This window comes from Nyctereutes procyonoides, unplaced genomic scaffold (assembly GCF_905146905.1).
Source record: "Nyctereutes procyonoides isolate TBG_1078 unplaced genomic scaffold, NYPRO_anot_genome, whole genome shotgun sequence".
NCBI lineage: Eukaryota > Metazoa > Chordata > Mammalia > Carnivora > Canidae > Nyctereutes > Nyctereutes procyonoides.
Genome location: NW_026575013.1, coordinates 105,678 through 177,766, shown reverse-complemented (window position 1 = coordinate 177,766; position 72,089 = coordinate 105,678). Strand labels below are relative to the sequence as shown.

The following is a 72,089-nucleotide window of genomic DNA, read 5'->3' as shown; positions in this document are numbered from 1 at the left end:
CTCCAGGATCACTCCAGGAGCAGAAGGCAGACCCCAACCACTGAACCAACCAGGCATCCATAACAATAAAGTATTTAAAAGGTAATTTATAAAACCTTATGACATTGACACGGGTGTTAAAAATACAATATGTAGGATTAAATATTCTGAAGGAGGTAAAATACTGTCCACTAAAAATACCTAAATTTATGAGAGAATTTTTAAAAGTCATAAAGAATTGAAAAGGTATTTTTTCATAGATTTGAACACTTCAAATTTCACAAAACATTACACACAGTGGCCTAGAGATGTAAAGCAATCCTTGTTAATAACTTGTAAAGAATCATATCTAGGTCTGGTGCTAGTTATATATTCAAGGACATGCAAATAGAGCCCTTCCTCCACTGATTAAACCGTCCCAGCTCTGACCCTGTAGCTGGGAGAGGTGCCCCAGGCCCAGGATCCCACGTGACCGCACTCAGTGCTCACGACACAACACAGACAACTCACCATGGAGTCTGTGCTCAGATGGGTTTTCCTTGTCGCTATTTTAAAAGGTAATTCATGGCGAACAAGAGACCATGAGTCTGTGAGTGGAGGTGAGTGAGAGAAACTGGGGATGTGGGACCGTTTCCTGACCAGGATGTCTTGTGTCTGCAGGTGTCCAGGGTGAGGTGCAGCTGGTGGAGTCTGGAGGAGACCTGGTGAAACCTGGGGGGTCCCTGAGACTCTCCTGTGTGGCCTCTGGATTCACCTTCAGTAGCTATCCTATGAGCTGGATCCGCCAGGCTCCAGGGAAGGGGCTGCAGTGGGTCACACGGATTAGCAGTAGTGGAAGTAGCACAAGCTACGCAGATGCTGTGAAGGGACGATTCACCATCTCCAGAGACAACGCCAAGAACACGCTGTATCTGCAGATGAACAGCCTGAGAGCTGAGGACACGGCCGTGTATTACTGTGCAAGTGACACAGTGAGTCAACCTAAGTGTGAGCCCCCTACACAAACATTCCTGTAGAGGGGGATCGGGACCAGCAGGGGGTGCACACTCCTCACCACTTCTGTCTTGAAGGCCCAGGAGCAGGTGCAGATGGAGGTTCTGGGCAGGTTTCCTGTAGGGCTCTATGTCTCCTCCATGGAGCTGATTCCCCCAGGGAGCCTCTATTGACTCAAGATTCTGAGTTGACCTCTTCAGTGTGTGATTTCAAAATTTGTTTCTTTATAAGACACAGTTATTTCTATATTCACAGAGCACACATTTGCTTACACTTGTTTACACTTGTCACTAAATAGGAATAAATTATAAATATCTCCATGTTGAGGATGTCCAAAATAGGTCAACCTATATATGCATCGTCTTTATACGTGTGTATAATATATTCATAAATATAAAAAATAAATAGAATTATTAAGAACAAGATAACAATAAAGAAATAAAAACTGTAATATAACTAAACAGGAATAAACAATATAGAATAAAACTAGAGAGAAAGCTAGGCCTTACTTCCCCCAGAGGTGACACCCCCAGCATTCTCTGATCACTAGAATTGCTGACCTGCTACTGCTGGTGCTGATCTCTTGAGGAGGGGCTGCTGTGCACACACTCAGGGGTCCTGCACTAATGGGGTCCACATCTGCACATCTAGGGGGCAGGGGAAGGGCTTGGGGTGAGCAGCTCTGGACTCCAGCAAGTGGCGCTCTTCTGCCCCCTGATGCGCTGGTGCGGGGGTGACCATGTTCCCCTACCTGTAGCCTGGGGTTGAATATCCTTGCCCCTCACTCTTCAGGGAACCCTCACAGGAGAGCCATCATCCCCTTTCTGTCCTCAGTTTCCTTTTTTTTTTAAATTTATGATAGTCACACAGAGAGAGAGAGACAGAGAGACAGAGATATAGGCAGAGGGAGAAGCAGGCTCCATGCACCGGGAGCCCGACGTGGGATTCGACCCCAGGTCTCCAGGATCGCGCCCTGAGCCAAAGGCAGGCGCTAAACCGCTGCACCACCCAGGGATCCCTCTGTCCTCAGTTTCCATCTGAACTCTGTGTTCACCCTGCTTTTGTCTGAGCTGGTTTACTCAGGCCCATGATTGAGTCTCCAAACATTAATATAAGGGTGTGGTGTGGTCTTTCTTCGATTGACTTACTTCACTCAGCATAATACCCTCTAGTTCCATCCAAGTCAAAGCACATGGTGGGTATTCGTAATTTTTAACGGCTGAGTAATATTTCTTTGTATATATAGACCACATTTTTTTTTCTGGTAACTGAAGTCTCCTTTATTCTATATCATCCTACTAGGATTTTATTTTTATGCCAGAACTACAAAATGCTTAAGATATAGATTACTAAATAAAAAAATATTTCAAAACAGAAAATACATCTAATAAAGCGAAAGCCAAAGACCTGGGGAGAATGGAGAGAGCAAGATAAGCCTTAACCCAAAACATCTAAATACCCAGGAAGCTAGTCTTGTGAGCCATATTCTCTCAGCTTCTGGTGACCATATTTAATAATAAGCACATCAGCCAAAAAAGGCCAGGAAAAAGTTAAATGGCTTAAAAGATAAGCAAACGTAGACTTCTTTTTGTACGGCACAAAGTGCTAATTTCAATAGATCCATTAAAATAATATTTGAGAAACAGTAAAAGTGATGGTCACTTGATCCAAATTAATGTTAGGCATAGAGTTTATAGCATTGTATTACTGCTAGTGTTTTATATGTATATATAAACGTTCAAATACATAAGTAGCTAGTTTCCTGAACTTAATAGAAAACCTATAATCTCAAAAAAAAAAGAAAACCTATAATCTCAAATGCTTATCATCAGAAGCATATTAACAAATACAACTGTTTAAATGTTAACTAGGCGCTGTGGTCCTAAAGTGGGTCACTTCCAAAAAGTCTAATAATTACAGCTTATCACAGTAACTCTATAGTGTATTAGAGTAAACAGAACAGTTCTATACATGAGCCACACATAAAGGCAGTAGTCATGAATATGCGGGGATCACTGGACATCTATTTCCAAAGCTTCCACGATGTGTGCGGCAGAAGGACGATCTTTAGGATCTTCGTTAGTGCATACAGAGAAAAGTTCAATTACTTTCTGGTACGTTTCATCCAGTTCTTCCATATTAACAGGTGGCCTCGTCCCCAAAGCTGCATAGTATGCTTCATCATCAAAGTCGCTTTCATCAAAAGTTTTATCTTCATCATCATCCTCATCATCTGGAAGATTAATGTGTGGAATAGACAAAGTCATCATTTCCCACAGAGTCAGGCCAAAGGCAAATATGTCTGCCTTGTCAGTAATAATGCCATTCTCTTCCAAAGCTTCCTTGGGTTTCCAAGGCTCAGTGCCAATGTAACAGGCCTCAGGATCAGTCACAGTCATATTTTCATCAAGTGGCAGAGAGACTCCTACATCACAGATTTTAATTGTTTCAAAATCACCTTTAATTACAACATTTGAAGACTTTATGTCTCCATGAAGCAGTTTCTTTTCTTGGTGTAGATACAGATTTCTTTTTTTTCCGATAATTTGCTTGGTGTCTTGAAATTATTGATTTCTTCCATTGTAATAAACACTGTTAACAGTCTTTGCGACTGGACCCTCCCTAGACCACATTTTTTTAAAGAATTTTTTTATGTATTAATGAGAGAGACAGAGAGAGAGGCAGAAACAAAGGCAGAGGGGGGATCCGTGTAGGGAGCCCAATGTGGGACTTGACCCCGGATCTCTAGATTCATGCCCTGGGATGCAGGGGGCACTAAACCTCCAAGCCACCTGGGCTGCCCTAGACCACATATTCTTTATCTATTCATCTGTAGATGGACATTGAAGCTCTAAGTTTCCTCTTTTCTACCTTTCCCTCACACTAGGCTTACATTTAATATGCAGTCCTCAAGAAAACTTTGGTGTTGACCTCTGTTCCTCTTTCTGTTGTTATGGGATGCTGGATTGGAAGGCATTCTTTTGCAGCCAAATTCTGTTCCTGGACTGGACACAGAGGATGTGGGTCTCAAAGCATTTCTGCTCAGTGTCATCTTGCTTCCCTTCAGCAGGGACCATTAGTGGGGGGTTTACGTGATAGGTTCCCATCCTACAGGGGAGGGATGCATGGGCATGGGATCGGTTTGATGATGTCGTCTTGGACAACTTCAGACTATGACATCATCAGCACAAGGGATGTCAAGAAACCTATTAAATATTCAGACTGTGGGGATCCCTGGGTGTCTCTGTGGTTCAGCGCCTGCCTTTGTCTCAGGGCATGATCCCGGAGTCCCGGGATCAAGTCCCACATGGGGTTCCATGCATGAAATCTGCTTCTCCCTCCTCCTGTGTGTCTGCCTCTCTCTCTCTCTCTGTATCTCTCAGGATTAAATAAATAAAACCTTTAATAAATATTCAGGCTGAATCTTGTGATCCTTTGTTTGCTACTTTTGTGCCAGTGTCTGGGGCTTCTTCTCCATCAAATATTGATCCCAGGGAGATTCTCTGGACACAGAGAATGTTGACCTATTCAGTGTTTACCTACAAATATACTTATCACAGGAAGAGAAATACACTAAAATACACATATGAATCATTCACAAACATTGTTTATTCCTGTCTCTAATACATACATTGCCAATATCCTGACGCTCATCAACTTATGCTTTGCAAGAGACAAACTGCACTCAGTGTGCATCAGAGGACCACCCAGTTCAACCGGCAAGTGTGCTTCAAGGAGCATAAAGTACATGCTCGACACGAGGCTACAGAGGCATTAACAATCCGAGTGACAGAGGAAAGGCCTCTGGTGTGGACACTATCCTGGACCAATATCACAGCATCAATGTAAATGATCTTCGTGTTCAATAGTCACATTAATTAGGAAGTAGTGTTCTTCTTCGTCTCTTATTTCAGTCTTCAGATTGAAACCAGTTCTGATATAAAAATTGTTACTGCAGTTTTCTTGGATGTCCATTAGCAATAAAAAAGGCTATCCACTAACTCAATTTCAATTTAGAGGTGTCTAGACTTAAAATGACGTTCGTAAATGCAGAGAAAGGTGGATCTCATGCACTAAGGTCATGAACATGACAGGAATCTCCACGCTCAAAAAAGTTCTTCAATAAAGCACTGGAAATCCTTGTCTCAGCAATCAGACAAAGAGAAGAAATACAAGTTACCAAATAAAGAAGTAGTAAGTCAAAATTTCACTCTCCACGTATGAAATGCTACTCCACATAGAAAACTCAAAAGACTCCAGGAAAACACTTTATATCTGAATCAGCAATTTTACAAAATAGCAAGATATACATTCAATGCTCTAATGTCAGGCACATTTCACACTAACAATGATAGTGTCGAAAGAGAAACCCAGGAGTCCATGGCATTTACAATTGCAACAGCACAACAAAAATAACTAACAGTGAATCAAATCAGATGTGTACACTGAGAACACTAGAATACTTCATTGCAAGTTGAGGAAGACACAAAGAAATGAAAACCCTTTCATGCTCAAGGATTAAAAAAATATTGCTTCTTTTTTTTCTTTTCTTTTTTTAAATAAATTTATTTTCTATTGTGTTCATTTGCCAACATATAGAATAAAACTCAGTGCTCATCCCATTAAGTGCCCCCTCAGTGTCCATCACCCAGTAACCCCCACCACCCACCCACCTCCCTTTCTACCATCCCTAGTTCATTTCCCAGAGTTAGGAGTCTTTCATGTTCTGTTTCCCTTTCTGATATTTCCCACTTATTTCCTCTCCTTTCCCCTTTATTCCCTTTCACTATTTTTTATATTCCTCAAATGAATGAGACCATATAATGTTTGTCCTTCTCCAATTGACTTATTTCACTCAGCATAATACCCTCCAGTTCAATCCACGTCGAAGCAAATGGTGTGTATTTTTCATTTCTAATGGCTGAGTAATATTCCATTGTATACATAAACCACATCTTCTTTATCCATTCATCTTTCGATGGACACCGAGGCTCCTTCCACAGTTTGGCTATTGTGAACATTGCTGCTATAAACATCAGGGTTTGCAGGTGTCCTGCAGTTTCACTGAAACTGTATCTTTGGGCTATCCCCAGCAGTGCAATTGCTGGGTCGTAGGGCAGATCTATTTTTAACTCTTTGAGGAACCTCCACACAGTTTTCCAGAGTGGCTGCATCAGTTCACATTCCCACCAACAGTGCAGGAGGGTTCACCTTTCTCCACAACCTCTCCAACATCTGTGGTTTCCTGCCTTGTTAATTTCCCCCATTCTCACTGGTGTGAGATGGTATCTCATTGTGGGTTTGCTTTGTATTTCTCTGATGGCAAGTGATGTGGAGCATTTTATCATGTGTGTGTTGGCCATGTCTATGTCTTCCTCGGTGAGATTTCTGTTCATGTCTTTTGCCCATTTCATGATTGCATTGTTTGTTTCTTTGCTGTTGAGTTTAATAAGTTTCTTGTTGATCTTGGAAACTAGCCCTTTATCTGATACATCATTTGCAAATATCTTCTCCCATTCTGCAGGTTGTCTTTTAGTTTTGTTGACTGTATCCTTTGCTGTGCAAAAGCTTCTTATCTTAATGAAGTCCCAATAGTTCATTTTTTGCTTTTGTTTCTCTTGCCTTCTTGGAGGTATCTTGCAAAAAGTGACTGTGGTCAAGTTAAAAAAAAAAAAAGATGAAATGTGTTCCGAAGATGGGTTATAGGGAGGTTGTACAAAGCTACTAATGTTGGGATCCCTGGGTGGTGCAGCAGTTTAGTTCCTGCCTTTGGCCCAGAGTGCGATCCTGGAGACGCGGGATCAAATCCCACGTCGGGCTCCTGGTGCATGGAGTCTGCTTCTCCCTCTGCCTATGTCTCTGCGTCTCTCTCTCTCTCTCTGCGTGTGACTATCATAAATAAATAAATTTTTTTTTAAAAAGTTACTAATGGGAGGAGGGGCAAGATGGCGGATGAGTAGGGTCCCCAAATCACCTGTCCCCAACAAATTACCTAGATAACCTTCAAATCATCCTGAAAATCTACGAATTCGGCCTGAGATTTAAAGAGAGACCAGCTGGAAGGCTACAGTGAGAAGAGTTCGCGCTTCTATCAAGGTAGGAAGACGGGGAAAACGAAATAAAGAAACAAAAGGCCTCCGAGGGGGAGGGGCCCCGCGAGGAGCCGGGCTGAGGCCGGGGCGAGTGTCCCCAGGACAGGAGAGCTCCGTCCCGGAGAAGCAGGAGCGGCACCAACCTTCCCGGGTGGAAAGGGGCTCGCAGGGAGTTAGAGCAGAACCCAGGAGGGCGGGGATGCCCTCGGGCTCCCTGGGACACTAACAGACACCTGCGAGCGCAGGGGAGTGCTCCGAGCTCCCTAAGGGCTGCAGCGCGCACCAGAGCAGCTCGGAGGGGCTCGGGAGCGGCTCCAGGGAGGGAGCTTCAGGGCGGGAGCGCGAATCCAACAGCGCAGGCCCCGGAGCACAGGGCGCCGGGACACAGCCCAGGATCCGGCCTCCCCCTGGGACAGGCAGAGGCCAGGAGGGCCCAGGACAGCAAGGACGCTCCTGCCCCGAGCTGAGCAAATCAGCGGCCCCGCCCCGGAGCCTCCAGGCCCTAGAGCCGAGAGCCCCGAGCCCCGTAGTTCCTGCAGAGGCTGAATCCAGGCTTCCAGAGTTGCCATAGCAACTGCGGCTGTTCCTCCTGAGACCTCACGGGGTAAACAACCCCCGCTGAGCCCTGCAGCAGGCAGGGGCAGAGCAGCTCCCCCAAGTGCTAACACCTGAAAATCAGCGCAACAAGCCCCTCCCCCGGAAGACCAGCTGGACGGACCAGTTCCAGGGGAAGTCAAGGGACTTAAAGTCTACAGATTCAGAAAATACTCCCCCGTGTTTTTTGTTTGTTTTTTTTCTCTTTTTTCTTTTCTTTTTGATTTCTGATTGCTTCCCCCACCCCTTTTTTTCACCTTTCTTTCTTTCTTTCTTTTTCTTTCCCTTTTTCTTCTCTTTTTTCTTTTTTCTTTTCTTTTTCTTTTTTCTTTTTCTCTTTTCTTTCCTTCTCTCTCTTTCTCTCCTTTTCCCAATACAACTTGTTTTTGGCCACTCCGCACTGAGCAAAATGACTAGAAGGAAAACCTCACCTCAAAAGAAAGAATCAGAAACAGCCCTCTCTCCCACAGAGTTACAAAATCTGGATTACAATTCAATGTCAGAAAGCCAATTCAGAAGCACTATTATACAGCTACTGGTGGCTCTAGAAAAAAGCATTAAGGACTCACGAGACTTCATGACTGCAGAATTTAGATCCAATCAGGCAGAAATTAAAAATCAATTGAATGAGATGCAATCCAAACTAGAAGTCCTAACGATGAGGGTTAACGAGGTGGAAGAACGAGTGAGTGACATAGAAGACAAGTTAATGGCAAAGAGGGAAACTGAGGAAAAAAGAGACCAACAATTAAGGGACCATGAAGACAGATTAAGGGAAATAAATGACAACCTAAGGAAGAAAAACCTACCCTTAATTGGGGTTCCCGAGGGCGCCGAAAGGGACAGAGGGCCAGAATATGTATTTGAACAAATCCTAGCTGAAAACTTTCCCAATCTGGGAAGGGAAACAGGCATTCAGATCCAGGAAATAGAGAGATCCCCCCCTAAAATCAATAAAAACCGTTCAACACCTCGACATCTAATAGTGAAGCTTGCAAATTCCAAAGATAAAGAGAAGATCCTTAAAGCAGCAAGAGACAAGAAGTCCCTGACTTTCATGGGGAGGAATATTAGGGTAACAGCAGACCTCTCCACAGAGACGTGGCAGGCAAGAAAGGGCTGGCAAGATATATTCAGGGTCCTAAATGAGAAGAACATGCAACCAAGAATACTTTATCCAGCAAGGCTCTCACTCAAAATGGAAGGAGAGATAAAGAGCTTCCAAGACAGGCAGGAACTGAAAGAATATGTGACCTCCAAACCAGCTCTGCAAGAAATTTTCAGGGGGACTCTTAAAATCCCCCTTTAAGAAGAAGTTCAGTGGAACAATCCACAAAAACAAGGACTAAATAGATATCATGATGACACTAAACTCATATCTGTCAATAGTAACTCTGAACGTGAACGGGCTTAATGACCCCATCAAAAGGCGCAGGGTTTCAGACTGGATAAAAAAGCAGGACCCATCTATTTGCTGTCTACAAGAGACTCATTTTAGACAGAAGGACACCTACAAACTGAAAATAAAAGGTTGGAGAACCATTTACCATTCAAATGGTTCTCAAAAGAAAGCAGGGGTAGCCATCCTTATATCAGATAAACTAAAATTTACTCCGAAGACAGTAGTGAGAGACGAAGAGGGACACTATATCATACTTAAAGGATCTATCCAACAAGAGGACTTAACAATCCTCAATATATATGCCCCGAATGTGGGAGCTGCCAAATACTTAAACGAATTATTAACCAAAGTGAAGAAATACTTAGATAATAATACACTTATACTTGGTGATTTCAATCTAGCTCTCTCTACCCTTGATAGGTCTTCTAAACACAACATCTCCAAAGAAACGAGAGCTTTAAATGATACACTGGACCAGATAGATTTCACAGATATCTACAGAACTTTACATCCAAACTCAACTGAATACACATTCTTCTCAAGTGCACATGGAACTTTCTCCAGAATAGACCACATACTGGGTCACAAATCGGGTCTGAACCGATACCAAAAGATTGGGATCGTCCCCTGCATATTCTCAGACCATAACGCCTTGAAATTAGAACTCAATCACAAGAAGAAGTTTGGAAGGACCTCAAACACGTGGAGGTGAAGGACCATCCTGCTAAAAGATAAAAGGGTCAACCAGGAAATTAAGGAAGAATTAAAAAGATTCATGGAAACTAATGAGAATGAAGATACAACTGTTCAAAATCTTTGGGATGCAGCAAAAGCAGTCCTGAGGGGGAAATACATCGCAATACAAGCATCCATTCAAAAACTGGAAAGAACTCAAATACAAAAGCTAACCTTACACATAAAGGAGCTAGAGAAGAAGCAGCAAATCGACCCGACGCCCAGCAGAAGAAGAGAGTTAATTAAAATTCGAGCAGAACTCAACGAAATTGAGACCAGAAGAACTGTGGAACAGATCAATAGAACCAGGAGTTGGTTCTTTGAAAGAATTAATAAGATAGATAAACCATTAGCCAACCTTATTAAAAAGAAGAGAGAGAAGACTCAAATTAATAAAATCATGAATGAGAAAGGAGAGATCACTACCAACACCAAGGAAATACAAACGATTTTAAAAACATATTATGAACAGCTCTACGCCAATAAATTAGGCAATCTAGAAGAAATGGACGCATTCCTGGAAAGCCACAAACTACCAAAACTGGAGCAGGAAGAAATAGAAAACCTGAACAGGCCAATAACCAGGGAGGAAATTGAAGAAGTCATCAAAAACCTCCCAAGACACAAGAGTCCAGGGCCAGATGGCTTCCCAGGGGAATTCTATCAAACGTTTAAAGAAGAAATCATACCTATTCTACTAAAGCTGTTTGGAAAGATAGAAAGAGATGGAGTACTTCCAAATTCATTCTATGAGGCCAGCATCACCTTAATTCCAAAACCAGACAAAGACCCCACCAAAAAGGAGAATTACAGACCAATATCCCTGATGAACATGGATGCAAAAATTCTCAACAAGATACTAGCCAATAGGATCCAACAACACATTAAGAAAATTATTCACCATGACCAAGTAGGATTTATCCCCGGGATGCAAGGCTGGTTCAACACTCGTAAAACAATCAATGTGATTCATCATATCAGCAAGAGAAAAACCAAGAACCATATGATCCTCTCATTAGATGCAGAGAAAGCATTTGACAAAATACAGCATCCATTCCTGATCAAAACTCTTCAGAGTGTAGGGATAGAGGGAACTTTCCTCGATATCTTAAAAGCCATCTACGAAAAGCCCACAGCAAATATCATTCTCAATGGGGAAGCACTGGGAGCCTTTCCCCTAAGATCAGGAACCAGACAGGGATGTCCACTCTCACCACTGCTATTCAACATAGTATTGGAAGTCCTAGCCTCAGCAATCAGACAACAAAAAGACATTAAAGGCATTCAAATTGGCAAAGAAGAAGTCAAACTCTCCCTCTTCGCCGATGACATGATACTCTACATAGAAAACCCAAAAGCCTCCACCCCAAGATTGCTAGAACTCATACAGCAATTTGGTAGCGTGGCAGGATACAAAATCAATGCCCAGAAATCAATGGCATTCCTATACACTAACAATGAGACTGAAGAAAGAGAAATTAAGGAGTCAATCCCATTTACAATTGCACCCAAAAGCATAAGATACCTAGGAATAAACCTAACCAAAGAGGTAAAGGATCTATACCCTAAAAACTATAGAACACTTCTGAAAGAAATTGAGGAAGACACAAAGAGATGGAAAAATATTCCATGCTCATGGATTGGCAGAATTAATATTGTGAAAATGTCAATGTTACCCAGGGCAATTTACACGTTCAATGCAATCCCTATCAAAATACCATGGACTTTCTTCAGAGACTTAGAACAAATTATTTTAAGATTTGTGTGGAATCAGAAAAGACCCCGAATAGCCAGGGGAATTTTAAAAAAGAAAACCATAGCTGGGGGCATCACAATGCCAGATTTCAGGTTGTACTACAAAGCTGTGGTCATCAAGACAGTGTGGTACTGGCACAAAAACAGACACATAGACCAATGGAACAGAATAGAGAACCCAGAAATGGACCCTGAACTTTATGGTCAACTAATATTCGACAAAGGAGGAAAGACGATCCACTGGAAGAAAGACAGTCTCTTCAATAAATGGTGCTGGGAAAATTGGTCATCCACATGCAGAAGAATGAAACTAGACCACTCTCTTGCACCATACACAAAGATAAACTCAAAATGGATGAAAGATTTAAATGTGAGACAAGACTCCATCAAAATCCTAGAGGAGAACACAGGCAACACCCTTTTTGAACTTGGCCACAGTAACTTCTTGCAAGATACATCCACGAAAACAAAAGAAACAAAAGCAAAAATGAACTATTGGGACTTCATCAAGATAAGAAGCTTTTGCACAGCAAAGGATACAGTCAACAAAACTCAAAGACAACCTACAGAATGGGAGAAGATATTTGCAAATAACATATCAGATAAAGGGCTAGTTTCCAAAATCTATAAAGAACTTCTTAAACTCAACACCAAAGAAACAAACAATCCAATCATGAAATGGGCAAAAGACATGAAGAGAAATCTCACAGAGGAAGACATAGACATGGCCAACATGCACATGAGAAAATGCTCTGCATCACTTGCCATCAGGGAAATACAAATCAAAACCACAATGAGATACCACCTCACACCAGTGAGAATGGGGAAAATTAACAAGGCAGGAAACAACAAATGTTGGAGAGGATGCGGAGAAAAGGGAACCCTCTTACACTGTTGGTGGGAATGTGAACTGGTGCAGCCACTCTGGAAAACTGTGTGGAGGTTCCTCAAAGAATTAAAAATAGACCTGCCCTACGACCCAGCAATTGCACTGTTAGGGATTTACCCCAAAGATTCAGATGCAATGAAACGCCGGGACACCTGCACCCCGATGTTTCTTTTTTTTTTTATTTGCTTATGATAGTAACAGAGAGAGAGAGAGAGAGGCACAGAGACACAGGCAGAGGGAGAAGCAGTCTCCATGCACCGGGAGCCCGACGTGGGATTTGATCCCGGGTCTCCAGGATCGCGCCCTGGGCCAAAGGCAGGCGCCAAACCAGTGCGCCACCCAGGGATCCCCACCCCGATGTTTCTAGCAGCCATGTCCACAATAGCCAAACTGTGGAAGGAGGCTCGGTGCCCATCGAAAGATGATGGATAAAGAAGATGTGGTTTATGTATACAATGGAATATTACTCAGCCATTAGAAGTGACAACTACCCATGATTTGCTTCAATGTGGATGGAACTGGAGGGTATTATGCTGAGTGAAGTAAGTCAATCGGAGAAGGACAAACAGTGTATGTTGTCATTCATTTGGGGAATATGAATAATAGTGAAGGGGAATATAAGGGAAGGGAGAAGAAATGTGTGGGAGATATCAGAAAGGGAGACAGAACATAAAGACTCCTAACTCTGGGAAACGAACTAGGGGTGGTGGAAGGGGAGGAGGGCGGGGGGTGGGGGTGAATGGGTGATGGGCACGGAGGGGGACACTTGACGGGATGAGCACTGGGTGTTATTCTGTATGTTGGTAAATTGAACACCAATAAAAATTAATTTATTTAAAAAAAAGTTACTAATGCATTTAAGATGCTTAAAATGTATCCCATGGACTTAAAGTAATTAATGAAATACATAAATGGTTGATTTGTAGATAGTAGTTTTTTGATCATGTGTATTGTACATCAATAAAGTATAGTTTATTTAAAAGCTGCTAATACGGAGGAAAAAGAATATTTTTTTTATAAATTAATTTTTATTGGTGTTCAATTTACCAACATACAGAATAACACCCAGTGCTCATCCCGTCAAGTGTTCAGCCATTAGAAACGACAAATACCCACCATTTGCTTCAACGTGGATGGAACTGGAGGGTGTTATGCTCTGTGAAGTAAGTCAATCGGAGAAGGACAAACAGTGTATGTTCTCATTCATTTGGGGAATATGAATAATAGTGAAGGGGAATATAGGGGAAGGGAGAAGAAATGTGTGGGAGATATCAGAAAGGGACACAGAACATAAAGACTTCTAACTCTGGGAAATGAACTAGGGGTGGTGGAAGGAGAGGAGGGCGGGGGGTGGGGGTGAATGAGTGACGGGCATGGAGGGGGACACTTGAAAAAGAATATTTTTAACATTAAAAATTTTAAGAATTGCTTCAATCTCTATGCTACCCAAAGAAATCTACATAGTTAATGCAATCTCTATCAAAATACCATCAAGATTTTTCTCAGATAAGAAAAACAATCGTTAAATTTGAAGGGAACCAGAAAAGACCCTAAATACCAATGGGATTGTGAAAAGAAAAAAGCATCTTATCTTGATGAAGTCATGAGTTCATTTTTGCTTTTGTTTCTCTTGCCTTCATGGATGTATATTGCAAAAAGTGACTGTGGCCAAGTTAAAAAAAAAAGATGACATGTGTTCTGAAGATGGGTTATAGGGAGGTTGTACAAAGCTACTAATGAATTTAATACACTTAAATGTACTCCATGAATCTAAAATAATTAATGAAATATATAAATGGTTGATTTGTAGATGGTAGTTTTTTGGTCATGTGTATTGTACATCAATAAAGTATATTTAAAAAAATAAAGTATATTTTATTTAAAAGCTGCAAATACAGAGGAAAAAGAATATTTTTAACATTAAAAACTTAAAAAATTGCTTCAATCTCTATGCTAGCCAAAGAAATCTACATAGTTAATGCAATCTCTATCAAAATACCATCAACATTTTTCTCAGAAAGGAAAAACAATTGTTAGATTTGAAGGGAACCAGAAAAGACCCTAAATACCAATGGGATCGTGAAAATGAAAACCAAAGCTGGCAGCATTACAATGTCTGATGTCAGGCTATATTACAAAGCTGTGATCATCAAGACACTATAGTATTGGCACAAAAACAGACACATAGATCAATGGCACAGAGTTTAGTACTTAGAAAAGGACCCTCAACCCTACAGTGAACACATCTTTGACAAGCAGGCAGGAGTATCCCATGAAAAAGTGAGTCTTTTCAACAAATGATGTTGGAAAATTTGGACACCACCATATGCAGAAAAATGAAACTGGCCCAAGTTCTTACACGAGACACACAGCTGAACTGAAAATGGATGAAAGACCTATATGTGAGACAAGAATCCATCAGAAACCAGGCAGTAACCTCCCTGATATTGTCCAGACCAAATTCTTACAAGACATTTTTCCAAAAGCAAGTGAAAGTTGCAAGTATGAATTATTGGGGGTTCATGAGGATAAAAAGGTCTGTGAGGGAAAAAGGTCAATAAACATAAACACAACCAACAGAAAGGGAGTAGATATTTACAAATGAGGGATTATTTTAAAGGCTAGTAGCCAAAATCATTAAAGAACTTAGTAAATTCAACACTCAAAGAGCAAAGCATCCAGGCAAGACATGAGCTGAAAACACGAATTGATATTTCCCCATAAAAGATATATAAATGTGCAAGCAACTTAAAAAAATATTGTCCTTCTCTATTTGCCTTATTTCACTCAACAAAATACCCTCTAGTTCCACCCACATCAAAACAAATGGTGGTTATTCATCCTTTCTGATGGCTGAGTAATATTCTTTTGTATATAAAAACCATATCACCTTTTTCCATTCATCTGTCAAAGAACATTGTGGCTTCTACACAAATTGACTATTTCTGGCATTACTGCTATAAATACTGGGTTGGCCAGCTGCCCAGGATTTAGTTTACAACTGTACAATTGTGGTGGTAAATACACCAACTGCAATTGCTGGGTCACAGTTGAGCTCTCTTTTTCTTTTACTAAATTTCAGCATAAGTTCTTGATTAAAACTCTTCAAGTGGAGGATAGAGGGAATATTCTTCCTTATCATAAAAGCCATCTCTGAACTTTCACAGTGAATTTCATTCTCAGTGGGTAAAAACAGAGTTGTCCCTAAGTTCATGAAGACAGCAGGGATTCCCAATCTCAACACTTGTGTTCACTATAGGAGTAGAATTCCTACCACCAGCAATCGGACAACAAAAATAAAACTCATTCAAAGTGGAAAAGAAGAAACCAAACTCTTCCTCTTAGCAGAGGACACAATATTTGTATCTAAACTCCAAGACACAGCACCTACATTTTCTAGAAATGACATAGCAACATAGCATCGTGGCAGGAGACAAAACCAAGGCATAGAGGGCACCTGCATTCCTACACACTAACAGTGAGATTGATAAAAGAGAAATTAGGGAATTGAACTCATTTACAATGGCATCAACCAAAAGATACCTAGGAATAACCCTAACTAATGAGGTAAAAGATCTGTCCTTTAAATCTAGAGAACACTTATGAAATAAATCAAAGAAGACACAAAGAGATGGAGAAACATTCCATGCTCATGGATCAGAAGAATAAACATTGTGAAAATGTCTATGCTACCCAGGGCAATCTAGACTCTGAATGAAAATCCTATCAGAATACCACAATCTTTCCTCCAAGTAATGAAACAAATAATCTTCAGATTTCTATAAAATCAGAAAAGGTCTCCAATAGCCAGAGTAAGGTTGAGAAAGAAAACCAAACCTGAGGCATCAGAATGCATGATTTCAAGCTGTACTACAAAACTATGATCATTAAGACAGTGTGGTCCTGGCACAAAAACAAACACATAGGTTAATAGAACAGCATGGAGAACCAGGAAATGGACCGCCAAATGTATGGTCAAAATCTTCAACAAAATAAGAAAGAATATCCCCTGGGAAAATAAAACAGTCTCAAAAATAATTGGCATGTGGAAAATTGAAAAGCCCCTGCAGAAGAATTAAACTGGACCATTCTCTTATAAAAACAAAAAACAAAATATAAAGTCAAAATGATTAAAATATGAGACAACAGGAAAAAACTGAGATAACAATCTGTCTAAATCTCTTTCAGGAGAAGAGAGGGAACAACTTTTTGGAACTTAGCCACAGCAATTTCTTGCAAGGCATATCTATAATGGCAAGGCAAAAAAAGCAAAAAATGAAGATTGGGGGTTCCATCAAGGAAATAATGTTCTGGAGAGCAAAGGAAACTGTCAGCAAAACTAAAACACAACATACAGAATGGTAGATGATATTAGCAGATGACATATCAGACAAAGGGCTTGCATCCAACATCTATGAAGAACTTATCAAACTCAACACACAAGAACAAGGATTGCAGGCAAGAAACAGGGACAAAACATGAACAGAAATTTCTCCAAATAAAACCTACATATGGCCAACAAGTCCATGAAAGAAATGCTCCACATCACTTGTTATCAGGGAAAAGCACATCCAAACCACAATCAGCTGCCACTTTATACCACAGAGAATAGCAAAAAATAATACGAAAGAAAATATCAAACGTTAGAGAGGATGTGGAGAAAGGGGAACCCTCTTGCACTGTTGGTGGGAAGTTGAACTGGTGCATCCACTCTGGAAAACGGGGTGGAGGATCCCCAAAGAGTTAAAAATAGAGCTACCCTCTGACCCTGCCATTATACTACTGGGGATTTATCCAAAAGATATAGATATAGTGCAACGGCAGGACACATGCACCCCAATGTTTACAGCAGCAATGTCCACAAATGTCCATAGGCAAATTATGGGAGAAGCCACGATGTCCTTTGACAGATGAATTGATAAACATGATACAGTTTATATACACAAAAAGATATTTTTCAGTCATTAGAAAGGATCAATAGTTACCATTTCCATCAACGTGTATGGAACTATAGGGGAATTATGCTAATGAAATAAGTAAATCGAAGGACAGTCATCATAATCTCACTCATACATGAAATATAATAAATAGTTCAATGGACCATAAGGAAAGGAGGGTAACAGAGTGGGGATAAACTAGGGAAGAAGACGAACCATGAGAGACTCCTATCTCTGGACTCGAACAAAGGGTTGCAGAGGGGGAGGTGGTTGGTGGGACATGGTACCTGGGTGATGGGCACTAAGGAGGTAACTTGATCAGATGAGCACTTGGTGTTACTATATGTTGGCAAATTGAACTTAAATAAAATATTGAGTAAATAAATGAAAAATAAATTATTAAAGAGAGAGAACATTATGAGCAAAAACATGCCAACAAATTTAGCAATCTCAGAGAAATGGATTCCTTCCTATAAATGTAGAAACAACCAAATCTGAAACAGGAATGAATAGAAAAGCAAGACAGACCAAAAACTAGGAAAGGAAAATCGAACATATTTAAAGGTCTTTTAACAATTGAAAGTCCAGGGACAGATGGATGCCCAAGGGAATGCATCAGGTATTTCAAAAGAATTAATGCCTATCCTGAAAATGCTACAAAAAAACAGAAATTAAAGGAAAATTCCACTCATTTTCTGAGGGCACTGTTACCTTGTCCTGAAAAGGAATCAAAGATCCAACTTTTTTTTTTTTGCAAAGATCCAACTTAAAAAGAAAATTAAAGATTAATTTTCCTGATGGATATGGATGCAAAATTCTCATTAAGAACCTAATCAACAGGATCCAACAGTACTTTAAAAGGATAATTCTTCATGACAAAATGGGCTTAATTTCTGTTCTGCAAGGTTGGTTTAGCATATGCAAAACTAAGAATGGGATTTGAGTCATTAATAAATGAAAGTATAAGGACCATTTTATCCTCTCACCTGACGCCCAAAAAGCTTTTGGCAAAAGAGATTATGCCTTCTTGATAAAAAAAAACCTCTTGCTATGTAGAGATGGGGGACCTACTCAACATCATAAAATCCATTTACAGAGACATATGGAGAGTGTTATCCTCAATAAGGAAAAGTTGAGAGCTTTTCCCATAAGATCATGAATGACACAGGGATGCCCACCATCACCACTGTTCTTCAACATAGTGCTAGAGGTCCTAGCATCAACAACAAGACAACAAAGAGAAGGAAATGTCATCCAACTCAGCAAAGAAAAAGTCAAACATTGACTCTTCACACACCACAAGATACTTTCAGTTCAAATCCCAAAGATTCCTTTGAAAAAAATTCCTAGAACTGATACCGGAATTCAGCAAAATTGGAGCATGTAAAATCAATACAAGGAAGTCAGTGGCTCTTCTCTATAGTTCAAGTGAAGCAAAAAAAAATCAAGGACTGGATGCAATTTAGAAGTGCACTAAAAATCATCATGATTAGGAAAAATCCTAGCTGAAGAAGGATGGATCTATATTCTAAACACTGCAGAACTCTTATGAAAGACAGGAAGGAATAAAAAAGTAGATAGAAGATATTTATTCTCATAGACTAGAGGAATGAATATTGATAAAATATCTATGCTACGAAGAGCAAGTGACACATTCAAATCCATCCGTATAAAAACATAACCAGCATTTTTCACAGAGCTAAAGAAAACAATCAGAAATTTTTTAGGGAGCCAAACATCTCAACTAGCCAAAGGATTCCTGAAAAAATAAGCAAAGCTGGACACATCCTGATTCTGGTTGTCAAGGTAAATTACCACGTTGTGATCATCAGGACAGTATGGCACTGGCACAAATACAGATGTATAGATAAATAGAAATGTTTCAGATCCCAGAAATGGACCCTGAACACTTTTGTCAAAAAATCTTGACAAAGCAGGAAAGAATATCCAATCGAAAAAACAAAGTCTCTTCAACAAATGGCTTTGGGAATATTGGAGACACACAGCAGAAGAATGAAATGGGATCCTTTTCTTACATCATTCACAACAATGGACTCAAAGTTGATGCAGCATCTAAATGTGAGTCAGGAAACCATTAGAATCCTCCAGAGAACACAGGCAGCACCTTTTTGACCTCAGCTGGAACCACTTCTAGACGTGTCTCCAGAGGCAAAGGAAAGAAAAGGAAAATGAAGTCTGGGGACTTCATCAAGGAAAGAGCATTTTCACAGCAAAGGAATCACTCAGTGTAATTAAAAGGCAACCTAAAGAATGGGAGAATATATTTGGAAATGTCTTTTCAGATTAAAGGCTTGAATTCAAATCTACAATTAATTTATCAAGCTCGATAACCACCAAATATATATATATATATATATATATATATATATATATATATATATATATATATATCCAATCAGAATTGGGCAGAAGTTGTGAACAGACTTCCTGTCCTGTGCTGAGATCCCACATCACACCATATATTAGGGAGCTCATCCACATGCAAAAAGAAATTCATTTGCTCACCTAGATCTTCCATATAACAAAATAAATATTAGAATAAATAATATGACAAGAAAGAGGGGAAACGGCTATGCCCCTAAGTTGAAGATTACCATAGAAATTAGGCAATAATAAAAAAATATTAAAATCAGTCAAAGGAAGAAAAATAATTTGTTTGCATATACAGAGTCAACGAGAAAATCATTGAAAAAAATACATAGAGGTAAGTGATGAGTGCAGGGAAAATCAGGATATCAAATCAACATAGACAATAAAGTTAATTTCTACACACTAACAACAAAAAAGCATAAAGGACTCAAGAGACTTCATGATTGCAGAATTTAGATCTAATCAGGCAGAAATTAAAAATAAATTGAATTAGATGCAATCCAAACTAGAAGTCCTAACTATGAGGGTTAACGAGGTGGAAGAACGAGTGACATAGAAGACAAGTTGATGGCAAACAGGGAAATTGAGGAAAAGAGAGACAATTAAAAGACCATGAGGAAAGATTAATGGAAATAAATGACAGCCTGAGGAAGAAAAACCTATGTTTAATTGGGGTCCCTGAGGGTGCCAAAAGGGACAGAGTTCCAGAATATGTATGTGAACAAATAATAGCTGAAAACTTTCCTAATCTGGAAAGGGAAACAGGCATTCAGATCCAGGAAATAGAGAGATCCCCCTAAAATAAAAAACCACTCAACACCTCAACATTTAATAGTGTCTCTCAGGAATAAATAAATAAAAGCTTTCAAAAAATATTCAGGCTGAATCTCAAGATCCTTTGTTTGATACTTTCATGCCAGCGTCTGGCGCTTCCTTTCCATCAAATATTAAACCCAGAGAGACTCTCTGTACACAGGATTCTATGTTGACCGCCTAAAATCAATAAAAACCATTCAACACCTCGACATTTAATAGTTAAGCTTGCAAATTCCAAAAATAAAGAGAAGATCCTTAAAGCAGCAAGAGACAAGAAATCCCTGACTTTGATGCGGAGCAATATTAGGGAAACAGCAGACCTCTCCACAGAGACCTGGCAGGCCAGAAAGGGCTGGCAGGATATATTCAGGGTCCTAAATGAGAAGAACATGCAACCAAGAATACTTTATCCAGCAAGGCTCTCATTCAGAATGGAAGCAGAGATAAAGAACTTCCAAGACAAGCAGGAACTGAAAGAATATGTGACCTCCAAACCAGCTCTGCAAGAAATTTTAAAGGGGACTCTTAAAATTCCCCTTTAAGAAGTCCAGTGGAACAATCCACAAAAACAAGGACTGAATAGATATCATGATGACACTAAACTCACATCTTTCAATAGTAACTCTGAACGTGAACGGGCTTAATGACCCCATCAAAAGGCGAAGGGTTTCAGACTGGATAAAAAGGCAGGACCCATCTATCTGCTGTCTACAAGAGACTCATTTTAGACAGAAGGACACCTACAGCCTGAAAATAAAAGGTTGGAGAACCATTTACCATTCAAATGGTTCTCAAAAGAAAGCAGGGGTAGCCATCCTTATATCAGATAAACTAAAATTTACCCTGAAGACTGTAGTGAGAGATGAAGAGGGACACTATCTCATACTTAAAGAATCTATCCAACAAGAGGACTTAACAATCCTCAATATATATGGCCCGAATGTGGGAGCTGCCAAATATCAATCAATTAATAACCAAAGTTAAGACATACTTAGATAATAATACATTTATACCTGGTGATTTCAATCTAGCGCTTTCTACACTTGATAGGTCTACTAAACACAACATCTCCAAAGAAACGAGAACTTTAAATGATACACTGGACCAGATGGATTTCACAGATATCTACAGAACTTTACCTCCAAACTCAACTGAATACACATTCTTCTCAAGTGCACGTGTATCTTTCTTCGGAATAGACCACATACTGGGTTACAAATCAGGTCTGAACAGATACCAAAAAATTGGGATCATTCCCTGCATATTCTCTGACCATAATGCCTTGAAATTAGAACTAAATCACAAAAGTTTGGAAGGACGTCAAACACATGGAGGTTAAGGACCATCTTGCTAAAAGATGAAAGGATCAATCAGGAAATTAAGTAAGAATTAAAAAAATTCATGGAAACTAATGAGAATGAAGATACAACCGTTCAAAATCTTTGGGATGCAGCAAAAGCAGTCCTGAGGGGGAAATACATCGCAATACAAGCATCCATTCAAAAACTGGAAAGAACTCAAATACAAAAGCTAACATTACACTTAAAGGAGCTAGAGAAAAAATATCAAATAGGTCCTACACCCAGCAGAAGAAGAGAGTTAATAAAGATTCGAGCAAAACTCAAAGAAATCGAGACCAGAAGAACTGTGGAACAGATCAACAAAACCAGGGGTTGGTTCCTTGAAAGAATTAATAAGATAGATAAACAATTAGCCAACCTTATGAAAAAGAAGAGAGAGAAGACTCAAATTAATAAAGTCATGAATGAGAAAGGAGAGATCACTACCAACACCAAGGAAATACAAATGATTTTAAAAACATATTATGAACAGCTCTACGCCAATAAATTAGGCAATCTAGAAGAAATGGACACATTCCTGGAAAGCCACAAACTACCAAAACTGGAACAGGAAGAAATAGAAAACCTGAACAGGCCAATAACCAGGGAGGAAATTGAAGCAGTCATCAAAAACCTCCCAAGACACAAGAGTCCAGGGCCAGATGGCTTCCCAGGGGAATTCTATCAAACGTTTAAAGAAGAAATCATACCTATTCTACTAAAGCTGTTTGGAAAGATAGAAAGAGATGGAGTACTTCCAAATTTGTTCTATGAGGCCAGCATCACCTTAATTCCAAAACCAGACAAAGACCACAACCAAAAGGGAGAATTACAGACCAATATCCCTGATGAACATGGATGCAAAAATTCTCAACAAGATACTAGCCAATAGGATCCAACAACACATTAAGAAAATTTTTCACCATGACCAAGTAGGATTTATCTCAGGGACAAAAGGCTGCTTCAACACTCATAAAACAATCAATGTGATTCATCATATCAGCAAGAGAAAAACCAAGAACCATATGATCCTCTCATTAGATGCAGAGAAAACATTTGACAAAATACAGCATCCATTCCTGATCAAAACTCTTCAGAGTGTAGGGATAGAGGGAACATTCTCAACATCTTAAAAGCCATCTATGGAAAGCCCACAGCAAATATCATCCTCAAGGGGAAGCACTGGGAGCCTTTCCCCTAAGAACAGGAACAAGACAGGGATGTCCACTCTCACCACTGCTATTCAACATAGTACTGGATGTCCCAGCCTCGGCAATCAGACAACAAAAGACATTAAAGTCATTCAAATTGGCAAAGAAGAAGTCAAACTCTCCCTCTTCACCTATGACATGATACTCTACATAAAAAACCCAAAAGCCTCCACCCCAAGATTGCTAGAACTCATACAGCAATTTGGCTGTGTGGCAGGATACAAAATCAATACCCAGAAATCAGTGGCATTTCTGTACACTAACGAGACTGAAGAAAGAGAAATTAAGGAGTCAATTCCATTTACAATTGCACCCAAAAGCATAAGATACCTAGGAATAAACCTAACCAAAGAGGTAAAGTCTATACCCTAAAAACTATAGAACACGTCTGAAAGAAATTGAGGAAGACACAAAGACATGGAAAAATATTCCATACTCATGGATTGGCAGAATTCATATTGTGAAAATATTAATGTTACCCAGGGCAATTTATACGTTTAATGCAATCCCTATCAAAATACCATGGACTTTCTTCAGAAAGTTAGAAAAATTATTTTAAGATTTTTGTAGAATCAGAAAAGACCCCGAATAGCCAGGGAAATTTTAAAAAAGAAAACCATATCTGGGGGCATCACAATGCCAGATTTCAGGTTGTACTTCAAAGCTGTGGTCATCAAGACAGTGTGGTACTGGCACAAAAACAGACACATACATCAATGGAACAGAATAGAGAGCCCAGAAGTGGACCCTGAACTTTATGGTCAAATAATATTCGATAAAGGAGGAAAGACGATCCACTGGATGAAAGACAGTCTCTTCAATAAATGGTGCTGGGAAAATTGGACATCCACATGCAGAAGAATGAAACTAGTCCACTCCCTTGCACCATACACAAAGATAATCTCAAAATGGATGAAAGATCTAAATGTGAGACAAGATTCCATCAAAATCCTAGAGGAGAACACAGGCAACACTCTTTTTGAACTTGGCCACAGTAACTTCTTGCAAGATACATTCACGAAGGCAAAAGAAACAAAAGCAAAAATGAACTATTGGGACTTCATCAAGATAAGAAGCTTCTGCACAGCAAAGGATAGAGTCAACAAAACTAAAAGACAACCTACAGAATGGGAGAAGATATTTGCAAATGACGTATCAGATAAAGGGCTAGTTTCCAAGATCTATAAAGAACTTCTTAAACTCAACAGCAAAGAAACAAACAATCCAGTCATGAAATGGGCAAAAGACATGAACAGAAATCTCACAGAGGAAGACATAGACATGGCCAACACGCACATGAGAAAATAGTCTGCATCACTTGCCATCAGGGAAATACAAATCAAAACCACAATGAGATACCACCTCACACCAGTGAGAATGGGTAAAATTAACAATACAGGAAACCATAAATGTTAGAGAGGATGCTGAGAAAAGGGAACACTCCTGCACTCTTGGTGGGAATGTGAACTGGTGCAGCCACTCTGGAAAACTGTGTGGAGGTTCCTCAAAGAGTTAAAAATAGACCAGTCCTATGACCCTGCAGCTGCACTGTTGGGGATTTACCCCGAAGATTCAGATGCAATGAAACGCCGGGACACCTGCAGCTTGATGTTTATAGCAGCAATGTCCGCAATAGCCAAACTGTGGTAGGAGCCTCAGTGTTCATCAAAAGATGAATGGATAAAGAAGATGTGGTTTATGTATACAATGGAATATTACTCAGCCATTAGAAGTGACAACTACCCATGATTTGCTTCAACGTGGATGGAACTGGAGGGTATTATGCTGAGTGAAATAAGTCAATTTGAGAAGGACAAACATTATATGGTCTCATTGATTTGGGGGATATAAAAATACTGAAGGGGAATAAAGAGGAAGGGAGAGAAAATGAGTGGGAAATATTAGAGATGGAGACAGAACATGAGAGACTCTAGTTTCGGGAAACGAACAAGGCATGCTGGAAGGGGAGGAGGGCAGGGGTTGGGGGAATGGGTGATGGGCAGTGAGGCGGGCACTTGACGGGATGAGCACTGGGTGTTATTCTGTATGTTGACAAATTGAACACCAATAAAAAATAAATTTCTTATTTAAAAAACAGAATCATAACTAAGAAAAAAATATATAAATAAAGTAAAATAAAATAAAAAAGAATTGTTTGAAGCAGAACATTTATGTAATCTCAGAGCATCTCTCCAAATATAGTTATTAGTTACAAAGGGAAGAATAGTAAATCTACAGTGGAAAGACCCAACAGACATTACCTTGATCAAGAATATCATGAGAGAAAAAATATTCCATGTATCCCCTGATATGATACATTGTCAAGAACACATCACTTCTGTGTTATTGCCAAGACCGAGATTTTTATAGTTGCTTAGTATTTTCCCTAAATACCAGTTAATTGCAAATATCTCCATGTACATTAACTAAGCATTTCCCCGATCCGCATCTGCAATCATTGTGCATCACACGACCACCCAGCTCAAGGAGAAATTTGGTAGAAGCAGCATAAACTCCATGTTGGACATGAGGCTGCAAATGCATCAAAGATCTAAAGGAAAAGAAGACAGACCCCTAATGGGGTCAATATCTTGATCCACGCACACAGCATCCATGTCACTGACAGCCTGGGAAGGAAGCAGGATTCACACCAGGATGTTCTGTGGATGTGGACCTGAGCATCAACACACACACACACACACACACAAGAGTATGAAAACATTTTCAGCTTCATCATTGTTTCTGTTAAAAGCAGGCAGGACGGGATCCCTGGGTGGCGCAGCGGTTTGGCGCCTGCCTTTGGCCTAGGGCGCGATCCTGGGGATCCAGGATCGCATCCCACGTCGGGCTCCCGGTGCATGGAGCCTACTTCTCCCTCTGCCTGTGTCTCTGCCTCTATCTCTCTCTGTGACTATCATAAGTAAATAAAAATTAAAAAAAAAAGCAGGCAGGACTCTCAGCAGGTCAGATATGTTTGGATGGAGCCAGGGAAGGACACTGGCTCAGGGTGTGTGTTGAGGGAAAGTGGTGATGATGAGGACCTGATCTGGGAGGGGATTATATGGAGTCAGTTTCCCTCCAGTATCTAGGGAAGGAACTCAAGGGGGCTTGCTGGATTTCCCATGGGTGGGGCAGGAGGAGAAGACGGAGGATTGGAGATCAAGGAGACAACATTTTAATGCTCAAAAAATAGGGTGTGATGACAAATTCCACTATACAATTATGAAAACTGAGAGAACAAAAGTGGAGGAGGACCTTCCACCTGCAGGGAATAACTCATGGATCCTTCAGGTGCTGATATCAGCTCACTGTGTGAGTCCTCTAACAGCCACATGTTGGAACCTAAGGTCCATGTGGTGGGAAGAGGAGGTGGGGCCTCAGGGGACCACTTAGGTCAGGAGGTGCAGCCTCATTATGGGATCAGGGCCCTTATACACCAGGACTGGGAATGCCTCCTGCCCTCTGGCCCCATTGAGGCCATCTGTCTGGGTGTATGTGATACAATTGTTATTATTTTTGCAGGAGTAAAGGTTGAGTTTTGTGTTCCATGAAAATCACCTCACTGATGAGTGACAAAGAGAGTAAACATTTATCACCATGTGGCATGGGCTTCAGGCAGGAGTTCAGGCAACCTCCCCAAGGACAAGAAATGCAGAAATATAATTGTCATGAGTTATATGTCTCCCTACAGTCGATGTACCTGCATTTTGGATGGGATGGGCTGCTGGCAGTCTCCGTGATGCACACGACCCATTCAAGGATGGAAACTGCTGGATCTGGAGGCAGTAAAGGAGTCTTCTCTCATTTGGCAGGGTCAAAGGGACTGACTTGACAAAACCAAATTGAGCTGGCACCAGGCAGCAAACTGGAATTGAATTCCTTAATCTTGGAATTTTCTCTAAGTCTCTATCTTCCTCTGTGTGTACAAATGCCAGTTTATGGATCCTGCTACAACTATAACAGTTTTATGAAGAAGAGGTCACATAGGATCTGGGTCTGGGTCTTCAGAGAGTGTCTCTGGTGTGTGCTGTGTGCACTGTGCTGTACTGTTTTGGTGCCTCTTTCCTTCAGGTCTGGCATCTACACATGCTCTCCCTGCCTGCAGTGGGCAGTGTGTGGTCCTTGGGAAGAATGTGATGAGTTTTATCTGGGTGTGCTCTGCTCAGCTCGTTAAATGAGCCTTTAAACCACCTCCACTAGAACGGGGGCCCTGCAGAATTCTCTGGTCAGGAGATGTGGGTGGGCAGGGGCGCAGCCGCTCAGGGAAACCGTATGGTGGTGCCTCAAATAGGTAAATGTAGACCTACCCTGTGATCCAGCAACTGCCCTACTGGGTATTTACACCAAGATTACAAAAGTGCTGATTCAAAGGGATACGCGCACCTCGATGTTTACAGCAGCATTATCTACATTAGCCAAAGTATGGAAACAATCCCAGTATCTGTCAACTGATGAATGGATAAAGAACATGTGAGATAGATAGATACACTTAGATACATAGGGATTTTACTAATCAATGCAGTGGAGTTAAATCTAACAATTTACAAGTATGAGGATGGAGGTAGTTTGCATAAAGCTAATTGACATGACAGTGAGAAAAAGAAAATCCTGTATACTTTCAGTCATGGTTTGAATGTAAGAGACAGAACAAATGAGCAAAGAGATTGATGCAGAGATCAGGAAATAGTCCCTTCAATACAGAGATAAAACTGATAGTTCCCAGGTGGGAGGAGAGTGGGGGATGGGTGACCTGTCAGATGGGGCTTAGGGAGTGCACTTGTCCTGATGAACCCTGGGTGATGTATGGAAGTGTTCAATCAGCACGTTGGAGACATGAAACGGGTGTTAGGCTGGATGTGACCTCTACTGCAATTCATTTTTTTGAATGTTCATGGCAGCTTTATTTGTAACAGATAAAACTCAGAATCAGCCCAGATATCCTTCAGCCAATGAATGGCTAAACCAACAGTTTACATCTACACCATGGGATACAACTCAGCTATGAAAAGAAACAAATTATTGATACACACAACAACTTGGATGAACCTAGAGGGACTTATGCTGAGTGAAAAAAAGGCAATCCCTAAGGTACATTGTGATATTATATTTTTGACATGAAAATGTTATAAAAATTAGTGGTTTCCAACAGTTAGGGAAGTGAGTGGTGTTGTGGTGACTGGCTATAAAAGGATTGCATGAGGGATACTTTCTATGGAACAATTCTATGGCTTAGTTGTGGTGCTGATTACACAAGACTACACATGTGTATAATTGAATAAAACTTAATTACCACACACGTGCACACACACAGGAGTGTCTACTGTAATTCAAATAAAAAATTAAAAGAAGAACTACAACTGGAAATTTTATTCATTGTCCTATGTTTCCCGCATAATTCAGGCAGTTTTTTCTATTAAACAAAGCTGATAGTATTCAGGGATTCAATAATTACCACGTATGTGAAAATGAAATTTAATAATGTATAAAAAATGGAAATTCCGGACTTTATAATCTAAGAATTGGTGTAGCGAAAAGTAGGATAAAACGAGATTATTGTGCAGCCTGGGTAGCTCAGCAGATTAGCACCACCTTCAGCCCAGGGTGTGATCCTGGAGACACGGGATCGAGTCCCACTTCAGGTTCCCTGCATGGAGCCTGCTTCTCCCTCTGCCTATGTCTCTACCTCTGTGTGTGTGTGTGTGTGTGTGTGTGTGTGTGTGATGAATAAATAAATAAAATCTTTTTTAAAAAATGTAGATTATTAAGGCTTCTTTTAGCCTGGCTCCTCACTGGGGCCCCTCCCCTTTGGATGCTGTTTTATTTATTTTTTTCCATCTTCCTACCTTGGTAGAAGCACGAACTCTTCTCACTGTAGCATTCCCGCTGTTCTCTCTTTAAATATCAGCCCGAATTTGTAGGTGTTTAGGGTGATTAGAAAGTGATCTAGGTAATTTGGTGGGGACAGGTGACTTAGAGACCCTACTCTTCCACCATCTTGCCCCTCAGAATCTTGTAAGACTTGGGAGTAGATGGCTTTTTCTTAAATTTTTGCTTTGGAATATGCATGTGCTTTAACTTCTGCCTAATTGTCCTGATGTTATTTGCTTCCTACATGAGGGATGAAGAGGATATACCTTGTAAACATTAACATATTATCTGTGTCTCTACTCAACTCAAGTATATCAATAACCTTGGGAGCTCTTGCAAAGGCCCAGATGATATGTGACCAGCGGTAGGACTCTGGTTGGTTCCTGAGGCTCTGAGCCTGGAAGGACTGACCCACATATCAGGTGTTGTGGAGTCAATGAGGTTCTGTTGTAGGTGCTTCAGGGTGAAAATTTCCAGTGCATATGCCTAACAGTACTGTGCTTTACACCTCAAGAATTTTAAGATTCACTCTGTGTACTATTTCTAAAATAAAAATAAAGCCGTTTGACAGAAAATCTACTGTATATTTACAAATGTCATTTTAAGGTTTCAGAATAATTTTATGACCATTCTACATTCAGGAATAAAGAGAAATTTTGCCTCAAAGGATGTAGCCAAAGGGATCTAATTAAACAAGTCTCTCTTTTTGCATTTTATCATTTTATTAATAACAGATAATGGACATTGGTTAACTAAATTATAGGGACTATCATTGTGGTGTCCCATGGGCTAGACATCGATCCAAAGCTGCCCATCCTAGATCATCTGTGCCCACATCTCACGGGCAGCCGATCCAGGCATGGTCTCCCACAACCTGCCTGCGTGGGGTCATCCTGAACACCTGGACCACAGTGATTCACACAAGATGCTGCTGGATCTGCAGGAGTCACGGACAAGTGTCAGCTGGCATTCCCATGCACCTCCCTTTCCTCTCTAGGAAACAATGCTGAGCTTGGAGATGCCTGTTTACGAGGAGTGTACCCTGGTCTTCACCCCCTGACACCACCCATGCATCCCAGCACTGGCTCCTTGGGAGAATTATCAGACCAATGACAATCTCATTAGTGATTCACACTGAGAATGGTTGGGAACAAGTGTGGAAACCATATCAGATTTTATCTTCAAGGGAAGAGGACATTCACTTTCACTATCAGAACACAGATCAGAGGTTTATACCAGGGACAAGATCCCAGGAATGACTCCTTCCAGGAGAAGCAGGTCCCCTGAACTTACTGAGAGAGGCTACATTTCCCATCCAATAGAACCTATGACAATAAAACACTTGGAGAGAAACAACTCAGAGGATTGATGGCTCCACAAAAATGTCAGGGACCTAATGATTGCTGGTAAGAGACACCCTGTGGATGCCCCTGGGTCTAATTACATTCACACTGAGGATGGTCATGGGTTCTTGCAGACATCCCAGAGCCATGTTTGTAGGGATGGCTCCCCTCTCCACTGACAAGTGTCCTGCATCATCCGATCAGGCCTGCAGAGAACCAGGTGCACACCAGACTCAGGTGCAATGACAAATTTAGGGACCTTTCCTTGTTTATTCGGCAAAGTCTCTCTCTGATTCATGGAATTTTCCATCCATCCATGTACCCATATCTGAGTTCAGTTCGACACACAGAACCAGAAAGAGACCTGGAGTTTATAGAGGAAAGTGGTTTCACCCGGGTATGAGGTTTTCCCTGCCCAATTCATAGAGTGAAACCACTCATGGATGTTGAGTCCTCAGTCCCCCGCATCTGGAGGCATGAGATGGACAGAAGGTGAATGTCACTCAATCCCCCAATGTCCAGATCGAAACTCCCCATCATGGTGGTAATATCAAGATCTCTGAAATTATCTACGATGACAATCCGTTGGGCCACAAAGTTATCAATCACAGATTCAACAATGACCTAGATAAATGCAGTCCATACTCAGACATGCAAATGTTCACCTTATTCTCACATGGCCTTCACAGTAACACACACCTTGGCATCACCCTAAATGTCAACCTCTAACAGCAATGACCCAAGGCCAAATTTTACCTAAATATCATAATTTATATCGCCCCAAATCTTATCATCTAACTCAGGTATGGTGATATTTGGGTAACTTCTTTTGGTGTAAATCCTTTTCTAGGAGGTGATAGATCTATGAATCTAACACACACACACACACACACACACACACATACACACACACACACATACACAAACTGGAAACACCAAACAAAATGCAAAAGCAAACAAAAAAATAAATTAAAAAATAAAATAAAACACAGATCACCTACCTTATGAACAAAATTCCCCACAAACATAAAAGGACAGGTGCTGGCATTCTTGTTCCAGAGGTGGTAAAAGTAAGTTCAAAAGGCATCACCAACACTAAGCAATGAACATCCATCTGAGCAACATTCCATTAGGATCAAGGCTTGAGAATGTTCTGAATCAGACTCCAACTACTGCGGTGTTTTTTTTTTTTAATCTGGTTAAACCCTTCCTTTCCTCGAAGTTGGTACATGTTTGAGGCAGGGCACTTTATCTGCCTGTTTCAGTATAATTTGTGAGTTCAGAAAGCATCTTTCATTTTCTTCTCACTTTTATTGAAAAAAAAACCCTGTTTCTGTCTCGTAAATATGCTGAGGAATACTTGATACAAGATTCCTGGACACCTCTGAATACAGTAAGGGTAGCTGGATATTTGTAGGCCAGAAGCAGAGTGAGGAGGCAAAGATGGGAAATAAGAAAGGGGAGACATTCTCTGAACAGGAGCTTGCATGGTGCTCATGCTGCAAAGTTCTCTATGTTGATTGGGGATACAGGAGAAGGGAGGAAATCAGGTCCGTGAGTGTCTGCTGGGGTCCTGGGATCCAACAGGTGCACTGGACCATCAGAGGACACTCACACTCACCAGAGAACACAAGATCTAGGGATTTTTTAATCCAGGGAAGGAGGTCAGTTGAACAGCCGCCACCTCTTAGGGTCTTAGCATCATGCTCTGAAAACTTCTTCCATGACATAAACACTGTGAAGAGTTTCTAAAGGTGATAAGGTTCCTCTTACCCTGCTGGTGGGAGTGACATTGGTGTAGACACTGTGAAAACAGTATAGATATTCCTACTACAGTTAAAAAGAGAACTACTGTATGATCAAATAGTTGTTGTACAGTGTATTTACCCCAAAAATAAAACTTTAATTCAAAGAGAAGTTTGCATCCCTATATTTATAGGAGCTGTTTGTGCTATAGCCAAATAAGGGAAGCATTCCAACTGTCCATTACTGATGAAAGGATGCAGAGATGCGGGACATACACAAAGAAGAATGAATCCTTGCCTTTGCAGCAAAGAGTATGGAACTAGAGCGGGTAATGTTAACTAAGTCACAGCAAGACAAATACCGTATGAATCACTCACATGCAAAATTCAATTAAAAAACACAAATTAGCCAAGGGGAAAATTTATTGAGAGAAACTGGAAACATACTCTTCAAAATGGAAACATACTGTTGGTTAGTAAAGGGTGAGGTGGGAGGGCCCGAGTGACATAGCATATTAGGATAAGGGAGAACACTGGTCCTAAGGAGCAATGGGGGATGGATGGAAGTGTCATCACTATATTGTACACTCAATATCACATGGCGTGTTAACTACATGGTGGAACATGGTGTATGCATTGAATGTGTAGACCGCTCTGGGTAGCAGAGGCATCTTAAAAATATTTATTCTTCCATTTCATGGGCATGGAGTATTTTCCCTTTCTTTGTGTCTTCTTCAGTTACTTTGGCGAGCGTTCTACACTATGTATTGGTGAGCCTGTGTATTTTCCATTGCGCATTCACTCTTGATTCTGGATGATTAGTTCATTATAGATTTGATTGTCCTCTTCTGGCTTCTCTGTTCCATTCATGTATGTGTTGTTTTGTGCAGGTACCAGGTTGTCTTGATGATAACAACTCAGTAATACAGCTTATTGTGATGCCCCCCTCCTGTGGTACTTTGATTTTTTCAACATTTTTCTACTTATAGGGCATTTTAAGAAGTAAACTGAGGAAGACACAGGGAGATAGAAAACCATTACATGTTTATGTATTAGAAGAATAACTATTGTTGGGACACCTGGGTTGCTCAGTGATTGAGTGTCTGCCTTTGGCTCTGGTCAAACTCAAGGTCCTTGGATGGATTCCACAATGGGCTCCCTGTAGGGATCCCACTTCTCCCTCTGACTATGTCTCTGGATCCCTCTAGGTGTTTCTCATGAATAAGACAGTTATGAAATAATTTTAAAAACAGGAATGATATTTTCAAAATATATGCTACCCAGAACATTCTATGGAGTCAATGCAATTCTTATCAAAACATCATAGACTTTCTTCACAGATTTGAAACAGACATTCTTAACTTTTGTAGGCACAGGCAAAGATACTAGTGACACATGAATCCAACGCTGATACTCTGGCATTTTCAGACTGCATCTGTTGTATAAAGAACATTTTAAGCTCCCTCAGCCAGTCAAATAAATATTTGGCGGGATTCACCCTTTCTCTGTTTCCAGAGAGGAAAACCATCCTCCAAATCATGGTAGGGAACAGGGCTCAGAAGTCTCTGCAAACAACCTTTGTCATCTGCTCACTCATTCACTGACCCAAACCCAAGTCCTGGCCTTAAATATCCACAAATGCAACATCGTATTGTCTAAGGACAGAAGTGCTGCCTGCTGTGGTCATTGTCTGGGTGTTGTATTTTACATAGCTCATGCACGTGGAAAAGGAAATGCATCTCCCCTTAGTTATGTCTTATGTCTACTGAGCTATTAGATGAGGTAATGAAATCAGAAGAAAAGCAGAGCAATTTTTCTGCTCCAACAAGGTGAAGACCTACCCAGGGAAAGTAGGCAATAAAAAATTAATCAGTAGAGAGGAAGAAATATTATTCATTTCCATATGACATGATCTGCTATGGGGGCAATCCCTACAAACTCTACACATTCTAAGAATCAGTTAAGGATTTCAGGGAAAATTCAGGATATAAAATAAACAAATACAACTATGATTCCACACACTAACAAAAACTATCTATATAAAATTAACAAAAATATCACTTTAACTTGCATCAAAAATAAAATTTTAGATATAAATTTGAATAAAGGATAAGATACCCTACTAAAAATGGCCTATTTTGATGAAAGACTTTTTAGAAAGTAAACAGAAATGAAAAGATTACACCACTCACAGATGAGAACTTGATATTTCCTGAGTGACATCATCACAGAGTGATCTGCAAAGGTAATGCAATCCTTGCTATAAACTCGTTAGAATTGAATTGTAGTCTAAAGCTGAAGATATAGTCAGAGGACATGCAAATAGGGCCCTCCCTCTGCTAATTAAACCACCCCAGCCCCGACCTTGAGCTGGGAGAGGAGCCCAGCGCCACCATTCCCAGGTGACCAAATTCAGTGATCAAGACGGAACACAGACAACTCACCATGGAGTCCGTGCTCGCCTGTGTTTTCCTCATCGCTATTTTAAAAGGTAATTCATGAAGAATAAGATACCTTTAGTATGTGAATGGAGGTGAATGAGAGAAACAGAAGATGTGGGACAATTTTGTGACCAGGGTGCCCTCTGTCTGCAGGTGTTCACGGTAAGGTGCAGCTGGTGGAGTCTCGAGGAGACCTGGTGAAGTCTGGGCGGTCCCTGAGACTCTCATGTGTGGCCTCTGGGTTCACCTTCAGTAGCTACTACATGCACTGGGTCCGCCAGGCTCCAGGGAAGGGGCTGCAGTGGGTCGCAAGGATGAGCAGTGATGGAAGTAGCACAAGGTATGCAGATGCTGTGAAGGGCCAATTTACCATTCCAGAGACAATCCCAAGAACACGCTGTATCTGCAGATGAACAGCCTGAGAGCCAAGGACACAGCCCTATATTACTGTGCAAGGGACACAGTGAGGGGACCTCAGTGTGAGCCCAGACAGAAACCACCCTGTAGAAGGGGATCGGGACCACCAGGGGGTGCACACTACTCAACACTTCTGTCATGAAGGCCCAGGAGCAGGTGCAGGTTGAAGTTATCAGCAGATTTCCTGTCAGGGTCTGGGCTTCCTCTCCACGGAGCGGTTTTCCCCATGCAGTCTCTCTGGACATAGGATTTTGTGTTAAAGTATTCATTCTCTGTCTTAGAAACTTGGGAAAACAACTCTAGCATCTGCATACTTTTGTAAACAACTGTACTACTTTCACTACTTGAACTTAAATTTCCCTGACATGGACTATAAATCAATTACAAATACCTCCATACTCATCAACTGAACATTTTCCTGAATCACAACAGCACTCCCTGTGCAACAGGGAGGAAGACACAAAGAGATGGAAAAATATTCCATGCTCATGGATTGGAAGATTTAGTATTGTGAAAATGTCAATGTTACCCAGGGCAATTTACACAGTCAATGCAATCGTTATCAAATACCATGGACTTTTTTCAGAGAGTTGGAAAAAATCATCTTAAGATTTGTGTGGAATCAGAAAAGACTCAAAAAACACAGGGAAATACTGAAAAAGAAAACGAGAGCCAGGGGCAACACAATGCCAGATTTCATGTTGCACTACAAAGCTGTGAACATGAAGACAGTGTGTTACTGGCACAAAAACAGACACATAGATCAATGGAACAGAAGACCCAGAAATGGGCCCTCAACTCCATGGTCAACTCTTATTTGACAGAGCAGGAAAGACTCTCCAGTGGAAAAAGGACAGTCTCTACAATAAATGGTGCTGGGAAAATTGGACAGCCACGAACAGAAGAATGAAACTAGACCATTCACTTACACCATACACAAAGATAAAATAAAAATGTATGAAATATCTAAATGTGAGACAAGATTCCATCAAAATCCTAGATGGGAACACAGGAAATACCCTTTTTGAACTTGGCCACAGCAACCTCTTGCAAGATACATCCATTAAGGCAAAGTAAACAAAAGCAAAAATGAATTATTGGAACTTCATCAAGAAAAATAATTCTGCACAGCAAAAGAAACAGTCAACAAAACTAAAACACAACATACAGAAGGAAAGATGATACTATCAAATATCATATAAGGCAAAGGGCTTGTAGCCAACATGTGTAAATAACTTATCTAACCCAACACCCAAGAAACAAGGAATCCAGTTAATAAATGGGGAGAAAACATGAACAGGAATTTCTCCAAATAAGACCTACATATGGCCAACAAGTCCATGAAAAAATTCTCCACGTCACTTTCTATCAGAGAAAAGCACATCCAAACACAATCAGCTGCTACTTTACACAACAGAGAATGGTGAAAATTAATAAGAAATAAAACAACAAATGTTCGAGAGGATGTAGAGAAAGGGGAACCCTCTTCCACTGTTGGTGGGAATATGAACTGGTGCAGCCACTCTGGAAAACAGTGTGGAGGTTCCTAAAGAGTTAAAAGTAGATCTGCCCTACGACCCAGCAATTGCACTGCTGGGGATTTACCCCAAAGATAAAGATGCAGTGAAACAGCAGGATACCTGCACCCCAATATTTATAGCAGCAGTGTGCGCAATAGCCAAATTCTGGGAGAAGCCATGATGTTCTTTGAGAGACAAATTGATAAACATGATACGGTTTATATATACAAAGGGATATTTCTAAGTCATTAGAAAGGATCAGTAGCTACCACTTCCAACAACGTTTATGGAGCTGCACAGTATTATGCCAATGAAATAAGTCAGTCCAGAAGGACAATCATCATACTTTCTCTCATACAACGAAAGGGATCATAATGGATGGAGGTAAAATGAGAGGGGATAAATCAGAGAGGAAGACAAAACATGAGAGACTCCTATCCCTGGGAGTCAGATAAAGGGCTGGGGAAGGGAAGTGAGTGGTGGGATATGGTACCTGGGTGACGGGCACTAAGGAGGGCACGTGATGAGATGAGCGCCTGGTGTTACTCTATGTTGGGAAATTGAGCTTAAATAAATATTGAATAAATAGATGAAAAATAACCTATTAAAGAGTGAGAACATTATGAGCAATAACATGCCAACAAATTCAGCAATCAGAGAAAAAATGGATGCCTTCAAGTAAATGTAGAAACAACCCAGTCGGAAACAGGAATGAATAGAAAATCTGTAAAGACTCCAAACCAGGGAATGAAAATCAAACATATTTAAAAGTCTTCTGACAATCAAAAGTCCTGGGACAGATGGCTACCCCTGGGGATGCAAGAAGTATTGAAATAGAATTAATACTTTTCCTGAAAATTATCCAAAAAATAGAAATTAAAGGAAACTTCCAAGCTAATCTCAGAGTGTAGCATTGCCTTGACCTCAAAAGCAGACAAAGATCTAACCTAAAAGGGGAATTACAGACTAATATCCTTGGTGGATATGGATGCAAAATTTCACCAAGATCCTAAGCAACAGGATCCACCAGTACGTTAATAGGATAATTCACCATGACGAAATGGGCCTAATTTCTGGTCTGTACGGGTGGATCAGCATCTGCAAATCCAACAATGGGATTTGGATCGTTAATAAAACAAAGGATAAGGACCATTTAATAATCTCAACTCATGTCCAAAAAGCTTTTGGCAAGAGCGATTATACTTTCATGTTAAAAATTTCTTGCTGTGTAGAGATAGGGGAACATATTCAACAAAGAAGCCATCTACAGAAGACACATGGAGAATGTCTTCCTCAACAGGGAAAAGTTGAGAGCTTTTCCCCTAAGATCAGGAAGAGGACAGGGATACCCTCCATCACCACTGTTCTTCACCATTGTGGTAGAAGGCCTAGCCTCAACAATCAGACAACAAACAGAAGGAAAATATCCTCCAACTCAGCTAAGAAAAAATCAAACTTTCCTCTTCATATGCAAGTTATTTTAAGCTCAAATCCCAATGATTCCTTTGAAAAAATTTCTAGAACTGACACAGGAGTTCAGCAAGATTGGAGCATGTAAAATGAATACAAGGAAGTCAATGGCTTTTCTATATAGTGCAAATGAAATAGAAAAAATAAAAACAAGGACTGGATGCAATTTATAATTGCACCAGAAATCATCAGATAATGAGGGAAAATCCTAACCAAATAGGGATGGATGTATACTCTAATCATTCCAGAACACTTATGAAAGACAGTATGGAAGACACAAGTAGATAGAAAATATTTATTCTCATAGATTAGAAGAATAAATGTTGAAAAAATAACTATGCTACCAAGAGCAAGTTATCCTTTCAAAGCCAGGTTTATAAAACATCACCAGCATTTGTCACAGAGCTTGAGCAAGTGATCTAAAAACCTTTAGGGAACCACAAAGACCTCCACTAAGCAAAGCAATACTGAAAAAGTAGAGCAAAGCTGGAGACATCCTGATTCTGGTTGCAAGGTAAATTACGACGTTGTGATCACCAGGACAGTATGGCGCTGGAAAAAATACAGACGTATAGATAAATAGAAAACTTTAAGAACCCAGAAATGGACCCAGAATAGTATGGTCAAAAAATCTTGACAAAGCAGGAAAGACTAACCAATGGAAAAAAAAATCTCTTGAATAAATGCCGTTGGCAATATTGGAGAGCCACATGCAGAAGATGAAAGTGGACACTTGTTTTACATCATTCACAAAAATGGACTCAAAGTTGATGAAAGACCTAAATGTGAGTCAGGAAACCATCAGAATCCTCAGGAGAACACAGGCAGCACCTTTTCTACCTCAGCGGCAACCACTTCTAGACGTGTCTCCAGAGGCAAGGGAAAACAAAGGACAATGAACTATGGCGACTTCATCAAGGAAAGAGCATTTTCACAGCAAAGGAATCACTCAAAGTAACTAAAAGGCACCCTAGAGAATGTGAGAAGATATTTGGAAATGTCTTATCAGATTAAAGGCTCGAATTCAAATCTAAAATGAACTTATCAATCTCAACACACACCAAAGATATATATCTCCAATCAGAATTGGGCAGAAGTTGTGAACAGACTTCCTGTCCTCCGTGAGGTCCCGCACCACACCATATACTAGGGAGCTGATCCACATGCAAAAAGAAATTCATTTGCTCTCCTAGATCTGGTATATATCAGACAAAATATTAAAGAATCTGACAAAGAACAGGGAAAATATTTATGCACCTAAATCTAAGATCACCCTTGAAATTAGGCAATAATAAAATAAAAGATATTAAAATCAGTCAACAGGAAGTTAAATAATTTGTTTGCATATACATAGTCAACGAGGAAAATTATTTCAAAAACAATTAGAAGTAACTAATGAGCTCAAAGAAAATTGAGGATATAAAATCAACATAGACAATAAAGTTAAATCCTACACACTACAACAAATTTTCTGTATCAAATTTACAAATCAATCACCTTTACACTGGTACCAAAAATAAATATTTATGATTAAACTTCATTAAGCAGAGAAAATACTGTTTAAAAATGACCTTTTCTAATGAAAGACCTTTAAAAAGGAACAGAAATGCAAAGATAAATACGTTGATGGATTAGAACATCATAAATCCCCTGTGAACCCAAAAGAATCTGATTTGGGGTTGTGAAGCAATCTTTGTATATAACTTATTAAGAATTGAATCTAAGTTGGTAGGTGACTATATAGTCAGGGGACATGCAAATAGGGCCCTCCCTCCGCTGATTTAACAAGTCCCAGCCCCGACCCTGCAGCTGGGAGAGGAGCTCCAGTCCCAGGATCCCCAGGTGACCCCATTCAGTGCTCAGGACACAACACAGACAAACCACCATGGAGTCTGTGCTCTACTGGGTTTTCCTTATCGCAATTTTAAAAGGTAATTCATGGAGAACCAGATACACTGAGTCTGTGAGTGGAGGTGAGTGAGAGAAACAGGATGTGGGACAGTTTCCTGACCAGGATGTCTTGTGTCTGCAGGTGTCCAGGGTGAGGTGCAGCTGGTGGAGTCTGGGGGAGACCTGGTGAAGCCTGGGGGGTCCCTGAGACTCTCCTGTGTGGCCTCTGGAGTCACCTTCAGTAGCTACTACATGGACTGGGTCCGCCAGGCTCCAGGGAAGAGGCTGCAGTGGGTCGCAGGGATTAACAGTGATGGAAGTAGCACATACTACCAGAGGCTGTGAAGGGCCGATTCACCATCTCCAGAGACAACGCCAAGAACACGCTGTATCTGCAGATGAACAGCCTGAGAGCCGAGGACACGGCCGTGTATTACTGTGCGATGGACACAGTGAGGGGACCTCAGTGTGAGCCCAGACACAAACCTCCCTGTGGAAGGGGATCAGGACCACCAGGGGGTGCACACTCCTCACCACTTCTGTCTTGAAGGCCCAGGAGCAGGTGCAGATGGAGGTTCTGAGCAGGTTTCCTGTCGGGGTCTGTGCTTCCTCTCCAAGGAGCAGTTTCCCCATGGGATTCTCTCTGGGCACAGGATTCTGTGCTTACTTATTCAGTCTCTAACTTACACACTTTGGTGTCATGGAAAGAGAAATATTCCAACGTCCAAAAATGACAGCCTCTTGCTTTGCTTATTCCTAATTCAGTTTCTGGTTTGGAAAGTTGGTTGTTTTTAGTCAACAACTCTTCTCATATGCTCAAGGATAAATCTGCTTAAAATTTCTTACTACTGTCCTTTAATACCAGTTTATTACCCATATCTCCATTTACCACAACTTCTCCTTTAGAAGAGTCCCAGCTGTATACATGGAACATGAAATAACCACCCAGCTCACTGTGCAATGATTTTATTTTATTTTGTATATTTTTATTGGATTTCAATTTGCCAACATATACCATAACACCCAGTGCTCATCCCATGAAGTGCCCCCCTCACTGCCTGTCACCCAGTCACCCCAACCATCCACTGACCTCCCCTTCCACTACCCCTTGTTCATTTCCCAGAGTAGGGATTCTCTCATGTTCTGTCTGCTTCCCTGACATTTCCCACTCATTTTCCGTCCTTTCTTCTTTATTCCCTTTCTCAATTTTTTTACATTCCATGAATAAATGCGACCATATGTTTGTCATTTTCCCATTGGCTTACTTCACTCAGCATAATACCCTCCAGTTCCATCCACGTTGTTGCAAAGGGTGGGTATTCCTCGTTTCTAATATGCAAGGATGTTAGAAACAACATAAAGTTCATGCTGGTCATGACACTACAAACGGCTCAAAAATCAAATGGAGAGAAGACGGAGTGTAGGTGTGACTTCAGTCTTGAACCACTCTCACAGAATCGATATCAGTGTGAATCTGGGAAAGCAAGGGACCCCAAGAAGTACATTGTGAGGATGTATAGTCCGAAGAGCCCCCAAACACACCCAGACACGAGAGTACAAACTTTTATCACCTTCATCATTGTGTCTGTTGAGAGCAGGGCAGGCCTCTCAGCATGTCATAAGTGCTTGGATTTTGGAAGGACATTGGCTCGTGGTGTGTGTTGTGGGACAGTGGTAGGGATGAGGTGCTGCTCCAGGAGGGGCTTGTGTGGAGTCAGTGTCCCACCTGCATCAAAGGAGGGAATTCAATGGTTCCTGCTGGATTTCCCATGGATGTGGTGGGGAGGACTGGTGATCACAGGTGTCAGCAGGTGACACTCAAAGATACGGTGTGATGACAAATTAAACTAAACTATTATGAAAACTGAGAGAACAAAGGTGGAGGAGGACTTTCCACCTGCAGGGAATAACTCATGGATCCTTCAGGTGCTGATATCAGCTCACTGTGTGTGACCTCTACATCCCTGTTTTGGAACCTAACGTCCATGTGATGGGAGGATGAGGTCGGGCCTTAGGGGAGCACTTAGGTCAGGAGGTGCAGCCTCATGATGGGATCAGGGACCTTATATACCAGGACTAGGAAAGCTCCCTGCCTCTGGCCCCCATATGAGGTGACAGGGAAAGGATGGGCTAGGACGTGAATTCTCTCCAGATACCACATCTGCCTGCACCTGGACCTCAAACATCCCATACTCCAGAGCTGTGAGAAATGTCTTTTGTTTAATTCACAGAGTCTGGGAATGCAGTGACATCACCCAGAAACACTTAAACAGGGTCTCACCTCTTATTTGTCCTTTACAATCTGGTCCCAGGGAAACACTCAGGTTATGAGAAAATAGAGCAGGAAACCCACACCTGGACTCACTGTCCTCAGCCACCATCCATGCTCCTGTCCTTAGTTGCTGTGCATCACGTTTGTGCCACACATTCTTCCTACAACCCTGGGGTTCGTTAGATCCATTAGTATCCTGGGATTCCTCCCTCTTTCCCACATGTGCACCTTCAAGGCAGCACATCCCCATGGAAGCGGACATCAAAAGGTTCAGATTTTCCTCTCTGCTGCTCATACTACTATGCAGAATATTCTGGATCAGCCTCCCTCCTGTCATCATCGCCACAGTTATATGTCCCCATGACAACATCCACACCTCCTACATCCAAAAGGTGGTCGATTTTCTACATGTCGACTTGCAGTTTTTGTTCTCCCAGACCTCTGATTTCATCGGAAATCAGAATGATTGCATAACTACTTATCATGTTCTAGTTACGAGACAAGCTCAAGGACCCTGATCCAGAATCTTAACTCCTCCCTCCCAATGCTGTTATAGCAACGACCATGTGGGGAATGAATTACAAAATGATGAGATCTGGCTATTTCCATGTTGTGAAAATGATTCAGTTATGTAATGACATTGCTGAGGATCTATTAAAAAATAACTTTCTTGAACTTTGAGCGGTATCTCTAAATGTAGTGCTAAAACATGGTAACACCTGCCTTGTCCGTTACTTTTTAAAATTTTTTTGATTTATTTTTTAATTGGAGTTCAATTTCCAACATATAGCATAACACCCAGTGCTCATCCTGCCAAGTGCCCCCCTCAGTGCCTGTCACCCAGTCAACCCCACCCCCCGCTCACGTCCCCTTCCATTACCCCATGCTCGTTTCCCAGAGTTAGGTGTCTCTCATGTTTTATCACATTCAGTGATATTTCCCACTCATTTTCTCTCCTTTTCCCTTTATTCCCTTTCACTATTTTTATATTCCCCAAATGAATGAGACCATATAATGTTTGTCCTTGTCCGACTGACTTATTTCACTCAGCATAATACCCTCCTGGTCCATCCATGTCAAAGCAAAAGGTGGTTATTTGTCATTTCTAATGGCTGAGTAATATTCCATTGTATACAGAGACCACATCTTCTTTACCCATTCATCTGTCAATGATTGTCTATTACTTTTGCTTGCTTTATAACCAATACCGGTGCTGGAGAGAAGATGGCAGAGAGATGTTTTCATCTGGATTTGGTTTTCTTCGACTCTGGGAAAAAAGGCAAACATATTTTAAAATTGCCTAAACATTATTTTTGGACTACATGGCTCACTACCAAATAAACGCCCCTCCAAGTAGGCCACTAGCTAGAGGACAATGTGAAGAAAAATAAAGAGCACCCAGTTGTTTTCTATGAGACCAGGATCTGAATGTGGGGCATGTGTTCTCTCGGCACAACACAGTCCCTACTTTCAGAGCCACACCATCAGTAACCTCGCATTGTCGTATTTTGGTGCAGAGTCCCTGATTCCGCAGAGCCAGGTCTCCAACTGCAAGTCAGGTTTTAAGGGAAACAGAAATTGTGCCTGGATCTGAAAGTCTCAGATATGTTGAAAGGGAAATATGAGGCACTGGAGATGTAGATTTTGCAGGAAAGATGAGGAAAATAAGCGGGAAAGAAGTGTTGGTCATATCAACTCTAAAGAAAAAGGATTTGTACACTTTCTGAAATGCACTAATGGCAGTTAGAGAACAAAACCTGGAGTTTCACTACTGAAAATGTGTTAACACAGACTGTGTGATTTGCTTAGAGGTCTTAAAATTGTAGTCTTGACATTCAGGTAATTTTGCCATGTTAAATACATGGTTTATATTCGTTACTCAAAATAAGTATTATTCACTTCTAGGCCTTTGGGGAATTGATTTTTATCCACAGAGAGTAAAGATCTTTGCACCACACTGATTTTAAAAGAAGCACACAATGTGTTTCTGAACGCCTGTGTTAGTTAAAATTACTCCCAAAATGATAAAAACAAAAATAAAAACAAAAAAAGCCCAAACAAACAAAAAACATCCTCTCATTTCATTTTTGCTTTTTCTTAACAATAACTTTGGCCATTTTTTTTCAGTTCATTATGTCTGTATACTAATTTTTTTCAGTCTTTTAACTCTTAAGCATACTAGTAGAGCATGCTTCCAGTATCTGATGGCTCTGACAGCAGAATGAGTATTAATACAGAATAACCCTCTCTACCTTTTGACAGTAAAGGTGGTCTAATCTGCCTAGCAGCTTGCTTTGCCTTCTGACATGCTCACTACCAATCATGCTCACCCTTCTTTTCCAGATCCACTTCCTCATGATACTATCTTCTAACTGGGCTTACTTAAAGGATGCAAGCAAAATGCAGGCCTACCAGGATATCAGAGCAAAGGAAGAACTGGAACTGCAAGATATCCAGTCTAGGTCACAAGAACAACTCAATTCTTACACATAAATGTTTGCCAGAGTGTTACGGCTGATGAGTTTGCAGCTCTAAGGCATCAGACAGCTGCTCTGCAGTACATATGTGTACCCCACCAAAGAAACATATGTAGAAGTACAAACACTTCACTGTCTGTCTCAAACTGCAGGGATGTATTTCTAGGAAAACATTCCTGTAGGTGAATCTTTTTCTATAAAGCAGATATTGGAGTTTTCATGTTCGCCATTTTAAAAGGCAACACTTTGACAAAATGATTGTTAAGCTTTCTGAAACTTGTGGCATATTCATGTTTATTGGTAGAGCGATCCTACCAAGAGGAGTGCTGAGAATACGGCATACTCCTTGAGAGGGACTAAGGATGTGCCAGCATCAAGGAACTTGACCATCAATTCACATATGCCATCTGTCCTCAAGTAAATTGATCTATCTAGGGAATAAAATGGAATGGGGGGGGTGAGGGTTCCATTTCTGAAAGCTGACATTTATTAAACTTTGGCTCAAGGTCAAGTGGTTCTTAACAATTGGCTTTTTTTTTTAATTAACTGACTTCTCTATTCTTTAATTCCAGGACACATTAGTCTCCTGATCCAATCAGAAATTTATTTTTCAATAATGCTAAAAGGATATACTATAAATCTACTATACCTACCATTGAAGAAGCTGAATTCTGACTCATTGACAAGCTTTCAAAAAAAAATTCATAATAGATTTCCTTGAATAAAATGGCCCAGTTGTCATTCTTCATCCTGGGAAATAAATGTCAGCTCTGCCTTAATAAGTATTTGTTTCAGATTTCTAAGAACTTATTTTACAACAGGAGAACCCAAATAATTCATAGACTTTTGTTCCACAAACGTTTTTCTTAATAAAGAAGTGTTACCTTATTAAAATGACCACCATTCTAAACCATTTTTATGTGGTCTGAATAGCAAGTTTACAGTTTTGTAGCAACTATCTAAAAATCTCATTTACAAATGGACCACAGACCTCCTCCTACTTTTATAGACTTGAATACTTAAGTGATTTAAATTAGAATGGGGGGATCCCTGGGTGGCTCAGCGGTTTGGCGCCTGCCTTTGGCCCAGGGCGCGATCCTGGGGACCCGGGATCGAGTCCCACGTCGGGCTCCCGGTGCATGGAGCCTGCTTCTCCCTCTGCCTATGTCTCTGCCTCTCTTTCTCTCTCTCTCTCTGTGACTATCATAAATAAAAAAAAAAAATTAAAAAAAAAATAAATTAGAATGGGTATTTACTTCATTTTTAAATTAAAAACTTTCCTGGAATAATACAAGCTCAATGTTCAGCAAGAAACACCTGCTTGAGTTTAAGCCACTTTCAAAAGAAACTTGCCTTCTAAATCATTGTGTTCCAGAACATTAAGTGATTATAAGTATTGGGTATTAGTGATGGTAAACTGTGTTGTTCTTTATGAAATGATACATATAGCTGTTGGGTGCATCAGTGCTTTTTAAAAGGGGCTGCATAATATAAGGTTAATTATGCATATTCATGTTAACAATTAACTTGTAGTTTGGCTGTTTCCTGGATTTTAAAACATATACATGTGCAGAAATATATTAAAATGAAAAGCATACCTTTATCAAGATGCTCTTAAAATTGAACATCAAGTATAATATTTCATTTGGATTTTTTTGTTCTTGTTAATGCCTAAAAATGCCTATTTGGATCTTCACCTTTTTTTAATTGGGAGAAGTTCTCTTCTGTGTAGAACAATTGTTCCAAAATAGCTTGTTTTGTTTTCCTGTTGCATGACAGACTTAAATATTTTTTCCAGCACTGGAGGTGCTGTTAGAGTCCAGTGTTCTAGAAGAGGCAGTGTCTCAAGCCTAATTTTACTTTTCTAATTCTTGTAGCTATTACCAGGAATTTCTGAAAGTTTTGTTTAAGTAGTCTAATATTTTCTATGTAAAGGGCATTAAATTTTGCTATGTATAAATTTTTGTAACCTAACAATGAATCAGTATTTTCTATAAATGCCAAGGGTTTCCTGTTCTTATGTTCTGTCTCCCTTTCTGACATTTCCACACATTTCCTCTCCCTTCCCTTATATTCCCTTTCACTATTACTTATATTCCCCAAATGAATGAGAACATATAATGTTTGTCCTTCTCTGATTGACCTATTTCACTCAGCATAATACCCTCTAGTTCCATCCACGTCGAAGCAAATGGTGGGTATTTGTCATTTCTAATGGCTGAGTAATTCCATTGTATACATAGACCACATCTTCTTTATCCATCATCTTTCGATGGACACCGAGGCTCCTTCCACAGTTTGGCTATTGTGGACATTGCTGCTAGAAACATTGGGGTGCAGGTGTCCCGGCGTTTCACTGCATCTGTATCTTTGGGGTAAATCCCCAACAGTGCAATTGCTGGGTCGTAGGGCAGGTCTATTCTTAACTCTTTGAGGAACCTCCACACAGTTTTCCAGAGTGGCTGCACCAGTTCACATTCCCACCAACAGTGTAAGAGGGTTCCCTTTTCTCCGCATCCTCTCCAACATTTGTGGTTTCCTGCCTTGTTAATTGTCCCCATTCTCACTGGTGTGAGGTGGGATCTCATTGTGGTTTTGATTTGTGTTTCCCTGATGGCAAGTGATACGGAGCATTTTCTCATGTGCTTGTTGGCCATGTCTATGTCTTCCTCTGTGAGATTTCTGTTCATGTCTTTTGCCCATTTCATGATTGGGTTGTTTGTTTGTTTGGTGTTGAGTTTAATAATTTCTTTATAGATCTTGGAAACTAGCCCTTTATCTGATACGTCATTTGCAAATATCTTCTCCCATTCTGTAGGTTGTCTTTGAGTTTTGTTGACTGTATCCTTTGCTGTGCAAAAGCTTCTTATCTTGATGAGGTCACAATAGTTCATTTTTCCTTTTGTTTCTTTTGCCTTCATGGATGTATATTGCAAGAAGTTACTGTGGCTGAGCTCAAAATGGTGTTGCCTGTGTTGTCCTCTAGGATTTTGATGGAATCTTGTCTCACATTTAAATCTTTCATCCATTTTGAGTTTATCTTTGTGTATGGTGCAAGAGAGTGGTCTAGTTTCATTCTTCTGCATGTGGATGTCCAATTTTCCCAGCACCATTTATTGAAGAGACTGTGTTTCTTACAGTGGATCGTCTTTCCTCCTTTATCGAATATTAGTTGACCATAAAGTTCAGGGTCCACTTCTGGGTTCTCTATTCTGTTCCATTGATCTATGTGTCTGTTTTTGTGCCAGTACCACACTGTCTTGATGACCACAGCTTTATAGTACAACCTGAAATCTGGCCTTGTGATGCCCCCAGATATGGTTTTCTTTTCTAAAATTCCCCTGGCTATTCGGGGTCTTTTCTGATTCCACACAAATCTTAAAATAATTTGTTCTAATACTCTGAAGAAAGTCCATGGTATTTTGATAGGGATTGCATTAAACGTGTAAATTGCCCTGGGTAACATTGACATTTTCACAATATTAATTCTGCCAATCCATGAGCATGGCATATTTTTCCATCTCTTTGTGTCTTCCTCAATTTCTTTCAGATTCACAATATTAATTCTGCCAATCCATGAGCATGGAATATTTTTCCATCTCTTTGTGTCTTCCTCAATTTCTTTCAGAAGTGTTCTATAGTTTTTAGGGTATAGATCCTTTACCTCCTTGGTTAGGTTTATTCCTAGGTATCTTATTCTTTTGGGTGCAATTGTAAATGGGATTGACTCCTTAATTTCTCTTTCTTCAGTCTCATTGTTAGTGTATAGAAATGCCATTGATTTCTGGGCATTGATTTTGTATCCTGCCACGCTACCAAATTGCTGTATGAGTTCTAGCAATCTTGGGGTGGAGGCTTTTGGGTCTTCTATGTAGAGTATCATGTCATCGGCGAAGAGGCAGAGTTTGACTTCTTCTTTGCCAATTTGAATGCCTTTAATGTCTTTTTGTTGTCTGATTGCTGAGGCCAGGACTTCCAGTACTATGTTGAATAGCAGTGGTGAGAGTGGACATCCCTGTCTTGTTCCTGATCTTAGGGGAAAGCCTCCCAGTGCTTCCCCATGGAGAATGATATTTGCTGTGGGCTTTTCGTAGATGGCTTTTAAGATGTCGAGGAACGTTCCCTCTATCCCTACACTCTGAAGAGTTTTGATCAGGAATGGATGCTGTATTTTGTCAAATGCTTTCTCTGCATCTAATGAGAGGATCATATGGTTCTTGGTTTTTCTCTTGCTGATATGATGAATCACATTGATTGTTTTACGAGTGTTGAACCAGCCTTGTGTCCCGGGGATAAATCCTACTTGGTCATGGTGAATAATTTTCTTAATGTGGTGTTGGATCCTATTGGCTAGTATCTTGTTGAGAATTTTTGCATCCATGTTCATCAGGGATATTGGTCTGTACTTCTCCTTTTTGGTGGGGTCTTTGTCTGGTTTTGGAATTAAGGTGATGCTGGCCTCATAGAATGAATTTGGAAGTACTCCATCTCTTTCTATCTTTCCAAACAGCTTTAGTAGAATAGGTATGATTTCTTCTTTAAACGTTTGATAGAACTCCCCTGGGAAGCCATCTGGCCCTGGACTCTTGTGTCTTGTCTTGGGAGGTTTTTGATGACTGCTTCAATTTCCTCCCTGGTTATTGGCCTGTTCAGATTGTCTCTTTCTTCCTGTTCCAGTTTTGGTAGTTTGTGGCTTTCCAGGAATGCGTCCATTTCTTCTAGATTGCCTAATTTATTGGCGTAGAGCTGTTCATAATATGTTTTTAAAATCGTTTGTATTTCCTTGGTGTTGGTAGTGATCTCTCCTTTCTCATTCATGATTTTCTTAATTTGAGTCTTCTCTCTCTTCTTTTTTAATAAGGTTGGCTAATGGTTTATCTATCTTATTAATTCTTTCAAAGAACCAACTCCTGGTTCTGTTGATCTGTTCCACAGTTCTTCTGGTCTCAATTTCATTGAGTTCTGCTCGAATTTTAATTAACTCTCTTCTTCTGCTGGGCGTTGGGTCCATTTGCTGTTTTTTCCCTAGCCTTTAGGTTCAAGGTTACATTTTGATTTGAGTTCTTTCCAGTTTTTGAATGGATGCTTGTATTGCAATGTATTTCCCCCTCAGGACTGCTTTTGCTGCATCCCAAAGATTTTGAACAGTTGTATCTTCATTCTCATTAGTTTCCATGAATCTTTTTAATTCTTCCTTAATTTCCTGGTTGACCCTTTTATCTTTTAGCAGGATGGTCCTTAACCTCCACGTGTTTGATGTCCTTCCAAACTTCTTGTTGTGATTTAGTTCTAATTTCAAGGCCTTATGGTCTGAGAATATGCAGGGGACGATCCCAATCTTTTGGTCGGTTCAGACCCGATTTGTGACCCAGTATGTGGTCTATTCTGGAGAAAGTTCCATGTGCACTTGAGAAGAATGTGTATTCAGTTGAGTTTGGATGTAAAGTTCTGTAGATATCTGTGAAATCCATCTGGTCCAGTGTATCATTTAAAGCTCTCGTTTCTTTGGAGATGTTGTGCTTAGAAGACCTATCGAGGGTAGAAAGAGCTAGATTGAAGTCACCAAGTATATGTGTATTATTATCTAAGTATTTCTTGACTTTGGTTAATAATTGGTTTAAGTATTTGGCAGCTCCCACATTCGGGGCATATATATTGAAGATTGTTAAGTCCTCTTGTTGGATAGATCCTTTAAGTATGATATAGTGTCCCTCTTCATCTCTCACTACAGTCTTCGGGGTAAATTTTAGTTTATCTGATATAAGGATGGCTACCCCTGCTTTCTTTTGAGAACCATTTGAATGGTAAATGGTTCTCCAACCTTTTATTTTCAGGTCGTAGGTGTCCTTCTGTCTAAAATGAGTCTCTTGTAGACAGCAAATAGATGGGTCCTGCTTTTTTATCCAGTCTGAAACCCTGCACCTTTTGATGGGGTCATTGAGCCCGTTTACATTCAGAGTTACTATGGACAGATATGGGTTTAGTGTCATCATGATATCTATTTAGTCCTTGTTTTTGTTTTAGATTCCAGCCTGCTATGTAATCTAAGCACCTTTAACCAGCCATATCCTCAAGTGGGTGGATTTCTATGATGAACTCAGAATGAAATGAAGTCTAAACAATTTTCTTCTTTTCTGCTTATCCTAATTGTAGTAGCTTCAGGAAGTAGTTTCCTTCCCTGTCCCATCCCCACAGCTAAATATCCCCAACATAACACTCCACACCGCCTATATTCCAAAACATGTCGCTTTTCTACTTGCAGACTAGCATTTTTTCAGACTAGCATTTTTGTTCTCTCATCCTCCAATTGATTTCTTGTTAGCTCAGAATTATTTGGTAAATATCCAGGTGTGTTCAGGGATGACACAAGCCCAGGATCCCTTGCAGGTCTGACATCGTAACTCCTCTCCCCTTGTGTTTGTTAGCAAGGAAGATCTGAAATAATACAAGGAGGCTATATGCATGACACTTACAATCCTCATTTTAGTAACCAAACGAGAATACAGATTGTTAATTGACCTTCCTTCTTCATCTACCAACTACATACACTCTTTGATTTCAGCAACCCTTTAGCTTGTCACAGCCCATTACCTGAGAGGGAGACCAACACCTTCATCCTGAAGGGTCTCTGCTTGGTCTCCTCCTTACAAGCTATTGGTACCTACTTAGTGCTCTAATCCTGTCTTGAAAGGAAATTCCACTCGTCTCAAAAGTCAGCTGCATCAGGGATGTGAAGACAATTTTAGTCTACTGAGTTCAACTCTTAACTGGTGCTTGAATATCTGCAGAACCATCTGTGGATGAGGCCCCGCTTTTCTTTCCCCTTTCAAATAATTTCTTACTCTCTCCATGAGTTCATATGTGCAGGGTGTGAGACTGAATGTAGTGGAGCAGGACTCCATGAGGCTCCATGAGGATTTGGAAGCTCCTTAATGTGACATGCTGTGTCCTCAGGATTGCTCCAGAACCCAACACTTCTTCCATGTGGTGATGGAGAGGCACTGTGCATGCCCCAATCTTGGGCTTAGGTGCTCAAATACCACTCACTTCAAGATGGAAAGCTCAGTTTCCATGCTATTTTAGGGACACAGGCTTCCAGCTGTAGACTCTAAGATCCAGAAACAGCCTTACAGCTTTCTCTATAGATGAACCATGATCAGCAGAGTTTGGCAGGGGTTTTCCTGCAAAATTTGAAGACCATCTATCTGAAATGCCCATAGGGGACTTCAAGAGCACTTCAGATTTTATGCAGCCCAAATAGGAATGGTGAATAGGCATGTGGGGAGCATCACAAACCCTACATCCTCCACGTCCTTGATAGTGGCACTATTCTCAGGAGTTCTTTAAAAAAACATGTAACAGATTAATGTTCTATTCCCTGGAAAGAGGTAAATGATAAATGTAAATATAATGATCCTCACAATACACCACTACATCTCCACCTATTGACTAAATTACTGAATTGAATAAATTAAACTATGACAATACTAAATGTCAGCAAGGTTGTACAGAAAGTAGAACTCTTTTTAATTATGATCTCTGATCTCAACTGGATAAAATATATATAATCAGATCATAGGATAACAGAGCTTGACAAGACCCATGATCTGTCCGCTGCATCCCGGAGCCACAGAGTCGATGTTGGTGTAAATCATTCTGATCTGTTGTAATGAGAACCAGGGAAGGTCATGTGAGTTTCTAAGTCTTAGAGTAGAGATGATAACATGAGATGACCAGCACAGACATTGAAACAAATAAATTAGATGGCTTCTGCCTTCCATGGATATTCTTGTATTCATGGATTCAATGATTTGGGAGATGCTCCTATGGTTGTGGAGGGAAATATACTTTATAAGTCCAGGGATCCAATGGTCATCTCACCTGGAAACCCTCTCACTTCTAGGGAAATCCAAGGCTTCTCCCCAAATCATGTAGAGCACAGGTATGTCAGTGGATACACATGCCTCTTTGTAGTTTGGGGATATGTTACTCTCTGAACTCTGCTTTATCTCTTTTAAATATTTTATTTATTTATTCATGAGAGACCTGGAGAGAAGCTGAGACACAGGCTGAGGGAGAAGCAGACTTTCTCTGGGGAGACTGAGGTAGGATTCACCCCCAGGACTCCATAATCCTGACCTGGGCTGAAGGCTGAAGCTCAAACATGGAGCCAATCAGGTGCCCCAGAACTCAGTTTTCTTAGCGACCTCCAAAATGGTTTTTTTTCAAAATCCTCAGTACTTTCTTGTTTGAAAGATGATGTGATGTGTAAATTCATTTAGCCAACATACAACATAACACTAAGTTCTCACCGCATCAGATGTCCTCCTTAACGCCCATCACCCAGTTACCACATATAATGTGACAAATACAGGGTGGCATACTATGGTATACTGTATGCTGGCAAGTTGAATTTAAATAAGGAATAAATGATTAAAATACTCCATCAGGGATCCCTGGGTGGCGCAGCGGTTTGGTGCCTGCCTTTGTCCCAGGGCACGATCCTGGAGACCCGGGATTGAATCCCACGTTGGGCTTCCGGTGCATGGAGCCTGCTTCTCCCTCTGCCTGTGTCTCTGCCTCTCTCTCTCTCTCCCTGTGTGACTATCATAAATAAATAAAAATTTAAAAAAAACTCCACCAGCCCTGCACATATCATGCAGACAACAACAGATTATTTCTCCTTGTTTTATACTGTATTTTACACTAATCTTGGCCATTTATGCCAGTAATCTTTAAAGATTTTCATCTCTTTAGATAATTTTCATTTAAAAATGAAAAAAGAAAAATACTTTTAACTTCTCTAAGATGGTGTTATTTTTATTTAGCCTTTTGTGGTGATAATGTTTCTTTTACTGGACATGAATTAAATCATTTTAGGGTCAATCATTTTAGCCTTAGACTGTAGGCCGACCCGCCTTATTCCATCATTTGGATATTTGGAACAACTGTATTTGATGCAAAAAATAAATGCCTGGTTTTAAAGTTAAAAACAAAACAAAACAAAAAAAACCCCAAAGATTTTGGGATAACTACCTTCTGTGTTACCTGGAAACTCTAAATCTCACTCTGCCATTTATCACACAATATCATAATCTTATATCCCTCTTTCCCCTGATCCAGCACTTCTATGCACTCAGGAGCTCTTTTAATGTAGAAAGTCCATTGAGTATGATACAATCATTGTATGATTTGCAGGAAGTGACAGTTGCCACCTGAGGACCATGCACACGATCTCATTCTTGTCTCCAGTGACACAGGAGCTTCATGGGGACAACAGATGAGCTCCAGTAGAACCGAATAGCAGGGCTATTATTAGCACCACCCTCTATCACCATTCAGTGGATGTTTCTGGAAGTTTGGGGGTGTGGACTGCTGGCAGTCTTCCTGATGCACACGATCCATTCAGTGACAGAAAATCCTGCAAAAGGACATATAACAGGAGCCCTCTGATCAAACTGCAGGGTTATGGGGATCAGTCTGAGGAAACCAAATACTGATGGCAATCAGAAGTGCAATATGAAATTGAATTCCTCCACCATGGCAGTTTCTCTAACCACCTACCTTCTTCTCTGTGTTAGAAAAGCCAGTTATGATTCCTCCTCCAAAAGGAACAGTTTTTTGAGGAAGAGATTATATAGTGTGTATGATCTGGTACCTCAGAGAGTGGCTCTAGTGTGTGCTGCATGCACTGGGCTCTTCTGTTTTGGCATCTTTTTCCATCAGGTCATACCTACTCTGCAGGTCATCCCTGCAGACAGGCTCTCCCTGTCTGCAGTGTGCAGTGTGTGGTCCTTGGCCAAGATGTGATGAGTTTTAACTGGGTGTGGTCTGCTCTGGTTGATAAATGAAGACTGGTACCACCTCCACTAGAACTGAAGCCATGCAGAATTCTCTGGTCATGATATGTGGGTGGACAGGGGTGCAGCCACTCCAGGAAACAGTATTGAGGTTACTCAGAAAGTTAAAAACAGAGCCTTAGCATGAACCAGTGAACAAAGACCTAAAAATTCACACAATAAATACAGAAAATCTGGTTTACAAGGAACCTCAAACACCTATGTTTATAGATTCATTATTTTCAAAAGACAAAATATGAAAACAGCGCAAGTGTACATTGTCAGATGAATAAAGAAGATAATAAAGCAAATTTCTCTTCAAACATCATCAAGTAGGGACATGGTAAACAGTTTGTTTAGTCTGGGGAAGCAAGGATGAGTCCTCAATTTCTGAATACACAATCGTAGTGCCTGTAACCAAATTGCCAAGGACAAGCTCCAGGATCAATATAACTGATATTTTCATGGCAATACATGTGAGTGTACAAGTTCAATGATCTCCATGCCATAGATGAGGACACGGCTCTACAACACATCCTTTTTTGGTCACATTTTATGGAATGAATTATTTTAATAATCATTCCACTCTTCTGTCTTTATTTAGAATTCCCATTGATATGTACAGAGAGAGGAGGTGTAAATGCCCCTGTGGCAGTTGAATCCACAACATCTCCATCAGCTCTGTGAGTCTCTGTCAAAGTTTCTACTTGTCTCCATTTTTGTGTGACCGAGAGACCTGGTATCCATACATCACTCAATTGGCACTTCTGGAAATTCCAGAAACCTACAAATCTCATGTCCAGTTCCTTCCTGGAAGTGGCTCAGGGAGGATCCAGGTCCCATGGTCGGGAGCACAGCCAAGACACTGGGGCTCACTTCAAACTGCTGTGTGGTCTCAGACACTCACACCAGCTCTCTTCTGCAGTGAATAGTTATACACCTGTAAATGGTGGTAAATTGTTATGTTCATAACCTACCTTGAGTGCGTATGTGGAAAAATGGAAGATAATTGATGATAAGTAATCAGGCAGCAAATGAGGTTGGAGAAAGCACAATTTACTGACACATATCCTGTCTACAAAACTCTGCCATGATCCACACATGTGTTCTGAGCAACTGTATCATAAGGATGCTAACTTCTTTTTTTTAATAAATTAATTTTTATTGGTGTTAGGATGCTAACTTCTAAATTTGATATGTACTCAGAGGACATGGAAATAGCGCCCTACCTCTACTATTAAACCAGTCCAGTCTGAACCCTTAGCTGGGAGAGAAGCCCCAGCCCCAGGAACCTTATGTGACCCCTTTCAGGGATTGGGACAGAACACAGAAAACTCACCATGCAGGCTGTGCTCAGGTGGGTTTTCCTTGTTGCTATTTTAGAAGACAATTCCTGGAGATCAGAGACCTTGACTATGTGAGTGGAGGTGAGTGAGAGAAACATGATGTGGGACAGTTTCCTGAGCAGGATGTCTTGTGTCTGCAGGTGCCCAGGGTGAGGTGAAGCTGGTGGAGTCTGGGGGAGACCTGGTGAAGCCTAGAGAATAAATTAGACTCTCCTATGTGACCTCTGGATTCACCTTCAGGAGCTACTGAATGAGCTGGGTCAGCCAGGCTCCAGGGAAGGGGCTGCAGTTGGTCACATGGGTTAATACTGGTGGAAGCAGCAAAAGCTATGCAGATACCGTGAAGGGGCGATTCACAATCTCCAGAGACAATGCCAAGAACACGCTGTATCTGCATATGAACAGCCTGAGAGCCATGTATTATTGTGTGAGTGACACATTGAGGGGACTTTAGTGTGAGTCCAGACAGAAATCTTCCTGGTGAAGGGAATCAGGACCTGTTGTGATGGTCATCAGACATTTTATGGAAGAGTGGACTCATTCCATTGTACACCATATACTGATCTTACACTACATGTTAAAAACAGTAATTTAAAAAAAATCTGTAAAATTAATTACAACTTAAACAGTGTTAAGTCCCTTAAATTCATAGTGTAACTCAAGAAGATGTTTCTAATAACCAAATATTATATTATTCAGGGATTTATTAATTACTAGTTCTGTGAAACTGAAGAGTCATTACACTATCAAGGGGCAATTTATTGATCTGAATAGTATAGAATGAGTTCTATGAAACATAATTAATCTTTCTATTTTAAGGTTTTATACAGTATTTGATTTGAGAGTAGAGTGTCTACTTTCATATACTGATTTTGACTGCTCATTTTGTTTATTTTAAAATTAAATTATTGGTCTTCTGTGTAATTGCTTTCTATATGAGGGAAGGAAGAACATAGGAACTGATAAACGTTAACATATTATTCATAACTCAAGTCTATTCAATTAAATCAGTAAAACCAGGAAGCTCCTGGAAAGGTGCAGATGATGTCCTGTGAGGAGCAGGACTAATGTCCATTCCTGATACTCTGAGCTTGGAAGGGCTTATCTCCAAGTCAGGTGTCATGGAAGAAATGAGGATCCATTGGAGGTGGTTGAGGGTGATGCCGTGTGCTGCATATGCCTATCTCTTTTGACCTTTACACTTCAAAATCTTAAGATCTGAAAAGTGACATGGTGTTTTTTTTTTTTCCTGAAATACAGCAATGAACATGGGAATGTTTAAGAACTGACAGAAAATCTATCATAATATATATGTTAAATATTTTTAAAATGTCTCTATGCTTTTGATATTTTCATCTAATTTTGCTAGAAATAGAGCAATTATACCTCAAATTTCACAACCATTGGGATATGGGGTAGTGAGATTTTGTTTTTAATTTATTTTTTATTGGTGTTCAATTTACCAACATACAGAATAACCCCCAGTGCCCATCACCCATTCACTCCCACCCCCCACCCTCCTCCCCTTCCACCACCCCTAGTTCATTTCCCAGAGTTAGGAGTCTTTATGTTCTGTCTCCCTTTCTGATATTTCCCACACATTTCTTCTCCCTTTCCTTATATTCCCTTTCACTATTATTCATATTCCCCAAATGAATGAGAACATATAATGTTTGTCCTTCACCGATTGACTTACTTCACTCAGCATAATACCCTCCAGTTCCATCTATGCTGAAACAAATAGTGGGTATTTGTCATTTCTAATGGATGAGTAATAATGAGATTATATATGTTTGATTGATCCATTTTATCCCTAACTGGGATCAGATATTAATTAACCAAAACCATCATGACTCCACTGTGGTAACATTTGGCTTGTAATTCAAACCACAGCTGCTTTTCCTAACTCACCCAAGCCCGCACCTCACTTTCAGCCCGTCCAGACACCCATCATCCCATGATTGTTTGGTGACTTCCTGCACTAATGGAAAAAGCCTGTTAGTATGGGGTGCTGCTGGATACTCATGAAGCATGGATAAGTGTTCACTGGCATTATCTGAGGCTCCTATTCCTCTATAGGGAATAGGTTGGAGTTCAACGATTTTACCAGGTGCTACTCCCCTGACCTTCAGCACCTGTCACCAAATATGGATTCCTGTTTCTAATTCAAAAATTTTAAGTTAATGTCCAGTTCTATATACTAAAAATCCCTCTACTTCCCCTGGAGCCTTGTGACAACCCAGCAATTGCACCGCTGGGATTTGCTACAAAGACACAGATACAGTGAAAGGCCGGGACACCTGCAACCCAATATTGACAGCAGCTGTGTCCACCATAGCTGAACTGTAGAAGGAGCCTCCGTGTCCATTGACAGATGGTGGACAAAGAAGATGTGGTCTATGTATACAATGGACTATTCGTCAGCCATTAGAAACGACAAATACACACCATTTGCTTCAATGTGGGTGGAAGTGGAGGGTAGTATTTTGAGTGAAGTAAGTCAGTCTGAGAAGGACAAACATTATATGGTTTTATTCATTCAAGGAATATAAGATATAGTGAAAAGGAATAAAGGGGAAAGGAGAGAAAATGAGTGGGAAAAATTAGAGTGTGATAGAACATGAGAGACTCCTAAGTCTGGGAAACGAACAAGAGGTAGTGGAAGGGGAGGTGGGCGGGGCCAGTCTCCCTGCTTGGGAGATAGTAAGTGTAAGAAAACACAAGATAGTTTTGACAATTTAAAAGTGAAAGTACCCAAACTAATAAAATAATGAATAAATGAGGAGAAATCACAATGTACACCCAAGAATTACAAGCAAGTATAAGAAAAAATTATGAGCAGTTATAAGCCAACATACTGGGTGATCTGGAGAAACAGATGCAATCCTAGGAACATAAAGACAAGGAAAACAGAAATACTAATGAATGGACAAGTTGCACAGAACAATTACCTGGAAATAAAAATCAATCATAATTAAAAGTCTCCCAAAAGCAAGACGACACGTACAGATGGTTCACCAAGGAAATTCCACAAGAACAATCAATATCTATTCTTCTAAAACTATTCCAAATAATGGAATTTAAAGGAAAAATGCCAGACTCATTCTGTGATGTCAGTATTACCTTGACCCCAAACCAAACATCCCAGTAAGAAGGAGAATTACAGAACAATATCATTGATGAATCTGGATGCAAATTTCTCACCAAAATTCTTACCAGCAGAATCCAACAGCATATTAATAAAATTATTCATGAAAAACAAAAGGGCTTAATTCCTGGGCTGCAAGGCTGGTTCAGTATGTGTAATCTATCAATGTGATAATCACATTAATTAAACAAAGAATAAGTGCCATTTTATCCTCTCAACCGATGCCCAAAAATAATTTGACAAAACACAGTATTCTTTCTTGATAAAAACCTTTTCCTGTGTAGGGATAGGGGGATACACCCAAATTCATAAAAGCCATCTACAGAGGATACCCAAAGAATGTCATCCCCAACCTAGAAAAACTGAGAGCTTTTCTCCTAAGGTCAAGATCATGACAGGAATGCGCACTGTCATCACTGTTATACAACATAAAACTAGACGTCTAGCCTGAGCAATCAGACAAAAGAGTGGAAAAGTCATACATATCAGCAAATAAAAAATCAAACTTTCACTCTTCATAGACAACAAGATACTTTAAGGACAAACCCCAAAGACTCTATTGAAAAATTGCTGGAACTAATACAGGAATTCAGCAAAACCTAAGCACACAAAATCAATACAAGGAGTCAGTGGCATTCCTATATATTACAAATGAAACAGAAGAAAGAGAAATCAAGAAAGGGGAATCAAGATTATTAATCATAAACAAACTATCCCATTTACAATTGCATCAGAAACTTCATACAATGAAGAATAATCCTAACCAAAGATGGAAAGGACCGATAGTCTAAAAATTCTAAAATACTTATGAAAGACATTAAAAAAGACACAAATATGTAGAAAACATTCTCTTCTCATGTATTGGGAGAATAAATATTGATATGTCTATGCTACAAACAGCAGTCTATGCACTCAATACAAACCCTATTGAAACACCACCAACATTTTTCTAGGAAATGGAAAAAACAATCCTAAAACTTGTAAATAAAAATAAAAGATTCTGACTTGGCAGAAGAATGTTGAAAAAACCCAAAGCAGAAGATATCACAATTGGGGATTTCAAAATTGTGATCATGAAGACAGTATAGTAGTGGCAGTAAAACACGCACATAAGTCAATGGAATAGAATAGAGAACCCAGAAATAGACACACAGCTCTGTGGCCAACTTATCCTCGTGAAAGTACAAAAGAGTATCGAATGGAAAAAGGACAATCTCTTGAACAAGTGGTGTTGGGAACATTGGACAGCTGCAAGTAGAATGAACCTGGGCCACATTCTTACACTCCACACAAAGATAAACTCAGAGTAGATGAAAGAGCTAAATGTGAGCCAGGAAACCAACAAAATCCAAGAGATTTTGTGACCTCATTTGCAACAGTTCTTGGTACTTGACTTACCAAAGGGAAAGAAAACAAAATCAAAAATGAATTCTATGGACTACATTAAGGAAGGAGCTGTCGTACAGCTGTGGAGACACTCAACATGATTAAAAGGAAACCTAATGAATGGGAAAAGTTATGGATGCCTGTGTAGCTTGAACTTCTGTCTTTGGCTCAGAGCATAATCCCAGGACTCTCGGATTGAGACCAGCATCTGACTCCTTGTGGGGAGCCCACTTTGCCTTCTGCCTAGGTCTCTGTGTCTCTGTCTCATGAAGAGATAAATAAAATTGTCAAAAAAAGAATGGGAGAAGATATTTGCAAATCTATCTTCAGTTTAAGGCTGGTTTCCAAAATCGACAAATAAATTACCAAGGTAAACAAACACAAGGGGAAAAATTAAGTCAGAAATGGGCAGAAGACATGAAGAGACACCCTGTCCTGAGATGAGTTGCTGACTCTCAGTTTATATGAGGTAGCTCATCCACATGCAAAATGAAATTTATTGTCTCCCCTAGGTCTGCCTTATGTCAACTGCATGATTAGACCAGACAATGGATCCAAAAGGCAAGAGGGAAATATTTCTGCCCCAGACTGGAGGAACTACCAGAAAACCTGGGAAGAAAAAAACATAAAGAAAATAAATTGGAAACTGGAAAGAAAATAATTAGGTTTCCTATGACAATGTCTTAATAGAGTCAACGAGTAAAAACTTCACGTAAAACCTGGAAAATTAACTCATGAGCTCAGCGAAAATGTCAGTATATAAAATCAGCAAATAAAATAAAGATATATTCCTACAAAATAACAACAAATTACATGTGCAAAATTAACAAAATAATCCGATTTCCACTAGCACCAAAAATAAATATATAGGATTAAAATTTACTAAAAAGATGAAATATCTCCAGAAAATGACATATACTGATGTGTCTTTTGAAATGAACCCAGAAATTAAAAAATAACTGTCCTTAGAACTTCATATAGTCAGAGGGCCATCTACACAAATTGCTATAGAATTGTGGTGCAACACATGTGTGGCTTTAAATACACGAATGTAAGTCTGGAGCTGGTTATATAGTCAGAGGACATGCAAATAGGGCCCTCCCTCCGCTGATTAAACCAGCCCAGTCCCGACCCTGCAGCTGGGAGAGGAGCCCCAGCCCCAGGATCCCAAGGTGACCCGATTCAGGGATCAGGACACAACACAGACAAACCACCATGGAGTCTGTGCTCGGCTGGGTATTCCTTGTCGCTATTTTAAAAGGTAATTCATGGAGAACAAGGGACCTTGAGTATGTGAGTGGAGGTGAGTGAGAGAAACAGGGGATGTGGGACAGTTTCCTGACCAGGATGTCTTGTGTCTGCAGGTGTCCAGGGTGAGGTGCAGCTGGTGGAGTCTGGGGGAGACCTGGTGAAGCCTGGGGGGTCCCTGAGACTCTCCTGTGTGGCCTCTGGATTCACCTTCAGTAGCTACAGCATGGACTGGGTCCGCCAGGCTCCAGGGAAGGGGCTGCAGTGGGTCGCATACATTAGGTATGATGGAAGTAGCACATACTACACAGACGCTGTGAAGGGCCGATTCACCATCTCCAGAGACAACGCCAAGAACACGCTGTATCTGCAGATGAACAGCCTGAGAGCCGAGGACACGGCCGTGTATTACTGTGCGAGGGACACAGTGAGGCGACCTCAGTGTGAGCCCAGACACAAACCTCCCTGTGGAAGGGGATCAGGACCACCAGGGGGTGCACACTCCTCACCACTTCTGTCTTGAAGGCCCAGGAGCAGGTGCAGAGGAGGTTCTGGGCAGGTTTCCTGTCAGGGTCTGGGCTTCCTCTCCAAGGAGCAGTTTTCCCCAGGGAGTCTCTCTGGACATAGGATTTTGTGTTAAAGTATTCATTCTCTGTCTTAGAAACTTAGGAAATCAACTCTAGCATCTGCATACTTTTGTAAACAACTGTCCTACTTTCACTTCTTGAACTTAAATTTCCCTGACCTGGACTATAAATCAATTACAAATACCTCCATACTCATCAACTGAACATTTTCCTGAATCACAACAGCACTCCCTGTGCACCAGGGAGGAAGACACAAAGAGATGGAAAAATATTCCATGCTCATGGATTGGAAGATTTAGTATTGTGGAAATGTCAATGTTACCCAGGGCAGTTTACACAGTCAATGCAATCCCTATCAGATACCATGGACTTTTATCAGAGAGGTGGAACAAATCATCTTAAGATTTGTGTGGAATCAGAAAAGACTCCAAAAAAAAAAAAAAACCCAGGGGAATACTGAAAAAGAAAACCAGAGCCAGGGCATCACGATGTCGGATTTCACATTGCACTACAAAGCTGTGATCATGAAGACAGTGCGTTACTGGCACAAAAACAGACACATAGATCAATGGAACAGAATAGAAGACCCAGAAATGGGCCTTCAACTCCATGGTCAACTCTTATCCGACAAAGCAGGTAAGACTCTCCAGTGGAAAAAGGACAGTGTCTTCAATAAATGGTGCTGGGAAAATTGGACAGTCATGTGCAGAAGAATGAAACTAGACCTTTCTCTTACACCGTACACAAAGATAAAATCATAATGTATGAAATATCTAAATGTGAGACAAGATTCCATCAAAATCTTAGAAGATAACACAGGAAATACCCTTTTTGAACTTGGCCACAGCAACTTCTTGCAAGATACACCCATGAGGGCAAGGGAAACAAAAGCAAAAATGAATAACTGGAACTTCTTCAAGATAAATAACTTCTGCACAGCAAAAACAGTCAACAGAAGGGAAGATGATATTATCAAATAACATATAAGGCAAAGGGCTTATAGCCAACATGTGTAAATAACTTATCAAACCCAACACCCAAGAAACAAGGAATCCAGTGAGGAAATGGGGAGAAAACATGAACAGGAATTTCTCCAAATAAGACCTACACATGGCCAACAAATCCATGAAAAAATTCTTCACGTCACTTTCTTTCAGAGAAAAGCACATCCAAACACAATCAGCTGCTACTTTACACAACAGACAATGGTGAAAATTAATAAGAAATAAAACAACACATGTTCGAGAGGATGTAGAGGAAGGGGAACCCTCTTCCACTGTTGGTGGCAATATGAATTGGTACAGCCACTCTGGAAAACAGTGTGGAGGTTCCTAAAGGTTAAAAATAGATCTGCCCTACGACCCAGCAATTGCACTGCTGGGGATTTACCCCAAAGATAAAGATGCAGTGAAACGGCAGGATACCTGCACCCCAATGTTTATAGCAGCAGTGTGCGCAATAGCCATATTCTGGGAGTAGCCACGATGTCCTTTGAGAGACAAATTGATAAACGTGATATGGTTTATATATACAAAGGGATATTTCTAAGTCATTAGAAAGGATCAATAGCTACCATTTGTATCAACGTGTTTGGAACTACACAATATTATGCCAATGAAATAAGTCAGTCCCAGAAGGACAATCGTCATACTTTCTCTCATACAACGAAAGTGATCCTAAGGGAAGGAGGTAAAATGAGAGGGGATAAATCAGAGAGGAAGACAAAACATGAGAGACTCCTATCCCTGGGAGTCAGATAAAGGGCTGGGGAAGAGAGGTGGGTGGTGGGATTTGGTACCTGGGTGGCGGGCACTAAGGAGGGCACGTGATGAGATGAGCACTTGGTGTTACTCTATGTTGGGAAATTGAGCTTAAATAAATATTGAATAAATACATGAAAAACAAACTGTTAAAGAGAGAGAACATTATGAGGAATAACATGCCAACAAGTTCAGCAATCAGAGAAAAAATAGATGCCTTCAAGTAAGTGTAGAAACAACCCAGTTGGAAACAGGAATGAATAGAAAATCTGTAAAGAGTCCAAACCAGGGAATGAAAATCAAACATATTTAAAAGTCTTCTGACAATCAAAAGTCCTGGGACAGATGGCTACCCCTGGGATGCAAGAAGTATTGAAATAGAATTAATACCTATCCTGAAAATTTTCCAAAACATAGAAATTAAAGGAAACTTCCAGACTCATTTCAGAGTGTAGCATTGCCTTGAACTCAAAAGCAGACAAAGATCCAACCAAAAGGGGAATTACAGACTAATATCCTGGATGGATATGGATGCAAAATTTCACCAAGATCCTAAGCAACAGGATCCACCAGTACGTTAATAGGATAATTCACCATGACGGAATGGGCCTAATTTCTGTCTGTAAGGGTGGATCAGCATCTGCAAATCCAACAATGGGATTTGGATCATTAATAAAACAAAGGATAAGGACCATTTTATAATCTCAACTCATGCCCAAAAGCTTTTGGCAAGAGCGATTATATATTCATGTTAAACATTTCTTGCTTCGTAGCATAGGGGAACATATTCAACAAAGAAGCCATCTACAGAAGACACATGGAGAATGTCTTCCTCAACAGGGAAAAGTTGAGAGCTTTTCCCCTAAGATCAGGAACAGGACAGGGATACCCTCCATCACCACTGTTCTTCACCATTGTGGTAGAAGGCCTAGCCTCATCAATCAGACCGCAAACAGAAGGAAATTTCATCCAACTCAGCAAAGGAAAAATCAAACTTTCACTCTTCACACGCAAGTTATTTTAAGTTCAAATCCCAAATATTCCTTTAAAAAAATTTCTAGAACTGACACTTGAGTCCAGCAAGATCGAAGCATGTAAAATGAATACAAGGAAGTCAATGGCTTTTCTATATAGTGCAAATGAAATAGAAAAAAGAAAAACAAGGACTGGATGCAATTTATAATTGCACCAGAAATCATCAGATAATGAGGGAAAATCCTAACCAAAGAGGGATGGATGTATACTCTAATCATTCCAGAACACTTATGAAAGACAGTATGGAAGACACAAGTAGATAGAAAATATTTATTCTCATAGATTAGAAGAATAAATGTTGAAAAAATAACTATGCTACCAAGAGCAAGTTATCCTTTCAAAGCCAGGTTTATAAAACATCACCAGCATTTGTCACAGAGCTTGAGCAAGTGATCTAAAAACCTTTAGGGAACCACAACGACCTCCAATAACCAAAGCAATCCTGAAAATGTAAAGCAAAGCTGGAGACATCCTGATTCTGGTTGCAAGGTAAATTACGACGTTGTGATCACCAGGACAGTATGGCGCTGGAAAAAATACAGACTAATAGATAAATAGAAAACTTTAAGAACCCAGAAATGGACCCAGAATAGTATGGTCAAAAAATCTTGACAAAGCAGGAAAGAATATCCAATGCATAAAAAGAAAATCTCTTGAATAAATGCCGTTGGCAATATTGGAGAGCCACATGCAGAAGATGAAAGTGGACACTTGTTTTACATCATTCACAAAAATGGACTCAAAGTTGATGAAAGACCTAAATGTGAGTCAGGAAACCATCAGAATCCTCAGGAGAACACAGGCAGCACCTTTTCTACCTCAGCGGCAACCACTTCTAGACGTGTCTCCAGAGGCAAGGGAAAACAAAGGACAATGAACTATGGCGACTTCATCAAGGAAAGAGCATTTTCACAGGAAAAGAATCACTCAAAGTAACTAAAAGGCCACCTAGAGAATGCGAGAAGATATTTGGAAATGTCTTATCAGATTAAAGGCTCGAATTCAAATCTAAAATGAGCTTATCAATCTCAACACACACCAAAGAGATAAATCTCCAATCAGAATTGGGCAGAAGTTGTGAACAGACTTCCTGTCCTTCGTGACGTCCCGCACCACACCATATACTAGGGAGCTGATCCACATGCAAAAAGAAATTCATTTGCTCTCCTAGATCTGCTATATATCAGACAAAATATTAAAGAATCTGACAAATAAAGGGAAAATATTTATGCACCTAAATCTAAGATCACCCTTGAAATTAGGCAATAATAAAATAAAAGATATTAAAATCAGTCAACAGGAAGTTAAATAATTTGTTTGCATATACATAGTCAACGAGGAAAATTATTTCAAAAACCAATTACAAGTAACTAATGAGCTCAAAGAAAACTCAGGATATAAAATCAACATAGACATTAAAGTTAAATCCTACACACTAACAACAAATTTTCTGCATCAAATTTACAAAACAATCACCTTTACACTGGTACCAAAAATAAAAATTTATGATTAAACTTCATTAAGCAGAGAAAATACTGTTTAAAAATGACCTTTTCTAATGAAAGACCTTTAAAAAGGAACAGAAATGCAAAGATAAATACGTTGATGGATCAGAACATCATAAATCCCCTGTGAACCCAAAAGAAACTGATTTGGGGTTGTGAAGCAATCTTTGTATATAACTTATTAAGAATTGAACCTAAGTTGGTAGGTGACTATATAGTCAGGGGACATGCAAATAGGGTCCTCCCTCCGCTGATTAAACCAGCCCAACCCCGACCCTGAGCTGGGAGAGGAGTTCCAGCCCCAGGATCCCCAGGTGACCCCATTCAGTGCTCAGGACACAACACAGACAAACCACCATGGAGTCTGTGCTCTGCTGGGTTTTCCTTGTTGCTATTTTAAAAGGTAATTCATGGAGAACAAGATACCCTGAGTTGGTGAGTGGAGGTGAGTGAGAGAAACAGGATGTGGGACAGTTTCCTGACCAGGATGTCTTGTGTCTGCAGGTGTCCAGGGTGAGGTGCAGCTGGTGGAGTCTGGGGGAGACCTGGTGAAGCCTGGGGGGTCCCTGAGACTCTCCTGTGTGGCCTCTGGATTCACCTTCAGTAGCTATGCATGAGCTGGGTCCGCCAGGCTCCAGGGAAGGGGCTGCAGTGGGTCGCAGGGATTAACAGTGATGGAAGTAGCACAAGCTACGCAGACGCTGTGAAGGGCCGATTCACCATCTCCAGAGACAACGCCAAGAACACGCTGTATCTGCAGATGAACAGCCTGAGAGCCGAGGACACGGCCGTGTATTACTGTGCGAGGACACAGTGAGGGGACCTCAGTGTGAGCCCAGACACAAACCTCCCTGTAGAAGGGGATCGGGACCACCAGGGGGTGCGCACTCCTCACCACTTCTGTCTTGAAGGCCCAGGAGCAGGTGCAGATGGAGGTTCTGGGCAGGTTTCCTGTCAGGGTCTGGGCTTCCTCTCCATGGAGCAGTTTCCCCAAGGGAGTCCCTCTGGGCACAGGATTCTGTGCTTACTTATTCAGTCTCTAACTTACACACTTTGTTGTCATAGAAAGAGAAATATTCCAACGTCAAAAATGACAGTGCCTCTTGCTTTGCTTATTCGTTCTTCAGTTTCTGATTTGGAAATTTGGTTGGTTTTAGTCAACAACTCTTCTCATATGCTCAAGTACAAATCTGCTTAAAATTCCTTACTACTGTCAGTTAATACCAGTTTATTACCCATATCTCATTTACCACAACTTCTCCTTTAGAAGAGTCCCAGCTGCATACATGGAACATGAAACAACCACCCAGCTCACTGTGCAATGATTTTATTTTATTTTGTATATTTTTATTGGATTTCAATTTGCCAACATATACCATAACACCCAGTGCTTATCCTGCCATCGGCTCCCTCACTGCTTGTCACCCAGTCACCCCAACCCTCTGCCAACCTCCCCTTCCACTACCACTTGTTCATTTCCCAGAGTAAGGATTCTCTCGTGTTCTGTATCCTTCCCTGCCATTTCCTGCTCATTTTCCTTCCTTTCTCATTTTTTCCCTTTCTCGATTTTTTACATTCCCTGAATAAATGCAAACATATGTTTGTCATTTTCCCATTGACTTACTTCACTCACCATAATACCCTCCAGTTCCATCCACGTTGTTGCAAAGCGTGGGTATTCCTCGTTTCTAATATGCAAGGATTTTAGAAACAACATAAAGTTCATGCTGGTCATGACACTACAAACGGCTCAAAAATCAAACGGAGAGAAGACGGAGTGCAGGTGTGACTTCAGTCTTGAACCACTCTCACAGAATCGATATCAGTGTGAATCTGGGAAAGCAAGGGACCCCAGAAGTACATTGTGAGGATGTGTAGTCTGAAGAGCCCCCCACATCCACACAGACACGAGAGTACAAACCTTTATCACCTTCATCATCGTGTCTGTTGAGAGCAGGGCAGGCCTCTCAGCACATCATAAGTGCTTGGATTTTGGAAGGACACTGGCTCGTGGTGTGTGTTGTGGGTCAGTGGTACGGACGAGATCCTCCCCCAGGAGGGGCTTGTGTGGAGTCAGTGTCCCACCTGCATCAAAGGAGGGAATTCAATGGTTCCTGCTGCATTTCCCATGGATGTGGTGGGGAGGACTGGTGATCACAGGTGGCAGCAGGTGACACTCAAAGATATGGTGTGATGTCCAATTAAACTAAACTATTATGAGAACTGAGAGAACAAAGGTGGAGGAGAACTTTCCACCTGCAGGGAATAACTCATGGATCCTTCAGGTGCTGATATCAGCTCACTGTGTGTGACCTCTACATCCCTGTTTTGGAACCTAACGTCCATGTGATGGGAGGATGTGGTGGGGCCTTAGGGGAGCACTTAGGTCAGGAGGTGCAGCCTCATGATAGGATCAGGGACCTTATACACCAGGACTAGGAAAGCTCCCTGCCTCTGGGCCCCATATGAGGTGACAAGGAAAGGACGGGCAAGGACGTGGGCGCTCTCCAGATACCACATCTGCCTGCGCCTGGACCTCAGACATCCCATACTCCAGAGCTGTGAGAATGAGTGTCTGTTGTTTAATCCACAGAGTCTGGGAATGCGGTGACATCACCCAGAAACACTTAAACAGGGTCTCACCTCTTATTTGTCCTTTACAATCTGGTCCCAGGAAAACACTCAGGTTATGACAAAATAGAGCAAGAAACCCACACCTGGACTCACTGTCCTCAGCCACCGTCCAAACCTTTCAAAATGGCAAAGAAATAAGTCAATTGGGGATCCCTGGGTGGCGCAGCGGTTTGGCACCTGCCTTTGGCCCAGGGCGCGATCCTAGAGACCCGGGATCGAATCCCACATCAGGCTCCCGGTGCATGGAGCCTGCTTCTCCCTTTGCCTGTGTCTCTGCCTCTCTCTCTCTCTCTCTCTCTCTCTCTCTCTCTCATAAATAAAAAATAAAAAAATATTAACAAAAAAAGAAATAAGTCAATTGGAGAAGGACAAACATTATATGATCTCATTCATTTGGGGAAGATAAAAAATAAGTAAAGGGAAAAAAGGGGAAAGGAGAAAAAATGAGTGGAAAATATCAGGAAGGGCGACAGAACATGAAAGACTCCGAAATCTGGGAAATGAACTAGGGGTGGTGGAAGGGGAGGTGGGCGGGGGGTTGGGATGACTGGGTGATGGGCACTGAGGTGGGCACTTGACAGGATGAGCACTGGGTATTATTCTATATGTTGGCAATTTGAACACCCATAAAAAATAACTTTATAAAAAAATGGCAAAGAGGAATTCAAAATCAAGAGATGGAGTACTTCCAAATTCATTCTATGAGGCCAGCATCACCTTAATTCCAAAACCAGACAAAGACCCCACCAAAAAGGAGAATTACAGACCAATATCCCTGATGAACATGGATGCAAAAATTCTCAACAAGATACTAGCCAATAGGATCCAACAACACATTAAGAAAATTATTCACCATGACCAAGTAGGATTTATCCCCAGGACACAAGGCTGGTTTAACACTCGTAAAACAATCAATGTGATTGATCATATCAGCAAGAGAAAAACCAAGAACCATATGATCCTCTCATTAGATGCAGAGAAAGCATTTGACAAAATGCAGCATCCATTCCTGATCAAAACTCTTCAGAGTGTAGGGATAGAGGGAACTTTCCTCAACATCTTAAAAGCCATCTAGGAAAACCCCACAGCAAATATCATTTCAATGGGGAAGCACTGGGAGCCTTTCCCCTAAGATCAGGAACAAGACAGGGATGTCCACTCTCACCACTGCTATTCAACATAGTATTGGAAGTCCTAGCCTCAGCAACCAGACAACAAAAAGACATTAAAGTCATTCTAATTGGCAAAGAAGAAGTCAAACTCTCCCTCTTCGCCGATGACATGATACTCTACATAGAAAACCCAAAAGCCTCCACCCCAAGATTGCTAGAACTCATACAGCAATTTGGTAGTGTGGCAAGATACAAAATCAATGCCCAGAAGTCAGGGGCATTTCTATACACTAACAATGAGACTGAAGAAAGAGAAATTAAGGAGTCAATCCCATTTACAATTGCACCCAAAAGAATAAGATACCTAGGAATAAACCTAACCAAAGAGGTAAGGGATCTATACCCTAAAAGTATAGAACACTTCTGAAAGAAATTGAGGAAGACACAAAGAGATGGAAAAATATTCCATGCTCATGGATTGGAAGAATTAATATTGTGAAAATGTCAATGTTACCCAGGGCAATTTACACGTTTAATGCAATCCCTATCAAAATACCATGGACTTTCTTCAGAGAGTTTGAACAAATTATTTTAAGATTTGTGTGGAATCAGAAAAGACCCCGAAAATCAATAATTAACTATTGGGACTTCATCAAGATAAGAAGCTTTTGCACAGCAAAGGAACAGTCAACAAAACTCAAAGACAACCTACAGAATGGGAGAAGATATTTGCAAATAACATATCAGATAAAGGGCTAGTTTCCAAGATCTATAAAGAACTTATTAAACTCAACACCAAAGAGACAAACAATCCAATCATGAAATGGGCAAAAGACATGAAGAGAAATCTCACAGAGGAAGACATAGACATGGCCAACACGCACATGAAATAATGCTCTGCATCACCTGCCATCAGGGAAATACAAATCAAAACCACAATGAGATCCCACCTCACACCAGTGAGAATGGGGAAAATTAACAAGGCAGAGGATGTGGAGAAAGGGGAACCCTCTTACACTGTTGGTGGGAATGTGAACTGGTGCAACCACTCTGGAAAACAGTGTGGAGGTTCCTCAAAAGTTAAAAACAGACCTGCCTACGACCCAGCAATTGCACTGTTGGGGATTTACCCCAAAGATTCAGATGCAATGAAACACCAGGACACCTGCACCCCGATGTTTCTAGCAGCCATGTCCACAATAGCCAAACTGTGGAAGGCGCCTCGGTGTCCATCGAAAGATGATGGATAAAGAAGCTGTGGTCTATGTATACAATGGAATATTCCTCAGCCATTAGAAACGACAAATACCCACCATTTACTTCAATGTGGATGGATCTGGAGGGTATTAAGCTGAGTGAAGTAATTCAATCAGAGAAGGACAAACATTATATGGTCTCATTCATTTGGGGAATATAAAAATATTGAAAGGGAATAAAGGGGAAAGGAGAAAAAAATAGTGGGAAATATCAGAAAGGGATACAGAACATAAAAACTCCTAAGTCTGGGAAATGAACTAGGGGTGGTGGAAGGGGAGGAGGGCGGGGGGTGGGGGAGAACGTGTGACGGGCTCTGAGGGGGAATTTGATGGGATGAGCACTGAGTGTTATTCTGAATGTTGGTATTTGAACACCAATAAAAATTAAATTTATTATATAAGAAAAGAACAATTACCTGAAATAAGAATAAATCATATTTAAAATTCTCCCAAAAGCAAGATGACACGTGCAGATGGTTCACCAGGGAAATTCCAGAAGAACAATCAATAGCTATTCTTCCAAATCTATTCCAAATAATGGAAATTAAAGGAAAACTGCCAGACTCATTCTGTGATGTCAGTATTACCTTGACCCCAAATCAAACATCCCAGGGAGAAGGAGAATTACAGAACAATATCATTTATGACTCTGGATG

General features: G+C 40.6%; 1 protein-coding gene, 2 pseudogenes and 2 gene segments (V, D, J or C); 4 read left to right on the top strand and 1 right to left on the bottom strand.

Annotated features, from left to right (window-relative positions):
- Nucleotides 1-430: 430 nt before the first annotated feature.
- Nucleotides 431-995, top strand: LOC129519091 (immunoglobulin heavy variable 3-74-like). The segment is given in 2 exon segments: nucleotides 431-536; nucleotides 640-995. Coding segments are annotated over 2 exon segments (402 nt in total).
- Nucleotides 996-2,241: 1,246 nt separating this feature from the next.
- On the bottom strand, nucleotides 2,242-4,722 carry LOC129518984 (lymphokine-activated killer T-cell-originated protein kinase-like). The gene is made up of 2 exons (XM_055339189.1): nucleotides 4,604-4,722; nucleotides 2,242-3,501 (listed from the first exon to the last, which is right to left on the bottom strand). Exons 1-2 carry the CDS (start codon nucleotides 4,720-4,722, stop codon nucleotides 2,985-2,987), a joined length of 636 nt encoding a protein of 211 aa, XP_055195164.1. The 3' UTR covers nucleotides 2,242-2,984.
- Nucleotides 4,723-34,484: 29,762 nt separating this feature from the next.
- On the top strand, nucleotides 34,485-44,593 carry LOC129518865 (immunoglobulin heavy variable 3-74-like; annotated as a pseudogene).
- A 16,853-nt stretch (nucleotides 44,594-61,446) lies between these two features.
- LOC129518793 (immunoglobulin heavy variable 3-23-like) lies at nucleotides 61,447-63,360 on the top strand. The segment is given in 3 exon segments: nucleotides 61,447-61,557; nucleotides 61,661-61,971; nucleotides 63,289-63,360. Coding segments are annotated over 3 exon segments (429 nt in total).
- A 3,360-nt stretch (nucleotides 63,361-66,720) lies between these two features.
- LOC129518255 (immunoglobulin heavy variable 3-74-like) lies at nucleotides 66,721-67,236 on the top strand (annotated as a pseudogene).
- Nucleotides 67,237-72,089: the final 4,853 nt, after the last annotated feature.

Bases quoted from the DNA above. Each gene is read 5' to 3' on its own strand.
- LOC129518984 (XM_055339189.1), bottom strand. From the start codon at position 4,722: ATGTACTTTATGCTCCTTGAAGCACACTTGCCGGTTGAACTGGGTGGT. The intron at 3,502-4,603 runs GTATGTATTAGA...CGGAAAAAAAAG, and splicing joins AGCGTCAGGATATTGGCAAT to AAATCTGTATCTACACCAAG.